Here is a 72089-nt window from a genome sequence, read left to right as displayed (position 1 = left end):
GCAAATCCTACTGATCTGTTTGATCTTGAAAAATTCACTTTTGAAAATAATGCTGTCAAGACTAACAGTGCAGGTCCATCAGAGGATACAACACCAGACTATGGGTATGAAATCATCATCCCTCAAAGGTCTGCCACAAATGGAAAAGCATCAGTTGTTCAAAACAGATGTCAGAGCTCAACCACTGCTACCTCAACAGTTGTTGATCAAAGTAGCCCATCTACCACTGCTTCCACATCCTCAAACACTGCTGACAAAAGTCCTCAAACAGTGGATAAAAGTCAGCAGTGGTCCACTCCATTACCACCCATTCCACCACCTTTTGAAGCCACTGCTGGGTCATCAAAGTCTTCAGCAGTGGTTAGCTCAGATGATACACATTTGCAGCCTTCACCAACAAATGCCATCATACCATACCAAGGAGATTTAATCTTCTTGAGATCTCATCCACCTGATCAAATCATTGGCAACATCAATGAAGGGGTGCTCACACGAAGCCAAACCCAAAACATTTGTCTTTTTGCTGGATTTCTATCACTCCATCAGCCAGTCAAGTACCAAGAGGCACTAAAAGACAACAGCTGGGTAGAAGCCATGCAAGAGGAGCTCCAACAGTTTAAGAGACAACAAGTATGGGAGCTTGTACCACTGCCAAAAGAGGTTAGTCCCATTGGCACAAAGTGGGTCTTCAAGAACAAAACAGATGAAAGGGGCATTGTTGTCAAGAACAAAGCCAGGCTTGTGGTTCAAGGTTACAGACAGGAAGAGGGGATTGATTATGATGAAACATTCGCCCCTGTTGCAAGATTGGAAGCTATCAGACTGTTCCTGGCCTTTGCTGTCAACCACAACATGAAGGTGTTTCAGATGGATATCAAAAGTGCTTTCCTCTATGGTACATTGCAAGAAGAGGTGTATGCATGTCAACCTCCAGGCTTTGAGGATCCATTTTATCCTGATCATGTCTACAGGCTAAACAAAGCCTTGTATGGCCTGAAACAAGCACCTAGAGCCTGGTATGAAACTCTTTCCAACTTTCTACTCTCAAATGGTTTCAAAAGAGGTACCATTGATAAAACACTGTTTCTTAAATGGAGAGGGAAAGATTTAATGATTGTCCAAATTTATGTGGATGACATTATTTTTGGAAGCACATGTACCAAAATGTGTGAAGAGTTTAGAGAACTCATGACAGCTGAGTTTGAAATGAGTGCAATGGATGAGCTGCAATGCTTTCTTGGTCTCCAAGTACAGCAATTGCAAAATGGAACTTTCATTCATCAAAGCAAATATGCTAAAGAACTTTTAACCAAATTTGATATGAATGATTGTAAACCATGCAGCACACCCATGGCCACAAATAAGCTGGTCATGTCTGATGAAAAGGATGAGCTGATTGACCAAACACTTTACAGAAGCATGATTGGGTCCTCATTGTACCTAACTGCATCTAGACCAGACATCATGTTTGCAACATGTGTCTGTGCAAGAAGTCAATCAGCTCCCAGAAAATCGAATCTCATTGCTGTAAAAAGGATTCTCAGATACATAAAAGGTGCTCCCACACTTGGTATCTGGTATCCAGCTAATGGGAATATCAAGCTTTCAGGTTTTTCAGACAGTGACTTTGCTGGATGTCATACCACAAGGAAGTCCACTTCAGGAGGGTGCCAGTTTCTAGGTGATTGCTTAGTCTCTTGGCAAAGCAAAAAGCAAGCAACAGTTTCAACATCCATTGCTGAGGCTGAATACATTGCTGCTGCAAGCTGTACAGCCCAACTCCTGTGGCTTCAAAATCAGTTGCTGGATTTTGGTATCACTGCCTTAAAGACACCACTCATGTTGGACAGCCAGGCAGCAGAAAATATCATAAAAAATCCAGTTTCCCACTCTACCACAAAGCACATCGACATCAGACATCACTTTGTGAGGGATTGCTATGAAAAAAGGTTTGATTTCTATGCATCATGTCCCAACTAAAGACCAGCTGGCAGATATGCTCACAAAAGCACTTGATACAGCCACTTTTGAAAGCTTGGTCTCTAGAATTGGGATGCTAAACATGGAATAACAAGCAACATCTTGTTTTTCTATGAATAAAAGCAACAAAATGTTTTCAGAAAATCAAAAATCCATCCTTAAAAATAGCTTAAAAATGAAAATTTCATTCAAATCCTTAAAAGTCTGTCACAACCACTGATTGTTCAAAAGTTTGCTCTCCTTCAAAAAAATCTGCCCACTGCTGAAAGGCAACCTCTATTCTCTCATTTCTTGATAACCTCTGTTGTTCAAAAGCAGTGTCTTATCCACTGATAGTGAAAATCATCCACTGCCCCTTTCCACTGCTTTCATCAGTTGCTTTCACCAAAAGTACTGTCCTTCATTTTCACCTGTGGTTGTCACGTGGGCAGTACATAGCAGTCAGACCTTTTCTAACGGCTGCCACGTCAGCATTCATTCTCTTTTCTATAAAATTCCCCATTCACCACCAAAACAGGGTTTTACTGTCGAATTGAATTCTTAAAAGTTCTCTTCTCAAAACAGTTTTTCTTCTCATCTCTCACAAATTTCTTCGATCGTTCGTTTCAAAAATGACAAAATCGAAGTCCTCTGCAAAACCCACATCAAAATCATCGAAAACAGCCTCTCAAAAGGCAACTTCCACTGAAATTCCATTCAAAAAAACTCACAATCTCCTGGGTCTTCTCACAAAACCAGGAACCACAGATGTTTTCGATTCCATTATTACCATCATGGCAAAATCAAAGTACAAAACTTTGCTCACTGCCGATGCACCAATCTATTTGGCGACCCAAAAGGAGTTTTGGAAGAATGCAACCCTTGAAACACAAGGAGACATTGCAACCGCCATTCACTCTTCTATAAAGGGTAAAACTGTCCAAATCACGCCACAATCCATCTCCGAAGTCTTTCAACTCGATGACCAGGCAGGTAAAACCTCCTTCACTAAAAACGAGTTGCACGTTGACTTCATTGAAAGAGGGTATGAAGCCACCATGATGAAGAAACTGACCTTAGAAAAGGGTTATTTTCCTTTTGCACCCAGATTCCTATTTCATACCCTCCTACTGTGTGTTTCAAACAAAACCACTTCTTTTAATGAGATCCCTATAAAGATTCAAAATCTGGGATATGCAATTCTTCAAGAAGAAAATTATAACTATTCTCGGGAAATCTTTAAAGATTTGGTTAATAATGTTGAAACCAAATCATTCTTACTGTTTCCAAGGTTTATAAGTTACTATTTTGAAAAGAAATTCAGTAAGGATGATTTAGCTTTAATAAACCAAGGTGAAATAACTGTAATAAACTGCCTAACATCTGAAACTTTTTCACGAATGTTAGCACCTTGCAAAACACAAGCAGGGGTACCTGAGCAGAATTTAGCAGCTACCACTGCTCCTCAGGTATCTGCTGCTGAGCCTACTGCTCTAGGTGATCAAAGCAGCAGACCAACTGTTTTGAAACCCACACCTACAAAACCCAAAAAGCTTTACAAAAAGAAAAATCAAAAACCCCCCAAACCAATCAAAACGGCAACTCTGGAGGATGAGATACCAGAGTTATTGCCTGTGACAACACAAATGTCACAAGAAACCACTGCTGCTTCTTCCTTACAGCAGTTGGTACAAATATCTCAACCTATAACCATAACTCCTCCTGCTTCTTCACAAAAAGAACAGGTTGTACACAAAGGGCCACCACATTATGATGCTCTGGATACACTCGTTTCCATCATCCACAGCTCAATGCCCGGAGCAAATCAACTTTCTACACCCACCATCACATCCTCAATTCCACCAAAAACACAATTACCGTTGGATGCAATTGATTTGAACCAGGCATTACTCAGTCCTTCTCAATCACCTGTCAATGAGAATATACCTCAACAAATGACTGAGCCTGCTGTATCATTCTTTGCTAACCCACCAACACAACCTGAGGAGGTTACACCCATTGAGTTACAAGTAACTCTTTGTGGTAATCCAAGTGAAGCAGCCACTACAACTGTTGAACCCACTGGTTTACAGTTGGACAGTGGTTACATCAATAAGACTTCCTTGGTGGCAATTCCTTTTATAGCACCTCTGCCAACCACCAGTGGATTTATTTATCCTACTGGCAATATCAAAAGGTTGTCAAGTGTTGAAGGAAGAAGACCCCAGTACCAAGACAAAGGGGCATCAGTGGTTAATGTTTGGAGTAAATTCCCTACTTCAACCACTGATACAACCACTGTTAGTGGGAAATCAGATGATCCCATTAAATTGGGTGATGATTTAAAGTACCAGAAATTGACGGCTCGTGTTGAAAAACTTGATAACTCTGTTGCAGAGCTCAAAGATATGCTTCAACAGTTGTTACAGGTACAAAAGGTACAATCCACTGCTGTTCCACCTCAAGCACCTGCTCTCCAACAGGCACCTGCTACAAATGAGCTCTGGAATCTATTTCAACCTTTTCTCCATCATCAAGCACAAATCGCAGATCAGCAACATGAAAAACATGTTCAAGAGCTGAGAAATGCTATGGAGTCTAGGTTCAAAGACACTCAGGCTGATCTAAAGGCTCTCAAAACTCAGATCCTGCACAACTCTGGCACTGCTCCTCCACCAGTATTCTTCATTGATCAACTCCCCGAAGATAATGCCAAAAAGGGGGAGAAAATTCAGGAGTGGAGAAGGAAAGGAATAACAGATGGTCTCTATCTTGCACCAGAAAATTCAAATATGACCAAAAAGATTCCTTTGCCAGATGGGAGTAAGAAAATTGATGTGACCACAAATGCACTTGCAGAAGCACTTGCATGTGTGAAAAGGGATAGAGAGGCCAAAAGGAAAGCCAGGGTGGATTATCCGGATCAGGGTACTTCAGGGTCAAGAGATAATGAAAATCTCATTGATGAAAAGAAGAAGCCTACTAGAAAAGTAAGGCTACCCAAATCCATTCCGGTCAGACGTTCAAAGTCTGCTCAAAAACCACCACCTACTATAGCTGTTGTAACTCCTGTTGTATCAGCTGCTCCTGGTCCTTCAGTAGTTCCAACATCTGCTCCTACTTCAACACACACCACCTCAACACACACTACATCCACTGCTTTACCACCATCACCACCAAAATCAAAATCACCTCCTGTCAAAAGGCAGAAGACAGCAGTTGTTATAACTTCTGCTGTAAAGACAACAGTGGTTGGAACACCAGTTGTTTCAACAACTGTTAGTCTATCACAAACCACTGCCACTACAACCACCTTTCCATCCAAAACATCATCAGTCCCTCCTCAAATAAAGAGGAGAAGGCTAATTCCTAAAGATGATGTCACTGCACCATCCCAAACATCTTCAAAACCTTTAGCTCTTTTCAAAATACCAAAACCAGTCCCACTCTCTTCTGTTCCAATGCACAAGCCCTTACCTCCTGCAGGTGTTCAATTTCCTCTTGAACTAGAAGCTGTTAGAGAAGAAATAAAATCTTTCTATACTGAGGATGACCCTGCCAAAAGGAGTTTACCTTCAATCAAAGGATATCCCTGGCCCAACAACATTGAATAATATTTGAAGATAAAGGCCAAGCAAGCAGAGGATATCTCGAAAAGAAACACACAAGGGAAATCTAAAGTCTGTTTTGTAATAGAATGTATTAGCAGTAGTTAACACAAGCATTGTCTGTATAGATCAGAGGTTAGAGTTTGTTAGGAGGTTAGATGTCACTTTCATGGTGACGTCAGCAAAAGATGCTCAGTAGTTTGCAAGTGCCTATAAATAGTTCAGTACTTGGTACTGTTCTATTAGCTCTTTGCATCATTCGTCTTCTTTGCACGAACAAACTACTGAGCTCTGGCTGAGGGGGAGTTTGCATTCTTACATCAATTATTGTAATCGTAATTGAAATAAATTCAATCTTTCGGTTCTCTGTGTAAAGATGTTTGATAAAAGTATTACTCTCGTTTGATTGTATGCAAAGTTTGTTGTCATTATAATTTCCGCTGCACACTCATCCATCTTCATCTTATTTTCAAACATAAAATACAATCAAAAACAAACTCAGATCCAACATCAAGACATCTCGATAAAACGAAAAACTATCAAAATAACCAAGTGTAAGACGAACGGAACGACCAAGATGGAATGTTGTCCGATCGGACTACCGTCCGATCAAACTGTTACCCGATCGGGTTGTCACCCGATCGATCTACACCTTGGGTCCCACATATAAACTGTTTACCAAAATTTGAAGTCTGAACGTTGAACGAGTTGTTGTCCGATCGGACTACCATCCGATCGGATTAGCCGCTCGAACATGTGACATCTAAACTTCAATACTTAAACAATTTTCAACATGTTCAATATCAGCAGGTTGTCACCCGATCGAACTACAGTTCGATCGAGTAACCAACTGCTGTGAACTTGTTCTCACTAGAATGTCCAACCAATCGGGTTGATTGTCCGATCAAACGTTCGATTGAGCGACCAACTTGAAAGGTAGTGATACTTCTATGTTTTCTAAATACTACAACAAAAACTTCAAAAGTCAAGCCATCTTACACAAACACATCTTTCCTTAAAGGAAGAAACAATCCACCCGAAAGGCCGTCCGATCGGATGACCATCCGAGCTGACTATCACTCGCACGATCAGCTGTCCGATCGGACTACCATCCGATCGAACTTCTGTCCTATCCACTCGCACTCTTTATCGTTTTACGCGTCGCTTATTCATTATGCTATCCTTCTGATCAGGCTAACCCTACTCCCTAGCGCTCCCTTTAATCCATCAATCGCTGTGAGTATACTCGATCCCTTTTTGCTTAATGCACTTTTGGGTGTTACATACGTTACTTATTCTAAATCACATCGAACACACTACGCAATACTTTTAATGCTAACCGTTACCGCATGTTATACGCGACTTAATGAATGCTTGTTTGTTATGTTTACACATGGAATGCTGTCTACCTGCCTTAGCAACGAAAGTACTATAGTTTGGACTAGGGGTGTAAACAAGCCTCAAAACAAAGCTCGTTTGTTTATCGAGCCCGGGCTCGAGCCTAAAAATAAGCTTATTTAAACTTGTTTACAAGCCGACCTCGAACCTAAAAATAAGCTTATTTAGTAAACGAGCCCGAGCCCGAGCTTCACTTATCGAGCTCGCGAGCCTAAAAAGTCTATTATCTATATTATTTTTATTTAATATACTAATTAATAGATAATAAACGAGCTGAGCCCGAGCCGAGATCGAGCTTGAGAAAGTACAAACGAGCCGAGCTCGAGCTTTGAAAACAAATCTCGAATCGAGCCGAGCTTGAGCCCGAGCTCTCATAAGTTAATCGAGCTCGAGCGCGAGCCTGGTCGAGCTCGGGCTCGGTTCGGCTCGTTTGTACCCCTAGTTAGGACTCAGCACCTGTTCACTCAGGGGTTGTTAAGGACAATTAGTTATATGGCTCACATTGGTGAGTGTGTATCACGAACTGCCTTGGGCAGTCAACCCGTAGTCATTGGCATTGATAGGTTCATGTCGATAACTAACATGCCTCATTTCACACTGTGTACATGCTGGTTATGCGTAATCAATTTCGAACTCTATTATATCTATTAAACTTGTATGCTCACCTTTACACTATGTGTATTCACTTTTACTTTAACGTATGTGACAGGTGCTTAGGATGCTTATTTGCTTACGTTGCTGTGAAATCGAGGCTAGGAAAGACCTAGGTCAACAATAAACAATTGTGTAATAAAAATCTGAGTTGTCAGAATAGAACAATTTGACTAGATCTTTTTTGTAATAATTGTATTATCATTTATGACATGGTATGGGACATGTTGCTTAAAATATTTGGTAAATATAGTTGTTATGGAAACTTCTGGACAATCTGTTTCGCTCAGTGCCGCGCCCCGATGATTCCGCCATCGGTTGGGGTGTGACATTAGCGATGATGTTGGTGATGCAGGGAATCTAGTAGGATGCTTAGATACACACTTTAAACTTGTATTCTTATTGTATTGTTTTTTGTTATTTATGTTGTATTTGTTTCAAATACTTGTAATTGACACTTTAGAAATGGAATGAACTTATTATTTAAATACTTGTCACAATTATTAGCGTTATGATGTCTCGAGCAATCTATTTTGTCTCACTCTGATGTTTCCGCCATCGGTTGGGGTGTGACATTAACAGTCTTGATAATATAAGGCATATCATCTATAATTCCTTGTGCTACTATATGTTGGATGGCACTGTTATCTATTTGGCTTCCATTATTCTCATTATTCTGGTTTCCCTGATTTACTTCGTTGTCCATCTGAATTGTGAACATTTTATCAGATATTAATTATGATAGAATAAATTTAGTACAAATATTTATATACAATCACACAAACAATTTGATCAAAAACGTCGATCATCGCGACTTTTTCTCTTTCTATATATATATATATATATATATATATATATATATATATATATATATATATATATATATATATATATATATATATATATATATATATATATATATATATATATATATATGCGAAGGTTACATAATACAACTGGAAATAAAATATACTAGTAGCTATGCATCCGTATCTATTTTTTTATCAAAATACAAAATTACACATATATCTAAGCATTTTCTGAGTACTGTTCATCCAGTACTGCATTTCATTCTCATCGTATTTCCAAACTAGTTTATCTCATATCTGTCGAATTATATTCCCTTCATTCACTAAACTTTCTACATACTGACGGAGTTCCTGCATATAGTCTCGACTCATTGATGGGCTTATTGGGTCAGGGTTATGAGGTATGGGTTCCTCGTACCGGTCTGTGCTATTCATTTCAAGAAATGTTCTATCGTCATCCCACCACGGATCACATTCTAAAGGCATTGGGGTTGGGATTCTAGGTAACTCGTTGGGGGTCAAATGCAGGTATCGGGAATTGGTTTTCTTGGTTGAGTTCTAACATTTGTTGGTCTAGGAATAAAGATAACAATGGCGGTTCAGCTATTTGGTTTAGGTTAGCGTCTACTGATGTAGTGGCTAACATATGGAAATCGGACAGCTGTCTATCTAGTTCCTCTTCCCAAGGTGGCATATTGACTGTTTCCCAAGTTTGTGCATTTGCTTCCCTATTAGCTCTGACTATCGCTCTCTGTTGTTGTAACTTCTTCATTCTCTTCCTTCTCTCATGTGCTCCTCTATTAAACCAACCTCTCTTTTTAGTATAGAAGGGTTCCTCAGACTGTGCCTTAAAAATAAATATCCCTTCCTCAGTATCGACTGAGTACCCTGAGGGATTAGGTTGAGATGATGTTCCTTTATCTTTTGGTGAACTAGCTATATGACGATAAGCGTCCGATGTTCCTTGCACACTCATACTGTAAACTAACAAATAGTCAAATAACACAAAACAGTATTTACACGTAATCACATAAGTTATTTCCTAACACAGAATTTAAGTGTCAGTAGAACACTTCTTTGGCTTAAACCAGTGGATGTAGCTCTGATACCACCTCTTGTCGCAACCCCGACCCCTACCCAGGGAGTGGGTGCCGCGAGATCAGATAGATGGTATCGGTGTTTGACTCGTATCACAAGAGGAAACTTTGCGCAGAGTTCTATTACTATTAATGGGTGGCTCCGCGAGATGGACGGGGGAATTGCATGAATGACGAGACCAGATTCGAACCTACGTAGAAAAACTTCAACAGAGTTACAGTCTGTCGCTTTTAACCACTCGGCCACTCGATAAACCCTATTATTGAAAACAAAAACTCCGTTTTATTTAGGTAACTTTTATTGCCACTTTTCCAAGCCTTCAGTGCTCTCCAGCTGGCTTCTATTGGCTTTCACATTGTGTTACCTAAAACGCGTTTTAAAAACATTTTATCAGCAAGAAATACTAGCAAATACATTCCATTTTGTAAAGCATCAGTTGTTACACATTACAGTATTAAGGGCGATTACAATGTTTATATCTACACAATTACTCGTTCAGTACGTGTCACTCGACGGATCTGTGACTATGGTCATATCACACATTGAATACCTGTGCCCAATTGTGAAGGTTATCAAGTACTGTAATACAAACCCATAATACTGGCAGCAATTGTAGAATTACAAAGACTTAATCACTGTAATTGTATTTGAAAACATTTGAGGTTTTGGTAAAACATTTTGGCTCACAAAAAGTGTTTGTAAAAGCAAATGTACTCATAAATAGTGAGAAAAAGTGAATGTACTCACATTCTTGACTTAGGTGATACTACTATAGCTTCCTAGTGATTCTCCTGGTTATTATCTATTAAAATTAGACAATGCACACGTGTTAGTAAAATAACCCAAATAACAATAACCGTACAACTCGAGACAGAATTCCAAAGACTGAGTCAGGCAGAGCCTTGACATGCATTACGGAATCCTAGATCAATCGGGTGTAACACGAGACAGAACTCCAAAGACTGAGTCAGACAGAGCCTTGACATGCGTTACGGATCCCTAAATCGATCGTGTAGGGTAACAGCAGGGTTATAATACTTACAACGAGGCAGAGCTTTGCTTTATAGGGGTATTATGCCCGGGTATAATTTCTACTAACAGAAAGTTGAGAGAATTCAGAAATTTTGAACGATTTCCAAATGAGCCCATCGACCCTATTTATAAGCCTAATCAAAGGCGGCTCGCGGCCCGTGTAGACATCGACTAACTCTCTCGCGGCCCGCGAGAAAGTAAACTAGGGTTTAGGGTTGATGGGTCATCGAGTATAGCCTTGCCACGTGTCGACGCGTGGCGATTTTGTTTGTCCAGCAAGTTACTGGACCTCGCGCCCCGCGACACACTTGGCTAAGGGGGTCGCGCCCCGCGAGCAGCTCCCAAATATTGTTTTTCTTGATTTTTATAAGTATAAGAGTATTCTGGGTCAGTTTCTCGCATACGGGGTATATTTTAGGACATTTAGGGGTGTCCAAGTATGTTTTAGGAGGGTTGTTATATCCTCCCCACCTGGTTTTAGATCTCGTCCTCGAGGTCTACTGGAATAGGTGTGGGTATTTCCTTTGCATTTCTGACTCGAGTTCCCAAGTGTACTCTGGTCCTCTCTTGGAATCCCATTTCACTTTGACCAGAACTAGTCTCTTGTGTTTGAGATTCTTGATCTTTCTATCTTTAATCTGAATGGGTTTCTCGATAAACTTAAGTTTCTCATTTACCTCTATGTCCTTAAGAGGTATCACTAATGATTCGTCGGCTAAGCATTTCTTGAGATTACAAACATGAAACACATCATGTATTCCTGCCATTTCATCTGGCAGTTGTAGCTGATAGGCTACGAGTCCTATTCTTCTAATAATCTTAAAAGGACCAACATACCTGGGGCTTAGCTTTCCTCTTTTAACGAATCTGACTACTCCTTTCCATGGAGAAACTTTTAATAATACCTTATCTCCTACTTGAAATTCTAAAGGTTTTCGTCTTATATCTTCATAACTCTTTTGACAATGTCATGGTGCTTTTAGTCTTTCCTTGACTTGAATTACCTTATATGTTGTTTCTTGCACTATCTATGGTCCAGATAATTGTTTTTCTCCAATTTCTGCCCAACAGACTGGAGTTCGGCACTTTCGTCCAAAAAGTGCTTCAAATGGTGTAGCATTAATGCTTGTATGATAGCTGTTATTGTAGGAAAATTTTATTAATGGTAAATATCGTCCCAATTTCCTCTGAAATCAATTACACAGGCACTAAGCATATCTTACATTGTTTGTATTGTCCTTTCGCTTTATCCGTCCGTTTGAGGATGATAAGCTGTGCTTAGATTTAACCTAGTTCCCATTTCTTTTTGGAAACTTGTCCAAAATGAGAAGTAAAACGGTTATCTCTACCAGATACGATAGATAAAGGAATTCCATGTAATGAAACTATTTCATTTACATATAGTTTGGCTAACTGTTCCATACTGAAAATTTCCTTCATTGGTAAGAAATGAGCAGATTTGGTCAATCTGTCAACAATCACCCAGATTGTATCATGTCCTTTTCTTGTCTGGGGTAATTTGGTAACAAAGACCATTGTTATCAATTCCCATTTCCATTTTGGCATCTCTAATTGTTGTAATAATCCTGAGGGATTCTTATGCTCAGCTTTAACTTGTGTACAGGTTAGAAATTTAGCGACGTAGTTTGCTATATCCTTTTTCATTCCTATCCACCAGAAATTCTTTCTTAGATCTTGATACATCTTATCACTTCCGGGATGTATCGTATACTTAGACTTATGAGCTTCTTCTAGAATTTTGTGGCGTAGTTTCCTCGTTTAGGTATCCAGATCCTTTTCTTATGGAACCTCCAAATTCCATCTGATCCTTGTTCTAATTCCTTAATCATTCCTTTTAAACTTTCAGCATCGTCCTTGATTGCTATTTCCTGTACCTTTCTAATTTGATCATTTAAATCTACTTGTAGATTCAATCTGAGAGAACGTACTTGTTGGTGCATCCGTCTGTCGTCTACGTCTTGTATCGAGTCTAGAGTAGAATAGGCTAGAACAGGGCACGGAATCCTAGAAATTGTATTTAGGAAGTGATTTCGCTCCAAATGACATCTTGTCATTTGGAGCGAAACCCCTTATCTTAATTCCGCCCGAAATGTCATAGTCTTGATTCCGCCCGAAATGTGTTAAGCCTGATTTCGCTCCAATGTGTATGATGTGATTTCACTCGAGAGTGTAAGGGCTATATATAGGTAGTCATTTGGAGCGAAATCAAGTAGTTGTTAGGGTGATTGTCTTCTGGTAAGCCACGAAGTGCTGCCGAAGTGTTGAGTCAATTGTAAACGTCATCCAGATCAATATAATCAACAGTTGAAAGTGAATAATCAGTGAATTGAACCTGATTTGTCTGTTTCCGCCGTTCAAATCAGGAATAGTTCTTCTGATAGACTCAATTGGGTCCGAATTCGATCCTACATGTGGTATCAGAGCTAAGGAGGAAGAGCTCTTGCCAATTCAGCCGAAAATTCTGGTTTTCTACACCTTCTACATTGTCCATTGCAAATTGACCGGGAAAAAGTTGTCGAATTAATCTGATTTTTGTACATGTTGCTCGGAATTAGTATCTAACAAAACCTTGAAAGTTTCAACAACAAATTCGAATTAAAACTTGACATAATTGTGATTCCGCTTGAAAACGTTCGAGAAATGATGACGTCACATATGATTCCGCTCGGAATTGTGGTTTAATTTCGCTTAGAATCGTGATTCCGCTCCAGGATATATTCTGATTCCGCTCTAGGATACATTCTGATTCCGCTCCAGGATACTTCATGATTCCGCTCCAGGATACTTCATGATTCCGCTCTAGGATACTTCATGATTCCGCTCTAGGATACTTCATGATTCCGCTCCAAAATTATTGCGTGATTCTGCTCTTGTTGACATTCTGATTCCGCTCCTGTTGACATTCTGATTCCGCTCCTGATTACATTGTGGTTCCGCTCCAAACTGTGATCCCACTTAAATTGTTGATTTCGCTTGAACCAAGGTTGTTTTGTGAAATTTTTGAAATCGGAAAAATGGACGAAGATTTTTACAATGCATTCGCAACACCGGTTACCCCGATCACTATTGCACAGAACACGATGCTAGAAAACGAAACGGGAACAATGCAAAAACCGCCCAAGCTCATGAACATTGAAGAATATAAGGGTTGGGAAGGTCGTTTCGAAAACTGGGTACAAGATAATTACCTAGACGCTTGGGAGTGTGTTGAGACTAAATATGTGAGACCGTTAAATGACGATGAAGAGGAAGTTGCGATCAAGGATATGAGTGCAGATGACAAAAAGAAATACAAAAATGAGAACATGATGTTAAGTCTGCTACAACAAGCTGTGAAAGAGGATATTATGGTCTTATTGCAGCATGACGGAAGTTCTTATTCTATCTGGAAAGCTCTTAGATCAAAGTTTGTTGGTAGTCAGGAAATGATCAAAAACAAGAAATCACTCTTGAAGAAGGAATTTGATTTGTTTCGTGGATTAAAGAATGAGAGTACAAAGCAGATTATAGAGAGATACTGTAATTTGTTAGTAAACATGAGGAGAGTCAGTATCAACAAAGACAATGAAGAACTAATGGAGAAGCTTGCAGATGCATTACCTCATGAGACTTGGGGCACGTACTTGATGATGCTCAGGAACAAGAAAGGATTTAGCACGTTAACCTTGAGCAAACTCATTGAGAAGTTGGAAGCTCAAGAGATGGAGCAAAGAAAGATTGTTCGAATGAAAGATTTTGACGGTGAACAGGATATCGGGTTATACTACAAAGCAGGGGTGAATGAGAAATCCACAAATTTATCTCCAAAAGTGGAAACTGCTTACAATGCCAAGAATTCATCTGGAAATTCATCAACAGGATCAAACAGCAAAACAAGTTTCTCATCATTTCCATCATTTGATCCAAACATTTCAGCAACAAAGAATGGAAGAAAACTTCAATGCAATATTGTATTAAATCTTGAGAATGATCAAGATTATTCATATGAAGTTGCTAAAAATCAAATGTCTTTATTGGGAATGATTTTAGAATCTTAAAGTAGTTTTGTTGCAGGTCGTATCGGGAATCCTATGCTTACAAAGGAGGATTACGACCAGATAGATGCTGAAGAGATGGAGCTGATGGATATAAAATGGTGTTTGGCCAGCGTGTTAAGGAGAGCTGAGAAATTCAAGCAGATTACGGGGAGAGATGATCTTCGTGAGGCTAATGTTTCTACTTTGGGTTTTGACAAATCTAAAGTCACTTGTTTTCGTTGCAGGGAGAAAAGTCACTTCAAGAGGGAGTGCACCAACCTCGAAGCAAGTGGAGCTCAGAATCCTTTCAACAACAACAATGATTACTACCGAAAAGCCATCTACCATCAAGTTGCTCAACAACCATCTCAACAACATCAACATCAAGCTCAAACTGCACATGGAAGAAATGTGATCGAAGATTATGGAAAGAGAGCTTGTGTGATTAATAAAAATGAAAAGAAACCATTCAACTGGGATAACTATATATCAGCTGATGGAAAAGCTTGTGTGATTGATCAAGATGATGAGAAGCTACCCGAGGGGTTTAGCTGGGAGAATTTTACTTGGGATGATTATATTCCTGAAAATGCTTCAGTTCACAAAGCTTTTGTTTCCAGAATAGAAGAAGAAAGTGATGATGATGGAACTGAGTATTATGCAAAAAGAATGGCAGAACATCTGAAGATGCTGGCTGAAAGCGATAGTAAAGATGAGAAAGTCAAGAAGAAAAAGAAAAAGGTAAAGACACCAGTGAGCAGTGATGATGAAGATGTACCGGTAGTGAGAAGAAAAGTAAAAGAATTTCCAAAGTTCATAGTTGATGAAAAAGTTGATGCTAGTGAAATGAAAGTGAACTGTGAAACTTGTGTAATTCTGAAAAAGAAAAACGGTGAAATACTTAACAACCTGAACAGATTGAAAGAGTCGTATGACGTGTTGAACAAGGCAATGAACATGTACGATGATACAAGTGAAGAGCAAGTAACTACAATGAAGACACTTCAAGGAGCGTTCATGGTCAAGCAAAAGGTTGTGAACAATTATATTGAGAAGTGTGTTGCTCTTGAACAGAAACTGGAACTTCAGAGGATTGAAACGGAAAGAGTTAATCGTTTGTTGAAAAGTTACTCATGTTCGTCTTATGTCATTGACAGGATTTATCCGACGGCTAAAAGCTTGAAGGCATTTGAGGACAATGATGTAACCAAAGAAAAGAAAGTTTCAGAAGAAAAGATTGAAGAAAAGACTCCAGTGAAAAACACTAAAAAGAAGAAAGACACTGAAGAGACGGCATCTGGTAAGAAACAATGTGTCAGTTACAACAAGTGTCCACCCCCGCTGGAAAATGGATATTTGGCTAGAAATCCAAATGATGAAAGAGTCAAAAAGGCAACAAATTTGCAGTGGGAGTCAGAGTCCTTAGTCAATCTACCAGAAAGTATAGATGTCGTGTTTACATCGTCCGATACTGATCAACAATCTCAACTAATGAAGAAAGTCGTGGATCATGTGTTAGATAACGATGAAACTGAGGAGTCAAAGTCGGAGTCTAGTTCAGAGTCAAAGTCTGAGTCAAGCACTCCGGGTCATACAGAAAAACAGGGCAAAATAGTTTATGACAAAGAATTCATGTTATAAAAATCTAATTTGGATGATGAACCGTTTAAAGTTGCTTACACTTTGAATGATTCTGACAAATTATATTCTGATGAGGAATTTCCAATAAGAGGTGTCAAAACTGAACTGATAAAAAAGGTTTTCAAACTTACAGAAATTAATATTTCAGAAATAAAAGATTTACATCTTAATGAAGAACCTAAAAAATACACCTCAAGAGTTCAACAGAGATTAAACAAGAAAAAAGGTTACAGTTCTGGTTCAGGTTTTCAAAAGAAATCTAACCATAACGGTAATTTCAAAAAGAAAGGTTTAGGGTTTACTCCAACAGAAAAATGAAAAATATGTTCGTGATTTTAAATCCAAAATGACATTTGTTTCAGGTACGTCAGCAGACGAAGAAGAAAAGAAAGCATTCTAGAGGCAGTCAAACAATGAGTTCCTTGCAAAGAAGCAAGATGAAATGAAGAAGATGGCAGAGCAGAAGAAAGATACGAGAATCTGTTTCCAATGCAACACTGTTGGACATATTGCTAGAGATTGTTCTAAGGCAATAGTACCAAAACAGGGAGTATCTCGAAAACTGAAGAACAAAGTTATTGAGTTTGAACCGCCACTTGATAGAACCAAACTGTTCAAAAATTCAATTTTTGAAACTGGTGAATGTTCAAACAAATTTTACAAGAAAAGAGCTAAATCTGATAATCAAAAATGGGTTGTTAAGAAAGCTGTTGAAAGCTCTAGCGATGATTCTGATAGGTCAAAATCAGAGGAGCTATCTTCTGGTGATGAATCTGATTCCAAAAAATCAGAGGAGCCACAGGTTGATTTAAAAAGTGAAGCTATTTTGAAAGATGAAAAATCAGTTCCGACTATGGATGATGACAATTTTCCATCACTTCGGGCTGAAAATTATAAGAAGAAAATTGGTAAAGTTGAAATTTCTAACCAATTTTATAATGATACATAGGTTTTTGATGTGGAGAAGGCCTTTAACCCCAAGGTAAAACATATCTTTGGTAAGATGATTGACCGAAAAGTCAAAGGGGTTAAAGAGTTCTATGAGAAGAAGATGGGAGGTAAAAAACCGAGTGTTGATGACCCGGGGACACCCAAGGCTGGTCAGGCTTGGGTGGATATTTTCTTTGAATGAAAAACCTGACTTGCCAGAGCTCCCAGGTTGGTAAGCGAGGAGCAAGTATCGGCATCTTTCTTGAGAAATTTAATACGGTAATGTCATAGTATAAACGGTAAAAGTTTTGCTTGTGTTTTACTTACAAGTGGTAAGAGGTTTGATTATGAATTTTTGCAAATGGTAAATCAAGGACATTAATTTGTACTTGCATTTTCCTACAAGTGGTTGAAAGACAATATGATGAACCACATCCCCGAACCTATTATTGATATACCTACAAGTGGTAAAATCAACCAAACTTATTTTCCGGAGAAACCATTTTGATTAAAACAAACTTAAGTGTTTTGAAATCTAAATGGGAAAATAGTTTGTTGATAGGGGGAGTTCTGATTGTTTATGCCAAGTGAATGGAGATTTGAAGTAATTTGATATCGGTTTTCATGTTTCTGTACAGTTTGTTTTCAATTTTCTTTAATGTGTTTGCATTTTAGGGGGAGTAGATAATTTCAGAAAATCCAAAAACAATAGAAAATTTGAAAAATACAAAAACATGATAAAATCAAAAACGAGTTTGTTGTATAAAAGAGGAAATGATAGTACATGAGTAGACTGTCACAACATGCTAAAGAATTGGAAAGTTAAAATGTGATAAACAATCTCACTGAGGATATGCCAGTAGGTTTTTGCACATTTAGTAGATTGTGACGAGATATAAACCTAAAAATTGAAACTTGCTTAGTTTATGGGGAACAACTTCTTGAATATATGGGTAACCCCCGAAATCTTGTTTGAAAGGTCCCTCTTTCTGAGATACTAGGTCTTTATACTCAGTGATATCTGGGGTATTATTCCGGGACTTCTGTTGTATGGAAATACTGACCTAGTCCTCGAAAAATACTTTCTGCTAAATGCTTGCATAAGCACTGCCCTCAGCAAGTTGATGAAACAATAAAATCGATAATCACTGCTGTTGTAACAAAAGATCCTCTAAAGGGGACACACCGAAAAGTCAAAGCCGTCATCTCTCTGCGTATACAGAAATATCGACCTGAGCTCTCACGACCGTCGCAATTTAACCCCTTTACAGATATCATCTGTGGTATATTCACTTGTAAGACTGAATATTGGGATCTGGATATGGGAGTATATTCAAGTGGTGGGACACGCGATTAAGTTTAAGTGTTTAAGACATTAAAATCATATCTCGGATCAGTTGAACTTTGTGTGAAAATTTAAGTGGACCAGTATACTGACAATCTAGGTAAATTGTTTAAAACTTAAAATGAAATGAAGCTTAACGGTGTTGTTGACTTGTATCATATACTGATATGATCCTCTTACACGAACTCACAAAAATATTGTCTGTAAATAGTTTCTTTACTGCATTTACTTTCTTTCAGAAAATCCAAAAAGATTTTAGTGTGTTTTAGCATAAATTTTGTAAAATCCAAAAAGATTTTCGACAACTGGTGTTGAATAGCTGATTTTCAAAATTCCAAGTGCTAAACTTGATGAACTGGTTTGGGAGTGTTGAATGTGAAAGATTTGAAGTTAAAATTTTACAAGTGGTCATCAAAAGACTTAAAGATATTTCTTCTGCAAGTGGTTCATCAGAAACTAATTGATAGATGAGGTTGTGATGAGATCTACAAATGATGTCTGAATGCTTAAATGTTTTATCATAAATCTTATGTGTTGAGTAGAGTTTTGCAGGATAAGAGCTAGGAAAAGATCCTGAATTTGTGATTTCCAGACTACGATCCCAGCAGATTGGGAGGGGGAGTCTGAAGACAGAGTTGAAGAAGCAGTTAGAGCCAGTGCTGATCCTGGAACTGCATTCATGCTAAGAGAAGATGAAAGAGAAGAGATAGAGATTGAGGATTCTTACAACTTCAAATACTTCAGAGAAGAACGAAGACTGATAAAGACTGAAGATGCGAAGACTCGACACTGAAGACTCCATCAACATCCGAGGGGGAGTTTGTTGGTGCATCCGTCTGTCGTCTACGTCTTGTATCGAGTCTAGAGTAGAATAGGCTAGAACAGGGCACAGAATCCTAGAAATTGTATTTAGGAAGTGATTCCGCTCCAAATGACATCTTGTCATTTGGAGCGAAACCCCTTATCTTAATTCCGCCCGAAATGTCATAGTCTTGATTCCGCCCGAAATGTGTTAAGCCTGATTTCGCTCCAATGTGTATGATGTGATTCCGCTCGAGAGTGTAAGGTCTATATATAGGTAGTCATTTGGAGCGAAATCAAGTAGTTGTTAGGGTGATTGTCTTCCGGTGAGCCATGAAGTGCTGCCGAAGTGTTAAGTCAATTGTAAACGTCATCCAGATCAATATAATCAACAGTTGAAAGTGAATACTCGGTGAATTGAACCTGATTTGTCTGTTTCCGCCGTTCAAATCAGGAATAGTTCTTCTGATAGACTCAATTGGGTCCGAATTCGATCCTACAGTACTCGTTTCGGCTTTTCATGATACTTTCGACTTAAAGCATCAGCTACTACATTAGCTCTTCCAGCATGATACTGGATATCACAATCATAATTACTAAGAACTTCCATCTAGCGTCTCTGTCTCATATTTAATTCTTTTTGCCCAAAATTATACCTTAAACTCTTATGATCAGTGAAGACAACGAATTTATTTCCACATAAATAGTGTCTCCAAATCTTAAGGGCAAAAACTATGGCTCCTAACTCTAGATCATGGATTGTATAATTCTCTTCATGTTTCTTAAGTTGTCTAGAGGCATAAGCTATAACCTTTTGACATTTCATCAACACACATCCACATCCTAACTTAGACGCATCACAATAGACTATAAAGTCTTCAGTTCCTTCTGGTAATGCGAGTATGGGTGCGTTGGTTAATCTTCGCTTAAGAATCTTAAAAGCTTCTTCCTGTTTCGGTCCCCATTCAAACTTAACTGATTTGCAGGTTAGTTTGGTTAATGAAATGGCTATTCTAGAGAAATCTCGGATAAACCGTCTATAATATCCTGCCAGACCAAGAAAACTTCTTACTTCTGTTGGCGACTCAGGGACTTTCCACTTAGTAATTCCTTCGATCTTTGTGGGATCCACATGAATTACTTCATGATTAACCAGACGTCCAAGGAATTGCACTTCTTGTAACCAAAATTTACATTTTAAGAATTTAGCATAAAGCTTCTCTTTTCTCAACAATGTTAGAAGTGTATGCAGATGCGCTGCATAGAGTAAATTAGAATATCATCTATAAAGACAATTATGAATTTATCCAGGTATGGTTTACATATCCTGTTCATCATGTCCATAAATGCGTCTGGGGCATTGGTTAAACCAAATGGCATGACGGTAAATTCATAATGACCGTACCTTGTTCTGAAAGCAGTTTTAGGAATGTCCTCTTCTTGTACTTTCAATTGATGATATCCTGAGCGTAAATCGATCTTAGAAAAGAATCGAGCTCCTTGAAGTTGATCGAACAGATCATCGATTCTCGGTAGTGGGTACCGATTCTCAATCGTAACCTTGTTCAATTCTCGGTAATCAATGCAAATAACGCATCGATCCGTCTTTCTTCTTAACAAACAACACCGGTGCTCCCCACGGTGATGAACTTGGTTGTATAAAACCTTTTTCAAGAAGTTCGTCCAATTATTTCTTCAGTTCCTGCATCTCCGTTGGTGTTAATCGATATGGTGCTTTGGCAATCAGTGTCGTTCCTGGTATTAGGTGAATCCTAAATTCAACCTCTCTATCAGACGGTAATCCAGGTAACTCTTCTCGAAAGACGTCTGAAAATTTAGATATCACAGGGATATCTTTCAATTCTTTTCATTTAGTATTAATGATTACAGAAATCATATATACTACTCATCCTTTCCTTTCATAACTTGCAGCTTTCATCATAGAGATGAACTTTGTCGATCTGGTTGGCTTATCTCCTTTAATTGTGATCTTTTCACCTGTTGGTGTACTTACTTGTAATGTCTTTTGATCACATAAAATACTGGCACGATTGGCTACCAACCAATCCATTCCTAATACAACATCGAATCCGGCTAGATTCATTGGATAAAGGTTAGCAAAGAAATGATGGTTCAGGATTTCTATTCTTGCTCGCTGCAAGATTTCACTTATCTTAATGGATTCTCCATTTGCTGTCTCTACCAGACAATCTTGTTGAAGTTTGGCTAAGGGTTGGTCAAGAAGTTTGTAGAAAGAAGTATTGATAAAACTTTGGTTTGCACCAGAGTCAAACAATACTTTGGCAAATATATTATTAACTAAGAACGTACCGACAATCACATCCGGAATCATTTTGGCTTCCTCGGCTGTCAGAACAAATGCTCTGGCATTTTTCTTAGGAGCTTCAGTTGTCTTAGCCTTGTTGGTTGTGGCTAGAGCTAGTTTCGGACAGTTCGGTTTGATGTGACCAGCCTCTCCACAATTGTAGCATATTCTGGAACTAGCCTTTCTCCTACAATCTTCTTCCTTATGTCCTAGGTACTTGCAAAAATTACAGGACACAACACACTTTCCTGAGTGCTTCTTTTTACAAAGCTTGCGGTAGGGTGCAGAAGAACTTGTTCCTTTTCCACGGTAGGAATTACCAAAACAAAATTCCCGGGTAAGCTTTTGAGCTAGGTTCTTTCTCTTGTTTTCCTCTTGTGTGCGTACCAGTTCATCAGTCAGGGTATTGGCTAGTTCTACTGCTTCTTCTATGGTTTGTGGTCTAGCTGCCTTGACTACATGTCTAATCTCACTAATTAATCCCCAAATATAACGGGAGATTAACACTAGTTCAGGTGAGGCTAAGTTTGGCACAATCCTAGCATATTCGAAGAATATGGTAGTGTAACCTTTGCGATTTATTCCTTTTCATTAGGAGGACATAATTTTCTTTCAACCATTTCCTTAAAGTTAATCCATTCCATATTATGAACTCTGTCACTTCCCCTAGACTAGAGAATAGTATTCCACCATTCTAAGGCTACATTTTTAAAAAGATTAGAAGCAAACATATTTTATCTTCATCTACACATTTACTTATTTTTATGACCGCTTCTGTCTTTTCTATCCAACGTAATGCTGCAATGGCTCTTTCATTGCCTGAGAATTCTATTGGTTTGGAGGCCAAGAATTCTTTATAAGAACAACCGTAAGAAGCGGTTTTTTTTCTTTTTTTAGGAATTTGAGCTTGGATTATAGGTCCGTTATTATCGTTCACACTGTGACTTGGCTCAGTGTGTTGGCGTTTACTTCCATTTGCAGGTTTATTATTTTCTGCTTCTTTAACAGTCTTGATAATATAGGGCATAGCATCTATAATTCCTTGTGCTACTATATGTTGGATGGCATTGTTATCTATTTGGTTTCCGTTATTCTCACTATTCTGGTTTTCCTGATTTACTTTGTTGTCCATCTGAATTGTGAACATTTTATCAGATATTAATTATCACAGAATAAATTTAGTACAAATATTTATTTACAGTCACACAAACAATTTGATCAAAAACGTCGATCATTGCTACTTTTACTCTTTCTATATATATATGCATCGGTTACATACTACAACTGGAAATCAAATATACGAGTAGCTATGCATCCGTATCTATTTTTTTATCAAAATACAAAATTACACATATATCTAAGCATTTTCTAAGTATCGTTCATCCAGTACTGCATTTCATTCTCATCGTATTTCCAAACTAGTTTCTCCCCTATCTGTCGAATTCTATTCCCTTTATTCATTAAACTTTCTCCATACTAACGGAGTTCTTGCATATATTCTCGACTCATTGGTGGGTTTACTGGGTCAGGGTTATGAGGTATGGGTTCCTCGTACGGGTATCACTATTCATTTCAAAAAAATGTTCTATCGTCATCCCACCATGGATCACGTTCTAAAGGCATTGGGGTTGGGATTCTAGGTAACTCGTTGGGGTCAAATGCAGGTATCGGGAATTGGTTTTCTTGGTTGGGTTCTAACATTTGTTGGTCTGGGAATAAAGATAACAGTGGCGGTTCAGCTATTTGGTTTAGGTTAGCGTCTACTAATGTAGTGGCTAACATATGGAAATCGGCCAGCTGTCTATCTAGTTCCTCTTCACAAGGTGGCCTATTGACTGTTTCCCGAGTTTGTGCATTTGCTTCCCTATTAGCTCTGACTATCGCTCTCTGTTGTTGTAACTTCTTCATTATCTTCCTTCTCTCATGTGCTCCTCTATTAGACCAACCTCTCTTTTTAGTAGAGAAGGGTTCCTTAGACTGTGCCTTAAAAATAAATTTCCCTTCCTCAGTATCGGCTGAGTATCCTGAGGGATTAGGTTGAGATGATGTTCCTTCATCTTTTGGTGAACTAGCTATATGACGATAAGCGTCCGATGTTCCTTGCTCACTCATACTGTAAACTAACAAATAGTCAAATAACATAAAACAATATTTACACGCAATCACACAAGTTATTTCCTAACACAGAATTTAAGTGTCAGCAGAACACTTCTTTGGCTTAAACCAGTGGCTGTAGCTCTGATATCACCTCCTGTCGCAACCCCCAACCCCTCCCCAGGGAGCGGGTGCCGCGAGATCAGATAGATGGTATCGTTGTTTATTAATTTGGCAGCGGAAATGAGACATCGGGACCGTAGTTAGGAAATATTTTTATCAGAGTTAAACACCAAACTTTTTATAACAAATCATTGGGACAAAACCCAAGTTCATTTGACAATACATTTTTAGGGATAAACCCTAATTATTGAAAACAAAAACTCCGTTTTATTTAGGTAACTTTTATAGCCACTTTTCCAAGACTTCAGTGCTCTCCAGTTGGCTTCTATTGGCTTTCTCGTTGTGTTACCTGAAACGCGTTTTAAAAACATTTTATCAGCAAGAAATACTGGCAAGTACATTCCATTTTGTAAAGCATCAGTTGTTACACATTACAGTATTAAGGGCGATTACAATGTTTATATCTACACAATTACTCGTTCAGTACGTGTCACTCGATGGATCTGTGACTATGGTCATATCACACATTGGATACCCGTGCCCAATTGTGAAGGTTATCAAGTACTGTATACAAACCCATAATACTGGCAGCAATTGTAGAATTACAAAGTCTTAATCACTATAATTGTATTTGAAAACATTTGAGGTTTTGGTAAAGCATTTTGACTCACAAAAAGTGTTTGTAAAAGAAAATGTACTCACAAATAGTGAGAAAAAGTGAATGTACTCACATTGTTGACTTAGGTGATACTACTTTAGCTTCCTGGTGATTCTGGGTCAGTTTCTCGTAAACGGGGTATATTTTAGGACATTTAGGGGTGTCCAAGTATGTTTTAGGAGGGTTGTTATATACACCACCACCAAAGCTTTGGTAATCCACCACATAACCACCACCATTCTGCGTGGTCTCTATTTTCCTTGATGGCTCACCCAATCACACGCACACACAACACTCCCTATCTCTGACCAGATCAACACCTAGCAGATGCAAGAATAAAGAAACTACCTATAAAAGTATGAAGTTTAGTTGCTTCAAGAAGCTTGCACTTGACTTTGATATACTCTTTGAAGGATTGGACACATGCTAGTAAAATATAGTGTCAAGTAAGAATATAAAGATTTGTAAACTTATGTGTATTTTACCTTCAAGTATTCAAATGGATAGCAAGGGTTCAATCCTTAGAGACACCCTGATATTCGTGTATTTGGATCGTGTAATTTACAAAGATGGAAATTCAATCCTCAGGACATTTCCATTTATACATGAGTTTGGGTTAATTATATAGTTAAATGAGATAATCATGGATATCACTAAAATGGGGGATGGATGTTGGTAATTTTAGTGTTATCAGGTTTCATAGTGATGTTGGATTTTCTTGTTGATAAAATCACTCTTATTTTGTTAATCGAGTTAGGTGATGTAGGAGTACGGACTTGATTATTTTAGATAAGATAAAGTTTATCGGCTTTGGGCTGGTTATATTTATGCGAGATTGGGTCGTTCAAATGTATTAGATTAAATCTTAATACTAGGCCGATTACAATAATTAGCATGGGGCAGTTACTTTGTTTTATACTAGTTGGAATGCTCGCGCGTTGTTGCGGGTACATACCCGTACATCATAATCAGGTCATAATTTCCACCTCTACTTCCTTTGATAGAAACTAAATGAAAAGTAAATGGAATTTTTTAGAAAAAAAAACATTATTTGTACATCTCAATCTTCCAATTGAGTTTACAATTTTCTCATTTCACTATTTCATAACTTTTTATTTATAACCATAAACCAGATTCTCAACAATAATAACAAACAAAAAAATAATAACTTAGATCACCACTGAGTACTCATATATGAGACACTAATAATATCCTAATCTATAATACTATATAAAGGAAATCTGATGTACAAAAATGTAATTTTACCACTTATACAAGTTGTTAAACAGGATGTACAAAAGAGTTTAAGCCATCTTGGAGGAACACAATGGGAACTCAATAGCCATTTTAAGACGCCTACAGGGTTATTCTCGGAATATTTTTTTACAACCTTTCCTCAAGAAACCCAAACGTTATGGTTTTCCCCATTTAAAGCCAATCCAGTTGATCTTTTGCTTACAGTTCCCATTTAAAGCCAATCCAGTTGATCTTCTGCTTACAGTTTTTGGTGAAACGATAGTGATTAGTTGCGGTGTTACGAAAACAAAGGTCAGTCAGATTGATAGTGTTGTTGTAAATCACGATCCCTACAACTATCACGTTCTTCAAATCACCAATAGTTGAACGTTAGAAGCCAGATTTAGGTTGGAATCGGTTGTACAGAAGTCGATCTGTAACCATGACGGTAAAAAACATAAAAGTTTAGAGCCAATAATATTTCAGGTCAACCAACCCGGTTTGTCCTGTATCAAAAATTTCAACAGTGGTAGTAGATGCTAGGAACAGTACTTGAACAGTGAAGTGAAACTCATGATGAACCGTGCCCAAACAGTCAGCTACTTCTGTTGCCGCCTTTAGGTCTGGTGAACCTTGTCGAACAAGCACGTTAAGAATAAGGTTTAAAGATCAAACCCAAGACCGTTTGGGCTGGCTAGGTTCTAATAGAAGCCTGTTCCATAGAGACCTTATTCTTCCACTTCTGTTCATGTCAGCACCATACCATATGCCACGCCGGTTTGATGACACCTCAAAATATTCGTTAATTTGCACATTCATTCCGGTTTTTACTGGCAATGGAAGGAAACAAAACGCCCTGCCATCTTTAAGAGCATCATCCTGCTATACATAAAAAGATAAAAATAAGTAAAATCGCACTAACGATGAATACATAACACAAGGAACCTGATTTGATCCAAATAATCGGGTTGTAAGAGCGGGAAAGAAAGAGTAGCCTAAACCATTTCTATTTCATTGGCTGGAATGCAATGATCAAGAAATGGAATGAGCGGGACAATGGGATAAGGAAATGTATGCAATGTCCATCACCAGTGGCCAGTATTCATGTGCCCGAGAATTAATTTCCTTGGAAGACCACATAACTCTACGTGCTCTAGATTCATCCCAGCTGCTTTCCATATCTCAATGAGGTAACGCCCAACCGTTTGGATTCTACCTAAATCTCCACCCATTTTGTTGTTCAATTGGGCAAAACCAATCCGTTATCCAAATCTTCACTTTGCAACCAGCAAATGTCAGTTTATTCACGTTGATGGTCTTCATAACACCCTGTTAACCAAATCATAAATCACATTTATTTATAGTTAAGGTAAGCAAAAAAACAAACAAACACACCTGTGCTATATGCATTATGCCAGAAGGTTCGAACCCATCATAGCAAATGGGTTGGGGCTTCTTGGTAAGAAGATTCAAGAGTTCTTTTTCCTGAATACACTCTTCACCAACACTCCTCACAATCCTAAACTTTTCCTCCATGTTCATGGTTAACACACAACACCAGTTAACAACCAATGAGTCTAAATGAAAACTGAAAGATACAAACGACTTCAGTCCAATATCATCATCCACTTCTAGAGCTGACACTCAATCTTAAAAGAACAATACTTTTTATTAGTGAATTGCTTGAAAGCCCGGGATTTCATCTTTGAAAAACCAATGATTGTAATTAAATTAACAAGGACAAGGACTTACTGTGTAATTGAAGCTGCTGATTCGTCTTCTGATTTTAAGTTCTCCATTGGCAGACTCTGCTTGTCTATCCTGTTTTTGCTTTTCACTTTCTGCAATAAGCAGCGGTTCAAATGATAGTATTTAGTAAAACTGAATCCCTTAGGATCAAAGAGAACATTACAAACATAAGAATAAAAATTAAAGAAAAAAAGCATTAAATTAACCAACTTTAGTTATACGTAATTTAAACTTTCGTTCCAGAGTTTCGGAGTCCCGTTCGACCAACGGACGAATGACCGGATCCTGCCCAAATAATTCACCATCTTAAATCATAAATTAAAGAATTCCAACAATGCCCTTTAAACTCAAGTGAACAAATACTTGATCAAAGTTCTAAAACCTATAGACTACAAATAAAAAAGAAAAAAAACACAAAATTAGCTGGTTCAACAATCAATAATACCCATCTCCCATACATAAATTCAGTTGTTTCACATTTAAAACACAGATATATCAGACCCACACGGTAATAAAAATAAAGAATTTTTTTAGAATAACAAGTTATATAGTCACCAAGCTAAATCAATAGAGAAACTTAAAAGTTAACTTTAATCCACAAGAACCGGTGCACATTATCTATTGTCATCAATCCAGTCTTTACTTAACCACTAAGTCACAAAAAAAACCTCATTCAAAATCAAAGTTACCGGAGAAGAACAATCGAACGCATCAACCCAAAAACTTACCCCAACCCTACCGATTTTAATGAAGAATACACCGCCGTCGCAACTGTTTCATGGCGGAACCATAGCCGTCGGAAACAAAGATATATTTATTTTAGCCTGGTAGTATAGGTTTAAAAGTAAAGACTATCCCCTCCTTAAAAACCCTTTTAGAAGACCAGTAACTAACGAAATAAACATAATCGAGTGAGAAACAAATGAAATAAACATATAAGAATCATATAAAACTGAATACACAATATCAAACGAGTAAAAGCAGCTTGTACCCTAATATTCTGGTTATGAATGCCTTTTCCAAACCCTTGACCGTGTAATTCCCGTAGCCCATTCATCGTTACGACCGGGCTGTTCAACACCAACCGAAACTGCAACTTTATCCCCTTTTTCAACATGAGCACTGCACGCTAATATACCAGACACATATACCTACACAAACATCATAACAAGAACATTAAAACTAATTAAATATAAACTAGTTGGATATTACCTGAGCACCTCGAAGAACAGCCTCTGCGCATTTACGGCTGACGATTACCTCCTTTGGAGGTCTGTCTTGTTAATAATCATATTGAATATCGTGGGGCTCGTAACCCTTTACAAATACAACATAGTCTAGCTCGGGTATTTACACAACCAACCCATATAAGCAACAAGAAATCCAACAAACCCAAAACACATCAAAAGACAAACTATGAGACATACAAGCATGGGTACTGCCGTTTAGGTTTCTTGGATCCATCAGATTGATACTGTTGTTGTAAATCACCATCCCTACAAGTATCACGTTCTTCAAATCACCAATAGTTGAACGTTAGAAGCCAGATTTAGGTTGGAATCAGTTGTACAGAAGTCGATCCGTAACCATGACGGTGGTGTATGGAGGATGACTGACCTTTATTTTCGTAACACCGCAACCAATCACTATCGTTTCACCAAAAACTGTAAGCAGAAGATCAACTGGATTGGCTTTAAATGGGAACTGTAAGCAGAAGATCAACTGGATTGGCTTTAAATGGGGAAAACCATAACGTTTGGGTTTCTTGAGGAAAGGTTGTAAAAAATATTCCGAGAATAACCCTACAGGTGTCTTAAAATGGTTGTTGAGTTCCCATTGTGTTCCTCCAAGATGGCATAAACTCTTTTGTACATCCTGTTTAACAACTTGTATAAGTGGTAAAATTACATTTTTGTACATCAGATTTCATTTATATAGTATTATAGATTAAAGGCCCTAGCTATAAATAAAGTGTTATTAAATTACACTTTTGAGTTATCAGATTGTTTTAGATTGGAGATTGTGATAATGTAATTGAATATATTAATTGTTTTAATATATTTTAGCATTATATTATACATAATCTTAAAGTATAAAGTCGGTGAGTTTCCGCTTTCAACCAAACCCCCTCAACTTTTGCATATGGCAATCCTAACCCCTTATCATCTTCTCTTGGCATACTAACCCTCCAATAATTAACTAATTTAATTTTTCTTTCATAGCATTCGACAGTTAATTTCTGTTTTAATAAACTAATTTTTCATTGTCTTTAAAATCTTTATAAAATACCATGGCCTTCTCAAGTTTTTAAAGTTTTGAGTTTACCTCTTTCGTTAATTTACTTTTTAAAAACTACTTTTTTTGCGTGCATATTTTTACGTACGGGTATAAATTCGAGTTCATCTACGTTTTGACACTAACTTTCTTTCGAAACGAATCATGTCAAATATAATACATTTTTATGCTTATTTTATGTACATTTCGGCTGGTCAATGTTTCAGCGTAAGTTTTGTTACAAAATGAGTGAGGTCAAATATAGTATGTTTTCACTTGACGATATAAATTCGAGTCACTCTACGCTTCGACCCCCCCTGCAACGCGTACAATTTTACTTTGCAAGACACTCATGATGTCCCCATTTAATAAACTAATTTTCGTGGTCTTTAAAATCTTTATAAAATACCATTTTTGCCCTCTCAAGTTTTTAAAGTTTTGACGCTAACTTTTTTCAAAACGAATCATGTCAAATATTATAACAACCCTAAACCGACACCCTCGTAATATTTTCCGACACCCTAAAAATATTTAAAATATCCCAATATGTCCCTAAAAACACCCCATACGTGAAAACGGACCCCCAATACCTTAAATATTATTAAAAATAATAAAAAAAAATCAATTTTTGGGGTTTGTCGCGGGCCGCGTAGCCCATGGCTACGTCTTACGCGGGCCGCTAGAGATCAAAAGTGTGGCGCAGCCTAGTGCAGCCACGTGGCAGACACCCGTCGAGGCTATATAGCTGACCCGGATCACCTAAACCCTAGCCGGGCTACTACGCGGGCCGCGTAGCCCATGGTCTATGTTTACGCGGGTCGTGTAAAAGTCAAGATCAGCCTCCATATAATGGGAGCTCGGGCCTTCAGTCGAATTCGCTCAAACTTTTCATTTATCTCTCAATTTTCTAATAGTAGGCATTATACTCGGGTCTAATACCCCCCCCCCTAAATAACGAGGTTCTGCTCCGTTGTAAGTATCATAACCCCTAGATACGTATTAGATACTCTGCCCGATTGATCTAGGGTTCCGTAAGGCCGTCATGGTTCTGCCTGACGTAGTCGTTGGAATGCCGTCTCGGGGAGGGTATTGCTAATGTTAAAATGGGTTATTATACTAACACGTGTGCATTTGTGTAAATTATAGATTATTCCCAGAAAATCCTTACTGAAAATCCTAAGACAGCAATGTGAGTAATCTCCTTTTTGCAAATTGTTTTTACAAAACCCCACTTAATTACTTATATATTAAGCAGTTATTGAATATTTGTAAGGATAAAATTACAGTCGGTAAATTTGGGGTTTTGTATACAAAATTTGTTACTGCCTTGCGAGGAGTAACATGACCATAAGTCGGAACGACAGTACCGTGGGTGGTAATTGATATGACTTGGAAACAAATGTAATTGCGGAATCGCCCTCAATACTGTACAATGGTTTTTTATTAAATACTTGATTGAACTAGGATTCACTCACCAGTATTTCCCACTGACAAAATATTTTTAAACGCGTTTCAGGTAACAAAATGTGAAAGTCAAATAGAAGCCAGTTGGACAGCACTGAAGGCTTGGAAAAGTGGCAATAAAGTTACCTAAAATGGATAGATGTTTTTATTAAATAAAAATAGGATTTATTCCTATGAAAAGTGTGTACTGAAAACTTGGGTTTTACCCATGTGTTTAATATTATGAAAGTGTGGTATTTTACTCTGATAAAATATTTCCTAACTACGGTCCTGATGTAAAATCCGCTGCCAAAATAGACGAAAACAGAATACCACCGAAACTGGCCGCGGCCGCCCGTTCCCGGGATTGAATAGGGGGACGGGGGTTGCGACAGAAGGTGGTATCAGAGCTAAGCCACTGATTCAGCCACAGATATGTTCTGCTGACACCAAAATTCAAAGTGTTAGGAAATAAATTACGGGAATACGTGCATAATTGTATTTTCTTGTTATGTGTTATTTGACTATTTGTTAGTTTACAATATGAGCGACCAAGGACCATCTGACGCGTACCGTCAATTGTCTGGTTCGCCTAGAAGCGAAGGTGCCTCTTCTCAGCCTGCCCTCTCGGGGTACTCTGCTGATACAGAAGAAGGAATATTCGTATTTATGGCTCAATCTGAAGAGCCATTTTCATCAGAAAAAGAGGGGATGGTTCAGTAGGGGAGCACACGAGCGTAGAAAGCGTAGGAAAAAGTTACAAGATTAAAGAGCACTAGCTGCAGCTAAAAGAGAAACCGATACTTATGCCCAGGATATGCTTAATAGGGGACAAATGTTAGCACCCCAACCACAACCTGACCAACCAATGGAGATAGAAAACCCTGAAAATCAAATAGAAATGCATGATTTTAATCCGGAAGAAATACCTAGGGTACCCGCACCAAATCCCCTAGACCCAAATTACGACCCATGGTGGGACGACAATAGGGACTATGTGCAACGTTACCCGATACACGAAGACATGCCCATGCCGAACCTAGGAGCCTACCCAGGGTTAGATCCTCTAGATCCCTATTACGATAATGATGTATTCATTAGAGAGATTCTGGAAAATCCTTACCCATACCAGGCCCCATACCAGGAACCCGCACCCCAGATTCCGAACCCAGTCCTAGAACCTGCACCCCAATGAGTGCAGAAAATGTACAACAACTTAGGACATTTGGTGAGGAAATTTTAGAAAATAGTGAAAGGATAAGACAAGTGGGAGAGCGACTCATCTGGAAGTACGACGAGCGCAATATGGATTTCTGGATGAATCTATATCCGTAGGAGTGATGGTGGAGAAGGTTATAATAATAATAATAATAATAATAATAATAATAATAATAATAATAATAATAATAATAATAATAATAATATATGTGTGTATGTGTATGAAAAAAAAACTACGGATGCCTATTACTAGTAGTATAGCTTTAAATTTCAGTCGGTATTGTAATTTTAATTTCAGTACTGGTGTGTAATAGATACATACTATAAGAAAGAGTAAAAGTCGCAATGCTCGACGTTTTTTGATCAATCTGTGTGTTGTGTGATTGGTTGTATTAAATATTATTTTGTGATATTAATATGTGGTAAATGCTTAAAATTCAGATGGATAACGAAGTGAACAAGGAAAACCTGAACAACGAAAACCATAATGAAAACCACCCGAATAACGATAATCTGAATAATGAGAATCTGAACAACAATAACAATGGAAATCAAGTGGATAATAGTGTCATCCAACACATAGTGGCACAAGGAATCATAGATGCAATGCCATTTATTATCCAAACTGTTAAGGAAGCAGAAAATAAAAGTAAGCATAGCAGTAAGCGACCAATTGAACCAGAACACAGCGTAAACAATGGACCCGTATTTCAAGCGCCCATTCCCAAAAGAAGAAGAACCATGCCATATGGTTGTTCTTATAAAGAATTCTGGTCCTGCAAACCAATAGAATTCTCGGGCAATGAAGGACCCATTGCAGCTCTACGCGGGATAGAAAAGACTGAGGCTGTTTTAAAATAAGCAAATGTGCTGAAGAAGACAAGATAATATTTGCTTCCAATCTATTTAAAAACTCGGCATTAGAGTGGTGGAACACTATCCTCCAGTCAAGAGGAAGTGATAGGATATACAACATGGAATGGGAGGAGTTTAAAAATATGGTAGAAAGGAAATTCTGCCCTCCCAATGAAAAGGAACAGATAGCAAATAAATTTCTGAACCTTAGAATGACCGGGGTAGATAGTAAGGGTTATACTACCACATTTTTTGAATATGCTAGAATAGTACCTACCCTTGCGTCACCTGAGCCAGTATTAATCTCCCATTACACCTGGTGATTAATTGGAGAGATTAGACATGTAGTCAAGGCAGCTAGACCCCAAACTATAGAAGAAGCTGTAGAACTAGCAAATACCTTGACAGATGAATTAATCCGTACTAGAGAAGAAGACCAGAGGAGAAACTTAACCCAAAGGCTTACTCAAGAATTCCGTTCTGGGAATTCCAACCGTAGGAACATAGGTTCTACCTCTGCACCCTTCTGCAAGGCCTGTAAAAAGAAGCATTCTAGAAGATGCTCCACTTACTGCAATTTTTGCAAAGTACTAGGGCACAAGGAAGAAAACTGCAGAAGGAAACCAACTAATGGACTGTGCTTCAATTGTGGAGAAAAAGGTCACATTAAGCCAAATTGTCCGAAATTGGCTCCAGCTGCGAACAACAAGAACACTAAAAATGCTAGAGCATTTGTTCTAACTGAGGACGAAGCCAAGATGATTCCGGACGTGATAGCTGGTACGTTTTTAGTTAATGATATTTTTGCTAAAGTATTATTTGACTCTGGTGCAAACCAAAGTTTTATTAATACTTCATTTTGTAAACTTCTAAATCAATCATTAACTAAACTTCCACAAGAATGTCTAGTGGAGACAGCAAATGGAGAAGCCGTTAGAATTTCTGAAATCTTGCAGGGGGCAAGAATAGAAATTTTAAACCAAAAGTTTATTGCAAACCTTTACTCAATGAATCTGGTAGGATTTGATATTGTATTAGGAATGGATTGGTTAATAGCCAATAAAGCCAGTATTTTATGTGATCAAAAGTTAATTCAAGTGAATTCACCAAGAGGTGAAAAGATCACAATTAAAGGAGATAAGCCATCTAGATCCACTAAATTCATTTCTGTGATGGAAACTGCAAGTTATATAAGAAAAGGATCTATAGTGTATTTGATTTCTATAATCACTAACACTAAAGGAAAAGAACTAAAAGACATTCCAGTAGTGTCTCAGTTTTCAGATGTATTTCCAGAAGAATTGCCAGGGCTACCGCCAGATAGGGAAGTCGAATTCAGAATCCACCTACTACCAGAAACGACACCAATTGCCAAAGCACCTTATCGTTTAGCACCCGCCGAAATGCAGGAACTGAAGAAACAATTAGACGAATTATTGGAGAAAGGATTCATACAGCCAAGTTCATCGCCGTGGGGAGCACCGATTTTATTCGCTAAAAAGAAGGACGGATCAATGCGTATGTGCATTGACTACCGTGAATTGAACAAGGTCACGATTAAGAACCGGTACCCATTACCAAGAATCGATGATCTGTTCGATCAACTTCAGGGAGCTCGATTTTTCTCAAAAATCGATTTAAGATCAGAATATCATCAATTAAAGGTACAGGAAGAGGACATGCCTAAAACCGCATTCAGAACAAGGTATGGCCATTATGAATTTACTGTCATGCCATTTGGTTTAACCAATGCCCCAGCCGCATTTATGGACATGATGAACTGAATATGTAAGCCATATTTGGATAAATTCATAATTGTTTTTATCGATGATATTCTAATTTACTCTAAGAGTAAAGAGGAGCATGCAAAGCATTTGCACGCACTTTTAAGTTTATTAAGAAAGGAAAAGCTCTACGCTAAATTTTCAAAGTGCGAGTTTTGGTTGGAGCAGGTACAGTTTCTTGGACACTTAGTTAACCATGAAGGAATTCATGTGGATCCAACAAAAATCGAGGCGATTACCAAATGGAAAACCCCTGAGTCACCAATCGAGGTTAGAAGTTTCTTAGGATTTGAAGGGGTATGGTCCCAAAAAGTCGCGCAAACCTCATAACAGGTTGCACGTGAGACCATACTCCTTAGCATAACAACTTGATAATAACAACCTCGCGCAGCTCACATCACATTGTGACTTACCCCCCGCGCGAGGAAGAGCACATAATAAACTCAGATAGCAACACTTAGTATAAAAACAATGGTATAAGTGAGCACACTAACCCCGCGCGGGTTAGTTGCCACCAAACAAAATCCTCTCCATAGGAAGACGCGCTGTTACCTACAGAGGTACACAGGGTACAAGTGGCAGTAAAAAGAGCCAATGAGCGTCCAGCAGGCTCTGTTCAATCGTGCGCCACGATCTTCTGACGATAAGTACACAAGGACGCCTACATGGCACCAATCAAGAGACGGGGACAACTGTCCCACGATCTCCACTTGTCTGCTGATGACAGAAGGGACAACAAGGCCGACAACAATGACACGTGGCTCCAATCAAGGTGCGCCAGCACCGACGAGCATCTAGAAGCCACTAAGCAGTCGAGGCCAGCGAGGCAAAGAGTATATTCGTTGTTGTCCGTTTCTGGCCCAAGGCCCATCAGCCCACAACCTCTTACACCTCTCCGGCTATAAATAGAGACCTTCATTCCTCAGGTGACTGATTCTATTCTCTCGGCTCTTACTCTTAACTACTTAATTACTCTCAAAGCAATCGCTTATTCTCACGCCGGAGCCCGGTTAAGAGGGAAACCCCCACATTCCCCTCTTAACGAGTAACGGTGTTCTGTTTTGCAGGTTGATTAACCAGTCGGAGCTCAAATACCTCAAAGAAGATTAACCACTATGATAGGAACATAAACCCCTCTAATTAATACCTTAATTAGAACCCGTGTTTCTTCATTGGCGCCCACCGATTTTTTCTATAACCACCCTCATCTTCTTTATTTGAGCCTTTGACATCTTTTCATCCTTCGACTATGACTGGTCAAGGAATCTTTCCAGAGTTCGGCTTCGGAGCCAACTCTAACACGGCCTTGGGTGAAGGAGTCCAAAACCTCCAAGCCCAAGTCGAAGAAATAGGTGAAGTCGAGATCACCAACACGGGGGGTCAGCGCGGGAGCGTTACCCGTATCACACAAATGGTTACCCCAGGTAACAACGGCGAAGGACCGTCCAACCCAGCGCCACCTCAAAATGTATCTGCATTACTTGGCTTACCAGAGGGCGAAACCCCAGCCTCGTGGTATGCCAAGAACATCGCCACTATCAATGCAGCATACCAATCGCTCATCGCGCAGCAGGCGGTTTTGACGGCAGAACCGTCCTTGGTCACCCCTCCGAGTCAGGGGATACGCCAAATGCCACCACCAGCCAACATACAAGGCAGAACCAACAGGCCTCCCCCTACAAGACGTTTAAGTGTACAAGACACGCGCGATACAAGAGGAGAAACGGATAGTTACTACGAGTATCCGTCGAACCTTCAACGAGGCCCTGTTCACAGCCGGCTTACGCCGCGCAACATGAACAATGAATGGGAGGAAACCGACCCATATGATCCTACATGGGAAGGAGATGAAGAGTCATCAGTCTTTAATCGTTTACCAAAAAACCATGAATACTATAAGCCAAGACAACACATTGGCTATACAGAAGAGGCTGAACGAGATTTCCGCCTGGCATACAGACCAGCGGAAGCTGCGGAACACTCCAAGTTTATCCCGAAAATCGCACTCGCACCACTCTCACGAGAGAAGCTACCCCCAACCGTTGGGAAATTCAATGGGTTGACTGACCCAGACGACCACGTCAGAACATTCACGAGTGTGGGCTGCATGGGAGGTTGGAACATGCCCATGTGGTGCCACCTGTTCATTCAAACGCTTACCGGAGCGGCTCGCGCCTGGTTTGACAGCCTTCCGCCCGGGAAGATTAAGTCATGGACAGATTTCAAGACGCAGTTCTTAAGCTACTTTAGCCAACAACGTCGCTATCAGCGTGATACGGCGGAAGTAGAAGATATATGGCGAAGGGATGGTGAAGGTCTGGAGGACTTCATCACGCGTTTCAACAAGGAATGTTTAGAGATTGGCGGCGTCAGTGAGCAACTCATGCGCTGCCACTTCAAGAAGGCTATACGCTGTGATAGCCTCATTAGAACCATCACAGGCAAAGATGGGATGCCAAAAGAGTGGGATAAGCTGATGGAAGCAGCGAAGATCGTCGCGCAAACCGAGGAATCCCTTGCTGGTGGAAAGGGTTATTATTCCGAGGATCGATTCTCAAGAGCAAACGAGAGGCCGCGCGACAACAATAACAAGCGCAACAAATACAAAAACAACGATTGGAAGTCTGAAAGACCCAGAGGCCGTGACGACAGGCCACGTTACAGAGAAGATGCGCGAGATACGATTGACCGAATCGGTTACAAGAAAGCAATCAGAGACGACAACCGTGACAAACACTGGACTCCGCTCACAAAAACTCCAAAGGAGGTATTGATGACGGAGAATGTCGATTTCAAGGCGCCAAGGCCAATGACAAACAAGAAAGGGCAAGACCCTAACTTGTACTGCGATTTTCACAAAGACTCGGGGCATTTGACCGATGACTGCTACAGTTTGCGCCAGGAAATCGAAAGAGCGCTCAAAAGCGGCAAGCTAAGCCATTTAGTGAAGAATGTGCGCAAGGACACCCGTCAGCTCCAGCGTCACGATGAAGGCAGCCACAAAAAAGTGAGACGGCTAGAGACTCACATGGTCAACGGACCAAGATACACCGCGAGAGAAAAAGGCAAACGACCCTACGAGCCTTCTTGGCAAGAACAGCAAGTCATATTCCCAGTAGTGCGCGGCGGTCCTCGCGCTACACGACCCGTCGTCATTACTGGTATAATTGGTCACTATGAAACAGAGTACATCTTCATCGACCCAGGAAGCACAGCCGACATCATCTACGAACAATGTTTCAATCAATTCGATGAAGAAGACAAAGCGAGACTCGAGCCAGTCGATTATCCTTTGTCCGGCTTTTGCAATGAAATGGTCTTCCCTCTCGGCCAAATCAGTTTCCCTGTCACACTATGTGACGGGAAACATTCAAGAACAACAAATGTGAACTTTATGGTAATGCCAGTGAAATCAAGGCATGATGTGCTTCTTGGAAGGGAAACACAAGGCGAACTAAACATGGTGACTTCAACACCTCATTCTGCCATAGGTTTTCCTACCAAGACAGGCGTCGCAATCATATACGCCAAGAAAGAAGTGATGTCAACTGAAGAGCTGCGCCCAACAAAAGCGGCGAAGGTCTCTACGACCGAGCCAGAAAAATGGGTCCTAAACCGCAAATACCCAGAGCAGACAGTGACAATTGGCCACGCCATTTCGTCAGACATCAGAAAACATTTAAAGCAACTGCTGTTCCGCAACATGGATATATTTGCCTGGACCCCGTCAGACATGACCGGCGTCCCGCGCAACATAACTGAGCATTGCTTAAACACGTACCCTTCTGTAGAACCAAAAGTCCAGCGAAGGCGCAGCCTAGGCGCGGATAAGACAAAAGCGATGAATGAGCAAGTATGTGAGTTGCTCAAGGCTGGAATCCTGAGAGAGGTAAGATACCAAAGCTGGGTCGCGAACCCTGTGATGGTAGAAAAATCAAATGGCGGATGGCGCATGTGCGTAGATTACACTGATCTCAACAAGGCGTGCCCAAAGGATTGCTATTCCTTGCCTGAGATCGATAAAAAAATTGATTCTCTCGCGCCATACCGATGGAAGTGCTTTCTGGATTGCTATAAAGGATACCATCAAGTGCAGATGAAGCTAGAAGATGAAGACAAGACAGCATTCAGAACAGACCTTGGAATCTTCTGCTACACAAAGATGCCTTTTGGTCTGAAGAACGCAGGCGCGACTTATCAACGCTTGATGGACAAAACCTTCGCAGGTGACATCGGAAAGCACATTGAGGTTTATATCGATGATCTAGTGGTGAAAAGTCCCGAGGAGGACCAAATGTTAGAAGACATCGAAAAAACGTTCAACTCATTGCGCAGCGTAAATATGAAGCTAAATCCAGCCAAGTGTTCCTTTGGCATGGAAGAAGGGAAGTTTCTGGGCTTCATTGTCACAAACGGCGGTTTCAAGGTGAACCCAGAGAAGGTACAAGCTATAGAACGAATGCCCTCGCCAAGGAACATCAAGGAAATGCAACGACTAGCCGGCCGGCTGGCCGCGCTAAATCGATTTCTTTCCAATCACGCCGCAAAGTCGTATCCCTTCATTAGCACGTTGCGCAACTGTGTGAAGAAGCAAGAGTTCAAATGGACCCCGGAAGCCGAAACAGCTTTTCAACAAATGAAAGCGTGTCTGATCGAACTCCCTACGCTGACGGCACCGTTTGAAAAAGAGCCCCTTGTGCTGTACTTGTCCTCCTCGGATAAGGCAGTAGGGTCAGTATTGTTGGTAGACAGGAACGGCGTGCAAACCCCGATCTATTACGTCAGCAGGATACTCACAGACCCAGAAACAAGATATTCCACAATGGAAAAGCTGGTTCTTGCGCTACTACACGCCTCCCGAAGATTGCGCCGATACTTCACAGGCCATGTGATAACTGTGCTTACCAATTTCCACATTGGCACTATACTTCAGAAGCCTGAGACATCAGGCAGATTGGCAAAATGGGCCATTGAACTGGGCGGCCATAACATCTTGTATAGGCCGCGCCCAGCCATTAAGGGGCAGGTCCTCGCCGACTTCATCACAGAAGTGCCGGCTGATAAAATCAAGGAGTGTGAGATGGTAGAGACGCCCAAGGAAAACACAGCAGAGGAGATTTGGATGCTTTACACTGACGGGGCATCAAATGAAGATGGCGCGGGAGCAGGTTTACGTCTAGTGAGCCCAGAAAAGCACGAGTTTACTTACGCCATTAAGCTCGACTTCAAGAACACCAACAATGAAGCTGAGTATGAGGCTTTTCTGGCAGGCTTACGCCTCGCCATCAAGATGGGAGCAAAAAACTTGCGCGCACATGTGGATTCACTCCTGATAGCCAGTCAAGTAAATGGCATATACGACGCGAAGGGTGAAGTCATGGCTTTATATCTGGAACAAGCGAAAGAATTGCTCCAACAATTCAAAACCCACGAAGTCATACATATCAATCGCTCAGAAAACAAGCCCGCAGATGCCCTGAGCAAGCTCGCCTCGACCTCCTTTCAACATCTAGCCAAGGATGTAAGGATAGAGGTACTCAAAAACCCATCGGTTTTACTACGCCAAGTTAACGTAATCGAAACAGGGCAGACATCATGGATGACCCCTATCATCCAATACTTGGGAGAGGGGGTGCTTCCTGAGAACAAAGCGGAAGCAAGAAAGATCCAAAACAAAGCCCTACAGTACGAAATGAACAACGGTATCTTGTACCGAAAATCCTTCTTGGGACCACTGCTGCGCTGTGTGGACCCACAGGACGCGAATTATTTGATAAGGGAAATCCACGAAGGGATTTGCGGCATCCACTCCGGACCAAGGATGGTCGTCGCGAAGATCATGAGCGCCGGTTACTACTGGCCGGGTATGCATGTTGACGCAATGAAGGAGATCCGCAAGTGTGACTCTTGCCAGAGGCACGCTCCAAAAACGTTGCGGCCTAAAAATGATCTTATCCCCGTGTCCACCGCATGGCCCTTTCAGCAATGGGGAATTGACATGGTAGGACCCTTCCCGGATGCCCCCGGCGCCGTAAAGTTCATCATAGTAGCTGTCGACTACTTCACGAAGTGGGTAGAAGCCAAAGCCCTTGCATCCACCACAGCCATGATTGTGCGCAAGTTCATATGGGAGCACATCATATGCAGATTCGGCCTCCCGCTCAAGATCGTGACAGACAACGGCACCAACTTCGCGTCAGACGATCTTAAGAACTGGATGAAGGAGATGAACATTGAGCACACTTTCACCTCCGTTGCGCACCCACAAGGCAACGGACAAGTGGAAAGTGTGAACAAAAGCATCGTCGAAGGGATAAAGGCCAGATTAGGAACAAGGCGGCGCGGATGGGTCGATGAGCTCCCAAGCATTTTATGGGCTCATCGGACCATGCCAAAGACAAGTACCGGCGAAACCCCTTTCAGCCTAGTCTATGGCTCAGAGGCGGTAATCCCGGCAGAGATTGGCTTGCCCTCGCCGCGAATGACCACGGTCAACACGGTTGACAATGAAGCAGAAAGGCGTCTAGACTTAGACTTATTAGAAGAACGGCGTGAAATCGCAAGAATCAGAGAGGCCAAATACAAAACCCAGCTGGAAAGGTACTACAACACAAGGGTTCGCATTTGTACCTTCAATCCAGGGGAGTACGTCTTTCGCGACAACGAAGCGTCAAATGCGGAACGCCCAGGGAAATTGGCACCTAAATGGGAAGGCCCATATCTGATTCATGAGGTCCTAGGCAAAGGGGCCTACAAATTGCGCACCTTAGATGGCCACATCTTACCAAGAACTTGGAATGCGCAACAATTGCGCAAATGCTATATGTAACCTTTTCGGCCTCGCGCCATTTTTCAATTTCGCCACGCCGGCTACGAGCCATTGGCATATATGTATGAAGGCCTAAGAGCCAACTTCTGATTTGAATGAAAACATACGACATGTTCTATTACATTGTTTTTTCGTTACAAATGCATGTTAAACTTCTGATTAGCGCGAAAACACTCCAGCATTTTGAGATGGTTCAAAACCACCTCCAAGGTCCTCCGCAAACAAAGCGCGAGACCGGGTGGCCACCTTATGCTTAGAAAACGCTTCCATTTATTCGAGCTAATTTAACCTAAGTTTTTACAGCAATGCAATAATTGCAACAGAAAAAACGAAGACATTTCATTGCCATTAAAACTGCGCAAAAGCGCATCACTTACAATCAAGTCAGAAACAAAGGCACAAACGCCTATCAACGAACTAACAACCTACTCTATTTGTCTTCTTTCTTCTCACCATCATCATCTTCGTTCCCCTCACCATCGTCGCCATCGTCATCACCTCCGCCATCATCACCAGCTGCTTCCTCATCAGATGATTCAACAGTAATCGGTGGATCAAGGATCGCCTTGAGGCGCTGACACCAATCATCCTTTTTTAAGGCACTAACAACCAAGTCCATGATGGGCAAGGAGAGGTTGTCATATGAGTTCTCAGCACTGGCCAGCGCAGCATCAGCTTGTTCCGTCACTGAGCAATGACTTGTATCGAATTCTTGTCCCAGCATTCGCTCAACGTGATCAGCACACTCCAGGTAACCTCCTCGATGACCAACTGCACGCGCCGCATCCGTAAGAGCAGCAACAGCGCGATCTAGCTCGCCGGCGTTCAAGATGGAATTGGCAACCTTCATCAAAAGAGGAGCATTAAGAATAAACTCTTCAACATGTTAAAGAAAAAGGTAAGGCAAAAAGGACTTACCAGCACTATTCCCCGAGTGCGCATCCATTCTGCTTCAGAAACAAGCGTGTCCACAATGCCTTGGGCCTCAGAATAATTTGTCTGAGCCACGTTAAGCGCCGCAGTGCTGACAGCACGCGCCTCCTCAGCATCGATGGCCTTGACCTTCTCTGCCTCAAGGTCGATCTCCAGGGACTCACATCTGTCGATTTGTTCATCCAAGCGACGTTTGAGTTCCGCAATCTCAACGTCCTTGGCCTGGAGATCTTTGTCCTTGGTGGACAGCTGAACCTTAGCTTCAGACAACTCAACCTGGAAGTTGGCAAATGACTTAGAAATTTTATAAACAACAAAGGAGAAAACGAAAGGAAAATCAACTAACCTCCATCTGTTGTTTAGCGGCTGTCTCAACCTGCGCTTCCTCCACCTTCGATGTCAGCTCCGCTATCTTAGCCTCAAGACCAACAATTTTTTGTCGAGCCGCATAGGCGCGCTCGTTGTCCTGGGCGCAGATGCGCTTGAACTCGGCCTTCTCCTTGGCCAGTTGCTCTTCCACATTATGAAGTTTCTTTTGCAGGCCCTCGCGACCCCACTCTTCAGCTTTCCTATCAGCCTCAAACTTGGCTTTCTCCTCATCAAATGTGGCCTTAGCCTTCTCAAATTCACCAACACGTTTTAGCACACGTTCTCGGTAAGCCTCCCAGTCGGCGCGCTCTCTGACCATTGTTCGCCATTCACGAACTATCTGATGGTTAGCAGATCGAGCGTTGGCCTCGGCAAGAATGTAAGTGCGGTACAACATTTCATGCGGCTTCGCCTTTTGACGGTTAACTTCGCCAGGAGTGAATTGGTTCAAGTACCAATCGCGAGAAGGACCAAATTCAACAAACGTATCCTTCTGCCTTAAGCTCCAAGGGGCTTGATGAGGAGCATCACCACGTTCCTCTTCAGTATAAGTTTTATAATATATATCCCCGACGGTATCCTTCGCACCTATCACATTGGGGTTATAGCCCCCAGCTCCTCCAGAGCTTGCACCACTAGACACATAGCGCCCTAACCCCTTAGAAGTAACAATCGGCGCAGCGGGGGGAGGTTTTGGGACACCAGACTGCCCTTGAACAGAAGACTGATCGGCAGCTCTTTCTTTCCTCGCCTCTTCCGCCTTCCTCTGCCTATCCGCCTCCTCCCTCAGCTTTCTCTCCTCTTCCGCTTTTCTCTTCCTCTCCGCCTCCAGCTTTCTCCTCCTCCTCCTCCTTCCTCTTTTTCTCTTCCTCTTCTTTGCGCTTTAGCTCTTCAGCCTTCTTCTGCGCAGCAATCCTACTCTCTTCTTTCCTCCGATCCTCTTCTGCCTTTTGCTGCGCTTCAGCAGTTTTCGCAGCATCACGCGCAGCAGAATCGGAAGGTTCAGTGGCAACCTTAGGTCTTTTCGTGCTGGGTTCAACAAACTTAACCCCCTTTTCAGGGGTCTTCTTCTTGATCTCTACAAGAATAAAGCAAACGCACTTGAGCAAAAAAGAGGTTAAATTATAAAGAAGGGAGATAAGAGCATACCAGGAGAAAACTGGTATAACGAGCGCAACTTGCTCTTCTTCCCAACAACGGGAATAACAACTGAAACAGGCGCAGAGGCCATACCAGTTGTCGCCTCGCTTCTACCCCTCTTTCTTCCAATCAACGGGGCAGTCTCTTCTTCCTCTTCTTCTTCATCCTCAGGTTGAGATGGAGTTGCGTCAGCATCCGGGTTACGAGAACCCGCGCTCCCAGAGCCCTTTGACCCACCAGCGCCAGTCTTTCCCATAGCTGCATATGATAAACCTTCATAAGAGTCACTGATTATCACGTAATCGTCTAAGTCACGTTGCCGGAGGCGAAGCGTACCTTTGACAGCAGCAGTAGTTGCGCGACTGGCGCCAGGACCCTTGCTGGTCACTTCAACATCCGCCTTCTTTTTCTTCTTCGAAGGTTTCTTCTTCTTCTCCTCTGGGTCAACCCCCAGATCGCGCAACACACCTGCAAAGATTTTAGGCAACGAACTTAACTCGCCATTCGAAGACCCTACTGACTCCTCGCTGGAAAGATAGAAAGTCTCTTTCCCAGCAGAAGTCACAGAGCGCAATGGACGAGGTTTAGGATAGTGCGCACCTTCAGTTGCATCCGGCGGCGAGGCGAAGGCGTCAGCAGCAGGAAGCATGAAGTTCCCCTTTATCTGGTCATACCAGCCTTCCTCATCATCGCGCAGAGGGCGAACGCCCATGGAGCCACCAAAGGCTGGGAAGGCAGCCTGATAGAGTTGCGTCTCTACACAACAAAAACAAAGTATAAGAAACCAGTTAAGTGAATGTACTCGGAAACAAAACAAAAAGGGGGAAAGTATCTAACCTTGATCCCCGATCTTCAAGACCGGGAGTTCCCTGCTACTAGGTGACCACTGGTCACTCATCTTGGCAGCAACCAGAACATTCTCCCCAAATACCCGGTTAGGGGTTGCGGTAAGCCGCTGATACCACTGAGCAGACTTCGGTATAGGAAGGTCCTCCTTTGGTATAACCTCGGTCCATTCCCTAAACGGCATAGCTATTGGCAAGACTTCCTCCCGGATGAAGAAGAACTTGGGTTTCCAGTCATGGAAACTCTTGGGAGGATTCAACAAAATCTTCTTAGCCGTACCACGGCTAGCAAAAGAAAAGAACCCCATTGTTCTTTGCAGTTGATAGAAGACACGAAACTTATTCACCGTCGGCTCAATGCCGTGGGATTGACACAAGAACTCAAAGTGCCTCACCCTCACCATCCCAGGTGGGCTTAACTGTGAGATATGAAACTTGTAGTAGGACAATATGCTACCAAAGAAGTTAGTCGCCGGCAGCCGGAAGTTTCCTTGAAGGAAGAAGTCTTCGAACAAAGTAATGTAACCGGGTGGGGCATCAGCCGCGGTCTGACCCTGAGCAGGGTACCGGGCATCCCACTCCGGTGGAAACCTAAAACTTCGAACGATCTGTTCGAATAAACCTAAGTCCCATCTCAGGACTGGGACTGGCCCCTCCTCACTAGCAGGAGCTTCTTGATGTTCTTCGCTCATGTTTCAAGAAAAAGCTGGAAAAAACTTGAAGAAAGTTTGAAGATTTGAAGAAAGTTTGAAGATTTGAAGAAAGTTTGAAGAAGATGAAGAACAATATGAAGACTCAAAGAGAAAAAGGGAGAAGAAACGAAGAGAAAGTGAATCTCTCACCTTTCTCTTCGGATATATATACCCATCGCATTTAATGCGATGGGTAACCGTGCCGCACTCGCCGCAGGGGCAACCAACGAGAGGTTGCCACGTCAAGCGGAAAAGCAGGGACGACGGTTACCACGCGCGCGTGGCATCCACTCTCCTGACATGAAGTGCAACCGCCGCAGGCGGCATGATGACACCCGTGCCAGGGGTCAACTCAAACGTCGCCCTCAGCGACTTATCTCACCAACCTGTCAGAAGTTCAAATTTCGAAGTTTCCCGCCATAAAACATGCAAGTAACTTCATGCAGAAGTCATATGAGTCGCGCCAGATATACGTAAACCACTATAACCCCGCGCGCTTAAAAGGACAAACAAGAAATCACTCGACACCTGCCTAGTACCTGCGCATCGAAAACAACAGTTTTCTACATGCGCCTTACAAGTCAGGACCAAAAGGACAATTTCCCTTCTCTTATTTTTATTAAGTCCAGAGCTCCAACCACTTGCGTTGCGCATGGTGCAGCACTGGACTGGGGGGACTTGAAGGGGTATGGTCCCAAAAAGTCGCGCAAACCTCATAACAGGTTGCACGTGAGACCATACTCCTTAGCATAACAACTTGATAATAACAACCTCGCGCAGCTCACATCACATTGTGACTTACCCCCCGCGCGAGGAAGAGCACATAATAAACTCAGATAGCAACACTTAGTATAAAAACAATGGTATAAGTGAGCACACTAACCCCGCGCGGGTTAGTTGCCACCAAACAAAATCCTCTCCATAGGAAGACGCGCTGTTACCTACAGAGGTACACAGGGTACAAGTGGCAGTAAAAAGAGCCAATGAGCGTCCAGCAGGCTCTGTTCAATCGTGCGCCACGATCTTCTGACGATAAGTACACAAGGACGCCTACATGGCACCAATCAAGAGACGGGGACAACTGTCCCACGATCTCCACTTGTCTGCTGATGACAGAAGGGACAACAAGGCCGACAACAATGACACGTGGCTCCAATCAAGGTGCGCCAGCACCGACGAGCATCTAGAAGCCACTAAGCAGTCGAGGCCAGCGAGGCAAAGAGTATATTCGTTGTTGTCCGTTTCTGGCCCAAGGCCCATCAGCCCACAACCTCTTACACCTCTCCGGCTATAAATAGAGACCTTCATTCCTCAGGTGACTGATTCTATTCTCTCGGCTCTTACTCTTAACTACTTAATTACTCTCAAAGCAATCGCTTATTCTCACGCCGGAGCCCGGTTAAGAGGGAAACCCCCACATTCCCCTCTTAACGAGTAACGGTGTTCTGTTTTGCAGGTTGATTAACCAGTCGGAGCTCAAATACCTCAAAGAAGATTAACCACTATGATAGGAACATAAACCCCTCTAATTAATACCTTAATTAGAACCCGTGTTTCTTCAGGATTGGCTGGTTATTATCGAAGATTTATTCGAGATTTTTCTAGAATAGCCATTCCCTTAACCAAGTTAACCTGTAAATCCATTAAATTTGAATGGGGACCAAAACAGGAAGAAGCCTTTAGAATTCTTAAGCAAAGACTAACCCATGCACCTATATTAGCATTACCAGAAGGAACTGAAGATTTGTAGTCTATTGTGATGCTTCTAAGCTAGGTTATGGATGTGTGTTAATGCAACGTCAAAAGGTTATATAGCTTACGCCTCTAGACAACTTAAGAATCATGAAGAGAATTATTCAACCTATGATTTGGAATTAGGAGCTATAATTTTTGCCCTTAAGATTTGGAGACATTACCTTTATGGTAGTAAGTTTACCATATTCACAGATCATAAAAGTTTAAGGTATGTTTTCGGGCAAAAAGAGTTAAATATGAGACAGAGACGCTGGATGGAAATTCTTAGTGATTATGATTGTAATATCCAATATCATGCAGGAAAAGCCAATGTAGTGGCTGATGCTTTAAGCCGAAAGTATCATGAAAAGCCAAAAAGGGTACGTTCTCTTAGTTTAAATCTACAAGTAGATTTAAATGATCAAATTAGAAAAGCACAAGAATCAGTAATCAAGGACGATACTGAAAAATTAAAAGGAATGATTAAGGAATTAGAACAAGGAACTGATGGAATTTGGAGATTCCATAAGAAAAGAATATGGATACCTAAATTAGGAAACCTACATCATCACATATTGGAAGAAGCCCATAAGTCCAAGTATACGATGCATCCAGGAAATGATAAGATGTACCAGGATTTAAGGAAAAATTTCTGGTGGATAGGAATGAAGAAGTATATAGCAGCTTATGTTTCCAAATGTTTAACTTGTTCCCAAGTTAAAGCTGAACATCAGAAACCCTCAGGTTTATTACAACAACTAGAAATGCCAGTTTGGAAATGGGAATTGATAACAATGGATTTTGTTACCAAATTACCCAAAACAAGAAAAGGTAATGATACAATCTGGGTGATTGTAGATAGGCTGACCAAGCCAGCTCATTTCTTACCAATGAAAGAAACTTTCAGTATGGAACAGTTAGCTAAATTGTATGTAAATGAAGTAGTTTCATTACATGGAATTCCTTTATCAATTCTTTCTGATAGGGATAGCCGTTTTACCTCTCATTTTTGGTCAAGTTTCCAAAAAGCAATGGGAACCAAGTTAAATATAAGCACAACTTATCATCCTCAAACGGACGGACAAAGCGAAAGGACAATTCAGACAATGGAAGATATACTTAGAGCTTGTGTAATTGATTTCGGATGTAACTGGGATGATCACTTACCTTTAATAGAATTTTCTTATAATAATAGTTATCACACAAGTATCAATGCTGCACCATTCGAAGCACTTTATGGACGAAAGTGTCGAACCCCAGTCTGTTGGGCAGAAATTGGGGAAAAGCAACTATCTGGACCTGAGATAGTGCAAGAAACAACTGACAAAATCATTTAAGTCAAGGAACGACTAAAAGCAGCACGTGATCGACAGAAGAGCTACGCTGATAACAGACGTAAGCCATTAGAATTCTAGGTAGGAGATAAAGTATTGTTAAAAGTTTCTCCTTGGAAAGGAGTGATAAGATTCATCAAACGAGGAAAGCTAAGTCCCATGTATGTTGGACCTTTTGAGATTATTAGAAGAATAGGACCTGTAGCCTATCAGCTACAACTGCCAGAGGAAATGGCAGGAATATATGATGTATTCCATGTATCAAATCTCAAGAAATGCTTAGCCGATGAATCACTAATGATACCTCTTAAGGATATAGAGGTAAATGAACAACTCAAATTTGTAGAAAGGCCCCTACAAATTGAAGATAGGAAATTCAAGAACCTCAAGCACAAGAGATTAGTTTTGGTCAAAGTGAAGTGGGACTCCAAAAGAGGACCAGAATATACATGGGAACTTGAATCAGAAATGCAAAGGAAATATCCACACCTGTTCCAGTAGATCTCGAGGATGAGCTCTAAAACAAGGTGGGGAGGATATAACAACCCTAAACCGACACTCTCGTAATATTTTCCGACACCCTAAAAACATTTAAAATATCCCAATATGTCCCTAAAAACACCCCATATGTGAAAACGAACCCCGAATACCTTAAATATTATTAAAAATAATAAAAAATCAATTTTTGGGGTTTGTCGCGGGCCGCGTAACCCATGGCTACGTCTTACGCGGGCCGCTAGAGATCAAAAGTGTGACGCAGCCCGGTGCTGCCACGTGGCAGACACCCGTCAAGGCTATATAGCTGACCCGGATCACCTAAACCCTACCCGGGCTACTACGCGGGCCGCGTAGCCCGTGGTCTATGTTTACGCGGGCCGTGTAAAAGTCAAGATCAGCCCCTATATAATGGGAGCTCGGGCCTTCAGTCGAATTCGCTCAAACTTTTCATTTCTCTCTCAATTTTCTGATAGTAGGCATTATACTCGGGTCTAATACCCCCCCCCCCTAAATAACGAGGTTCTGCTCCGTTGTAAGTATCATAACCCCTGGATACGTATTAGATACTCTGCCCGATTGATCTAGGGTTCTGTAAGGCTGTCGTGGTTCTGCCCGACGTAGTCGTTGGAATGTCGTCTCGGGGAGGGTATTGCTAATGTTAAAATGGGTTATTATACTAACACGTGTGCATTTGTGTAAATTATAGATTATTCCCAGGAAATCCTTACTGAAAATCCTAAGACAGCAATGTGAGTAATCTCCTTTTTGCAAATTGTTTTTACAAAACCTCACTTAATTAATTATATATTAAGCAGTTATTGAGTATTTGTAAGGATACAATTGCAGTCGGTAAATTTGGGGTTTTGTATACAAAATTTGTTACTGCCTTGCGAGGAGTAACATGATCATAAGTCGGAACGACAGTACCGTGGGTGGTAATTGATATGACTTGGAAACAAATGTAATTGCGGAATCGCCCTCAATACTGTACAATGGTTTTTTATTAAATACTTGATTGAACTGGGATTCACTCACCAGTATTTCCCACTGACAAAATATTTTTAAACGCGTTTCAGGTAACAAAATGTGAAAGCCAAATAGAAGCCAGCTGGACAGCACTGATGGCTTGGAAAAGTGGCAATAAAGTTACCTAAAATGGATGGATGTTTTTATTAAATAAAAATAGGATTTATTCCTATGAAAAAGTGTGTACTGAAAACTTGGGTTTTACCCATGTGTTTAATATTATGAAAGTGTGGTATTTTACTCTGATAAAATATTTCCTAACTACGGTCCTGATGTAAAATCCGCTGCCAAAATAGACGAAAACAGAATACCATCGAGACTGGCCGCGGCCGCCCGTTCCCGGGATTAAATAGGGGGACGGGGGTTGCGACAAATATAATATATTTTTGTGCTTATTTTATGTACATTTCAGTTGGTCAACGTTTCGGCGTAAATTTTTGTAAGACCCTAATACATATTTGACAAAAGTCGCAACGAAAATTCGTGCCGTAAAATTTCTTTCATTACACACGTCTTGACTTACTTGAAAATTCATTTTAAAAATATCTGTTTTACAAAATAAAAGCATAACATTCGTTTGCTAATGTACAAACTCAATTAATTCCGTACAATCTCTCTCATGACTCAGTCTTCGATCTCTATTCCTCATGATAATAGCCTGCGATTTGCATAGCCTGCACTCACCACATACAATCATAGCATTAGCATACCATACATAAACAAAATTTATGCTTGTACACTCCCCATTTCGTTATCTTTCTAACTTTAAGCATTTCATATGCGTATTCGTATCCTGGTGAGGCTTCAATAATGTACCTGCATTACTTTTCATCCTCAAGACACACCATTAATAACGTATTACTCGACGTATCTAAATTATGCACACTTACATTCTCACCAACATACATCCACATCTACATACGTACATACCTTCTTATACTTCTACATATTTGCATACTCTTATACGCACCTTCATGCATACATTCATACATACACATTTACATACGTGCCTACATTTCTACATCTCTACAATACATGCATATACTCCTACGTATCTTCATATATACATAAATACTCACCTACATACGTACATACACTCCTATGTACACTTTCCATGTCTTGCATACTCATACATTAATCACATGGGACTTGGATTTGATTTATAATCCATATACATCAAAGGAACGTTAAAAATCATGTTTGGGAGACCCACTGTAGTCCACGGATAATATACCGAAGCCTACGATGCATAAATTACATAAATAACGAAATTTCAGCTTTTAGGACATGGGGAGGGCGTCGGCGAAGGCCCTAGGGGGTGTAGGCGACGGCCCTTGCATTTACACGTACCCAAAAACCTCCGTAGGCAGCAAAATACCCCGTCAGCAAAAAATGACTTTCCAGGGGCGTAGGCGACGGCCCATTAGGGCGTAGGCTACGGCCTCTCAAAAATCAGTTTTCCTGCTGTGTTGTTTTCGTCATTCGAACGCACTAAAACTCGCATAACTTTTAAACCGTTTACCCGTTTAACCTCCCGTTTCTTCCTACATGATTGTAAATTAACATTCTATCATGTGAACTTAAAATCCGACATCCGGGTTAAGGAAATTCTTGACTTATACGTTTTCGACTTATTATTCATTTACGAATTATTCGACCCGTCATGCATTTATCAAAACAATCTGTTGATTTGACCTCAACTTCATATGAACTCAATAATTTCAACGACGACTGTCATAAGAGATTAAATTCTCGGATGCCTTGCATCCTCTTAACCCATTTTCGCTCAAAAGCTTATTTCGACCCGTTATGGGTATTTGTGCATAAAAAGGGGGTCTATGACATACAAAACCCTATTCTTCGCTTTCATGCAACGAAATTTCAGCTTTTGGGACATGGGGAAGGCGTCGGCGAAGGCCCTAGGGGGCGTAGGCGACGGCCCTTGCATTTACACGTAGCCAAAAACCTCCGTAGGCAGCAAAATACCCCGTCAGCAAAAAGTGACTTTCCAGGGGGCGTAGGCTACGGCCTCTCGAAAATCAGTTTTCCTGCTGTGTTGTTTTCGTCGTTCGAACGCACTAAAACTCGCATAACTTTTAAACCGTTTACCCGTTTAACCTCCCGTTTCTTCCTACATGATTGTAAATTAACATTCTATCATGTGAACTTAAAATCCAACATCCGGGTTAAGGAAATTCTTGACTTATACGTTTTCGGCTTATTATTCATTTACGAATTATTCGACCCGTCATGCATTTATCAAAACAATCTGTTGATTTGACCTCAACTTCATATGAACTCAATAATTTCAACGACGACTGTCATAAGAGATTAAATTCTCGGATGCCTTGCATCCTCTTAACCCATTTTCGCTCAAAAGCTTATTTCGACCCGTTATGGGTATTTGTGCATAAAAAGGGGTCTATGACATATAAAACCCTATTCTTCGCTTTCATGCTCGACCAAGACATTACTCAAATCGAATAGCTTGTTTCCAAACGACTTTTAAGGTCGTTTGCCCGATATATCTATCAAGGGCGTTTTTGTCAACTTCACTCCATCCTTACAACAAAGGACTTCATTGCATAATTAACCAATCCTACTACTTAACTACAACTCTAATCACACATACCTGGCTTGGATCAAAGCTATGACCCGTTTTAATACTCTGTGCACTAAATAGCTAGTTAATAGCAACATAATTTCTTTCGCTATTCATCCCGTGAAAGCATAATACTTGACAAAACAATTCATTAGTCAATATCGCCAAATGGTGATATCTTCACCATTTGACCCGTTAAGTCTAAATGTCCATTTTATTCTTGTGGGATTTTAGTTATTCTTTATCCCATCCATGTAACTTATTCCTCCGTTAACTCGTAACCAAAATCACTATAATACCCTTTTTACCCTTTTTGACCATCAAACTTAGTTTCTTAACATCCTCACATGTTCAGACCCATATTAAAGCTTGTCGGAACATTATAATTCACATAATTACTTACCATGTTCGTAACCAATACATTGAATAGATATTTTACAAAAAAGGGGTGTAAGCTTTACTTACATAACATCCGAATATGATTCCCGTGCGCATTAGTCCCGTTTGACCCGCTTCCTTCCCAAGCTTCCATGTCGCTTATTAAGCATCAACTATCATATATCATTTTCAAGATAGTTAGCTTATTCATCATTCATCAAATCCTTTTTATCATACGGATCTTATATTAAGTTTATCATTTAACCTTAAAACATGTTAATCCATCATTTCTTATCCAATTTCTTTAAACATACTTACATATATATTATTTTTAACATTATTAACATAAGCATATCATTACTTCTATCATATCATCAAAAACCCACTTCATAACTACTTTGTTAATCACTTACAAGTGATCTAATATTAAGTTCTTCATAATTTCATCATACTTTTGATGTGTGTACTACCTCCTAAGCATAGTGTACAACTAATTCATGCATATCCTTCTAATCTCATTCATAATTCAACAAATTCCTCCTTCTAATCAACATAAATCATTCATGCATAAACATCAAACATACTAGTATCACATTTCTTTCAATTCCTCTAACAAGAATCCATCATACAAATCAAAATACATCAATATTAAGCAAGAATTGGACATGGGTGACCATTCAAGTCGTTATCATCACCATAATCAACGGGTTTCATCTCTAAACATCAAATTAGCCCAAACCGCACATACCCCATGTTCTATATGACAATTCTAACACATACTCATTCTCAATTTCATACAAATTCGCAACTTACATCATAACCCACTTCGTGAAAGATCACAATCTAATCTTTAAGACATACCTTATGATCCCCATGAGAAGGTGATCACTAATCCATGTCTGGTTATAAATTTAAGCTTCGTCTTGCCTTTGATTTGATGAAATGGATGGAAACTAGGGTTTTGAGCTCATGGAGCTCCTGATCGATTTCTAGAATACACGAATGTGTGTTTTTGTGTGTGTTAACTTTCATAAATAAAACCCATCTTTCCATCCTAACTTTTTTGGTCCCTCAAGTTTCGTTTTGATTGCATATGGACTAAAAACTCATCATCTTATTACTTATATACATAACACAACTAGGCTAATTTATTCCTAGTTATTTTGTTTATGGGTTCACTTTTACTACTAACGGTACTTTACCCATTCCTTTATCTTAACCGGGTTCTAAATTACCAAACTCGTTTTTTGGGTGTTACAATTTTGTTACAAAACGAGCGAGTTCAAATATAATACGTTTTCACTCGACGGTATAAATTCGAGTCACTCTACGCTTCGACCCCCCTCCGCAACGCGTACCATTTTACTTTGCAAAACACTCATGATGTCCCCTTGATGTGAATGTGTTTTCTTTTGTGGTTTATTTTTAAGCTCTAATTAATCCATTTTGATTATGCGTGTCATTTTTTTATACATGTTTTTATGTTTTTCTTTTTTGGGTACTATTCCTATGTATGGGTCAGGTCACACATAAATATGCTATGATTGTATGGTACAAATTTGATTTACTTTACATTTTGATACAAATGCAATGCTTATACAAGTTACGTTGAGTTAAATTGGATACGTTGAAACACAATTTTTCATATGGTTAACACATAACATAACATTTGGACTGACCCATTCGATGTTTGCAACGAGCCCATAGTGTATCGCCTGCGGGTCATATTACTAGTATATATTAACTCTATAACATTTATGAAATTTGGTGAACAATAGTTCACCTGCTTTGGGCTAAATCAATTTACGATTTTGTTCTCGCTATAAAATTATGATTTTGCCATCAATTTAAAATTACGTTTTTACCTCCGGTTCAAAATAAAATTATGCTTTTGCCCCCGGTTAAAAATTACAATTTTTCCCTCTGTTCAAAATTACGATTTTGTCCCGTTTAAATTTACAGTTTCGCTGTTAGTTTTGTTTTGTTCCTTCCAGCTAAATTACGATTTTGCCCTCAATTTAAATTTACATTTTTGTCATCGTTTTTGTTTGCTTTCCCAGTGAAATTACGATTTTGCCCCGTTTAAATTTACAGTTTCACCATAAGTTTTGTTTTGTTCTTTCTAGCTAAATTACAATTTTGCCCTTAATTTAAATTTACATTTTTGCTATCGTTTTCCTTTGCTTTCCTACTTAAATTACGATTTTACCCCAGTGTAAAATTACAGTCATGCCATCGTTTTACTGTTTTTTTTGACAAAACTATAGTAATGCTTTGTTTTAATTGTTTAACTCGGTGTAATTTTTTATTCGTGCCAGGCGCCTTGCACACACTCATTTATCCTGAAAAATTACAATTCCCCCAATTTAAAATTATTGTTTTTCTATCCGTTTTTGTTTTTCTTAAGTAAAAGTATGTTAGTATTTTAATTTAATTGGTTGACTCAATGTAATTTTTTTGAGATCATGTTATGAGTAGTATCTACAAGTAACCGAAACACAGAGGTACATGTTGTGAGAGAGAAATATTTGGCTTAGTGCCCCACAACGCGGACCGGGCAAATCTGGTCTATAACATTTGTCAAAATACATGTACAGTGGCAACCTTCTGATTGTTTTGTTTATTTATTTTTGTCTTCTTTTATAGCTTATAAAAATTAATGCATCAAGCATCTACAAGGTTCGACGTCTCGGGTTCGAATTTTAGCTATTCAAAATCTCGCAATTTATTAAATTAAATTGTGTAATTTGTCCTTTTGTCGTTTCAAAAGATCTTTTAGCCATTTATTATTCCCTTTTTCTAACTTTTTTTTTTTCAAAAGATCTTTTAGTTATTTATCCTTTTTTTTTCTAACTTTTATGTAGTTTTCTCTCATTTCAAAAATTTTTTTTATAACCATTTCTATTTAAAAAAAATAACATTTTAAGATACATTCTTTCTGCGATGTAGTGTGGGTTGAACCTTACTAGATATAATGTGTTTTTTTATGTGTATATATTGTTTTAGTAATGGCATGATCTTATTTTTTTTTTTTGGATTTTTTTTGGTTGTTATACTAAGTGACGGTACCGTATTAATCCCGTCACAAAACGAATCGATAGTGACCGAATTCCCGCCGCATAGCACGAGGGGAATTTTTCTAGTTAATTCACAAATGTTATCTTAGCTTTTGGGTTTTTAGATAACTACTCATTAACCGTTGCATGAATATAGGAAACGACTTTGATTTCATCGATCATCCTGGTACAATGTATTCTCACCCAAAAAACCATTCCATAAATCTGATTATTGAAGAACAAAGTTTAATCCATTCAAACTTTTGATAGTACCATTAAATAGTTTGTTCTGATTGTGAACACATGACTCTTTGTTTAATCCAAGTTGCATTCATATTATTTTGTCTCTGTTCTTCAATTTCACAAACGCAAACTCTTCCAGTTGTGGAGCTTGACCAAAATTTTCGGGAGGGGGAGGGGGCCGAAAGTCATGGGACCCATTTTTTTTCTATTGCTATGTTTCGGGTTAATCAAAATAATTAGGGAGACGAACCTATATAATTTTAAATTTTTCGGACGAAAAATCGAAAATATTATCCTTTTAACCGAAACATTGAGGGGGGGGGTTCCGTCCCTTCAAAGCTGCGCAACTGAACTCTTCTGCAAATTTGAGATACAAGTATGGACTGGTGATTTCATAATACACATTCGGCCATACGATTTGCCTATCACCCAAAAAATATTTTCATTAACGAATGCGACCTTTTCATGTGCACATTTACTTACACGAGGATACTCATATTGATGTGTTCAATTCAATATTAATTAAAAAAAATATATGCATATTCTTAATTAAAAAAAATATATGCATATTTTCAAGCATTTAATATTCAATATATATAGATTTGCGTTTCAAAGGGGTGTTTGCTATGTTGTACAAGAATATTGATAATTTTTTTAATTTTAATTATAAAATATATGCGGTTAAAACTTTTCATTTTTAAACACTAGTCTTAAATAAAATAGTTAGACTATCATCATATATTCTCTACTTTAATAAAATACTAAAACGATAAGTTACATGTATTCTCAAATCGTATTCATTACATTATTTTTGTTATGTACTTATTAAATTAAATAACATAAATGCTTAGTTTGAGACCAAAAGAGTATGAAAGATAAGGCGACAAAATATGAATTAATTAAATTAAAGAATGCCATAGATTATCTTGTTTTCTTCAAAAAATCAACCAATTTTAGAAATTAAAGGTAAAATTTAATTATATTAATTAAAAAACACTCCAAATCTACACTTGTAACATTCATGTCGCATGACACTATTAAATTTTTACGTGTTATGATATATTGAATACTTGATTTTTATGTGATGTACATGTATTAGATCTTTTTATATGATGTATATTAATCAGATCTAACATTTTAAAGTCATACTAAGACCATATGTAATGGGGCTTTATAAGGGCATGAAAGATTTTGATAATGTCCTTACACCATTACTCATGGGCATGAAGAGTGAGGGGCATTTCTATAATAATGCCCAAAGAGAAGAAAAATAATGGAAAGTAATAAATGAAATGGGCATTAACCATTACACCTTTTTTAAAAGGGCATTATGATGATAATGTGGTGAAAAATGCCCCTTAGTGGGCATTAACCATTACCTATGGTCTAATACAAATACTTTCAATACAAATTAAATAACTGAAAAGTTCATTAACATATTAAATACTAATAGCTTCTGTCATATAATTATTGTTTACTTTCTCTTTTTAATTTCTATTCTATCCATAATTACATAAAAACAAAGTTTAATTAATTATACACGTCTAAAAAGGACAAAACTATAAACTAACTAATTATTTTCTTTTAAATCAATTTTTTTTTTTGAAAATTCAACTTCAATTTCTCATTGAAATTTTAATTATTTAGACATGTCTAAAAAGGACAAAACTATTAACTAACTAACTAAAATTTTTAAATCAATTTCTCATTGAAATAAATGTGTAAAAAACATTTACTAGACAACTGATACGTATATATTATAGTTTTTATACCAATAAAAATATATAAAAGTATTAAGTAAGTAGTTATCGGTACACCACCAAAATTATTTACCGACATACATTTCACACTCATTTTTATATTTTTATACGTATTTGACACTTAAGTGATACCGATGTATAAAACAAGGTTTGTCAAGGAATTAAAACTTCATTTTTTTAAGTTACAACAATTTATTCACACTCTAGAACGTTATTTTTAGTCTTATAGTTTTTATACCATCAAAAATATATAAAACTACATACAGTAAGCATCAGTGGCGGAACTAGCCCAAAAGCTTAGGGGTATCCGGAGTTTTTTTTTTTTTTTTTTGGATCAGGGGTATCTTTTGTATAACGGAAACCAAGTTGAAGGGTATTTTTACACTACGACAGAGTTAAAAGGTATTTTTACACTACGAAGACGAGGTTGAAGACTTGAGGGGTAGCCCGTGCTACCCCTACTAACATTCTAACTCCGCCTCTAGTAAGCATGACATATCTACTAAGTAGTTATCGATACAAGTAGATACCAATAAAATTATTTATCAAAATAATATACAATATTTCACACTCGATTTTTACGTGATATATATATATAGGGTAAAGTTCTTGTACAAATAATCTTAGCATACTAAACATACAAATTGAAGGAAAACTCAAAAAGACAAGGTGGCATTTTTGTAATTATCAATAACTATCAAAGTTACTCTACAAATATACCTAAAAAAACCTAACCACTCCCCCACCCCCAAAAAAAACCTAAACAACCCCCCCCCACCCCCCAAAAACCTAAAAAAACCTAACCCCCCCCCCTCACCCCCCAAAAACCTAAAAAAAAACCTAACCCCCCCCCCTAAAAACCTAAAAAAACCTAACCCCCCCTCCCTCCACCCCCAAAAACCTAAAAAAAACTAACCCCCCCCCCCAACCTAAGCTAAAATGCTAAAAACTAAACCCCCAAAAAAACCTAAAAAAATTTAAAGAAAATAAAAAAAAAACACACAAATTATTTTATTTTATTTTTTTAACATTTTTTATTAAAAAATCGCTACTTTTAGTAGCAACCAAAATTTTTTTTTTTTTTTTTTTTTTGCTAACGAAATGTAGCGATTTTTTAATAAAAAATGTTAAAAAAAAATTGTGTTTTTTTAGGTATTTTTGGTTGTAACTTTGATAGTTGGTGGTAATTACAAAAATGCCACCTTGTCTTTTTGGGTTTTCCTTCAATTTGTATGTTTAGTATGTTAAGATTATTTGTATTTGATCTTTTGCCTATATATATATATAGGGGAGGGTTCAATTAATAATCACTAATTAAAGTGAAAACTTGAAAACTACCTAAAAAAACCTAAAAAACATGTGAATTTTTTTGTACAAATTTTCGCTACTTTTTATATATAATTATTTTTTCAAAAAAAAAAAAAAACTTGTACTGCACATGTGCATTATATGTGTACTGCATATGTGCACTACATTTTTTTTTTTGAAAAAAGTTTTTTTTATATATAAAAAGTAGCGAAAATTTATAAAAAATTATAAAATTTATTTCTTTGTATGTTTTTTAGGCTTTTTTAGTTAATTTTCACAATAAAAGGAGTTTTCGCTTGAACCCTCCCCTTTATATATATATATATATATATATAGGGTAGGGATATGGTAAAAAGTGTCCAAAGTGTAAGAAGTGTAAGAAGTGTTTTAAACCATTGGATCTTTGATCTAATGGTTGAGATCAAAAGGGTATTAAAATGTAAATTGTGTTTTAATTAGAAGGGGCTTTTGTAAAATTGAAGGGCAATAGTGTCTTTTCCATTCTTTCAAATATGGTAACTGTTTCAAACACAACCATCAAACTCCTAAAAATCAGCGAATTATATGTAACCGCCATCAATCTCCAAAAAAAAATCAGCGAATTTCTTCATACTTTAAAACATTCCCAGATTTTTAAAACGTAATCGCAGATTCAAGTCATGGTGTTTTATCTGGAGACATTGTTGATGGCGTGGTGTTTTATCTGGAGACATTGTTCATGGCGTAGTGTTTTATAAATACAAAACATTCCCAGATTTTAAAACACCAAGACTAGGATTCAAGTCATGGTGTTTTATCTGGAGACCTTGTTCATAGTGTGGTGTTTTAAAACATCTATGATTTAAGTCATGGTGTTTTATCATGAGACATTATTCATGGCGTGGTGTTTTATCTAGAGACATTGTTCATATCGTGGTGTTTTATCTGGAGACATTGTTCATGGTGTGGTGTTTTATCTGGAGACATTATTCATGCCGTGGTGTTTTATCTGGAGACATTGTTCATGGCGTGGTGTTTTGTCTCCAGATGTTTAAAACACTATGCCATGAACAATGTCACCAGATAAAACACCACACCATGATTCAAGTCATGGTGTTTTATCTGGAATCCCCAGCAACCTTCTATATAAAACACCATGACCAACATCATAGTCAATTTATCCAGTTGTTTTAAAACACCACGCCATGAATCTGATTATAGATCTATTTATGATAAAGTATGAAGAAATTCGTTGATTTTTTGGAGATTGATGACGGTTACCATATAATTCGCTGGTTACCATATAATTCGCTGATATTTGAATTAAATGACAAAATGTACAATTACAAAACTACCCTTTTGAATTAATTAAGAGGATGGACACTTGTCATTCCAGGAATATTTCTTACACTTCTTACAAATTAAGCACTTTGTACAGGATCCTAAACCTATATATATATATATATATATATATATATATATATATATATATGTGTGTGTGTGTGTGTGTGTGTGTGTGTGTGTATCTAACAATCTAATAACATCAACTTGGCGATTCGACGATCAATATTCACAAACTTACAGAAAATATCAAGTCAGCCGATTCTCTTTGGGTAAAATGCCGGTCTAAGCTAAAGTAATTAGAAATGCGAGACTAGTGCTCTTTTTCCTTTTTATTTCACGATGATATTGTCTTATCGAGGTCTAGCTACTTGCCAGTCTTTTTGTTGATTCAACAAAATTCCGCGATTCCAAACATAAAAGGAAAAGAAAAAAAAATCCTCAAAACTTTTAAAAATGTTTAAAAAGTAAAAACAAGTTGCACATACTCTAGAACATTATTTATAGTCTTTTACTTGTTTAAAAAAATGTTTAAAAAGTAAAAACAAGTTATAAAAAGAGAGTCTAGAACGTTATTTTTAGTCTTAATTGCAATAATGATTTGCAAGAAAAAATACCGTATACGGTAGTAGAAACCAATCACCACTCCTTGGGCGGATATCTCGAACCAGTGTCCTTTTTGAAGCCCCTACCACCCCCCACCCCCACCATTTATAAACCCTCTTCACCCACTTTCATGGCTCCTATTCACCCATAAACCCATTTTCCCATTAGGGTTTTCATTTTTATTATTTTTTATTTTCACCATATCCATCCAGACTCTTCTTCATCCCCACATTTGTTCAGTGTAAGTAGTTACTGTTTTATTTATGTATTACTGTTTCTTGATCCATTGTTTTTCTGTGCATTTTTTCTGATCTCAAGAAAGGGTCCACAAATCTGGAACTTTGTATCTATCTGCTGGGATTAATATAATATTATTAAAAGGGTTGTTAAAAAACAATAAAAAGATTCCACAATTAACAATAAACAATTTGTTTGTATGTTTTTTTTTTCAAGATTGTATGAGAGGGTGGAAAGAGGGTCAACTCTTTTAAGTTTTTTTTTTTTTCTTTATTTCTGTGATGAAAGAAAAAAGTCAAATTGGATGATTTGTTTGTATTTTTACCTTTTTTTGGAGGTTTGTTTACAATGGGTATTTGAAAAGTTGCAATCTTTTTCAAAGTTTATTATTGTTTGGTACATTTAAATGGGGGCCATTTGCAGCACAGATGACAGCTAAACAGTCAACCTCTTTCTTTTTTCTTGTGTCAGAATCTAGGGTTTTGAGAGTGGGAAATTAAACAAGGGGAGTAAGGATTTGGTTCTCATGTAACCACCCCTTCTGGTAGTCTTAAATTTTTGTGGCTTTTGGTTGTTGTGTGTGAATTTATGAGACTACACTTGCACACTTTCCACACAAACATAGATAGATACATACCCCTACACATATACACACATACCCCCACCCCCACACACACACACACTTGATTTGGGTGTGTGATGAGTGGATGAGAGATTGAATCTAGAGATCAAACCCATTTGGAAAAAGTGATAAAGATTTGATTTTTTTATTTGTGTTGGGGTGATGAGTTTTGGGGGGTTTTATAGTGGTGGTGGTAGTGGGGATTCAAGAATGGTGGTGGCTGATGGTTCTTATAACAATATGTCAATGCATAATAGGGCTCCTATATCTCAACCACAGCTCATCACTTCAACCATCCCTCAGCCTATTTATAACTCACAATCACTCTCTCTTGCTTTAGTATGCTTTCTTTTTCCCATTTTTCCTCATCTACTTCTGTAAATATTTCTGGGTTTGTAATTTCCATCACTAACCTTGTGTTCTTTATAAAAAAACAACATGTGGGTAGTGATTATATTTTATTATTTATTATTATTCTTTATAAATTTGTGTTTTTTTACAAAAAAGATTATGTGGGTAGTGATTATATTTGATTATTTATTATAAGTTTGTGTTTTTTACAAATAAAGATCATGTGGGTAGTGATTATATTTGATTATCTATCATTATTTTTTATAAATTTGTGTTTTTTACAAAAAAAAAGATTATGTGGGTAGTGATTATATTTGATTATTTATCGTTATTTATTATAAATTTGTGTTTTTTACAAAAGAAGATTATGTGGGTAGTGATTATAATCGATTATTTATCATTATTTTCTATAAATTTGTGTTTTTTTTTTACAAAAAAAGAGTATGTGTGTAGTGATTATATATGTTTATCTATCATGATTTTGCATAAAGTTTTGATCTTTTGATGATTTTAACAAAAGCCCATGAGTTTTTTATAAAAAAGATTATGTGGGTAGTGATTAAATGTTTTTATTTTTGTATAAAGTTTTGATCTTTTGCTGTGCAGAAGCCCAAGATGGAAGGACTTGGAGGCATTGGTTTAATAGGTGAAAACTTTGAGGGTAATATTGGAAGAGTTAGAGGAGATGGATCTGAAAGCAGGTCAGGTGGAAGTGATAATATTGAAGGTGCATCTGGTGATGAACAAGATATACCTGCTGGACCGTCTTCCAGTTCTCGCAGCAGACGCCAGAAATATCACCGGCATACTCCTTACCAAATTCAAGAACTTGAAGCGTAATCTTTTAACCTTTTTTCTTAAATTAATTTTAAGGGTTTTTTTTTTTTTTTTTTCGTGTAGTTTGATTTAGTGTTTGTTGTTTGTGGAATTAGTTCCTTTAAAGATAATCCTCACCCTGATGAGAAAGAAAGATTGGCACTGGGTAAGAAACTGAATTTGGAAAACAAGCAAGTCAAGTTTTGGTTTCAGAACAGAAGAACACAAATGAAGGTGATTAATGAACATAATTAAAATATAATAATTAACATTTAATTATCGAATGTTAAAAATTTGTGATTAGATCTTAGATTACAAGTTTACAACTAACATTGTTCGATGTTTGATCACATTGGTTCAGACTCAACTTGAGCGCCATGAAAACGCGATCTTGAAACAAGAAAACGATAAGCTTCGGATCGAAAACATAGCGATGAAAGAAGCGATCCGAGCTCCGGTTTGCAACAACTGTGGGGGCCAGGCGATTCTCGGCGACATATCTATCGACGAGCATCATCTTAGAATCGAGAATGCCCGGTTGAGAGACGAACTTAGCCGGATATCAATTCTCGCTAATAAGTTTTTGGGTCGGCCTTTATCATCGTTTGGTGGTTCCATGCCTCACGGAATGACGAGTTCTAACTTAGAACTTGCGGTTGGGAGAAACGGGTACGGTTTAAACCCGATGGATGTAGGGTTAATGGGGCTTGATTATAGCAACGGGATGTCGAATGCTTTGCCTTTGATGTCACCTTCGAGGCCCCGAATGATGGCGCCAGGTGGCGGTGGTGGTGGGATGGATATGCAGTACGAAAAGGGTATGTTTCTTGAACTTGCGATGAGTGCGATGGACGAATTAATGAAGCTCGGGCAAATCAATAGCCCGTTATGGATCGCGAACATGGAAGGTGGTGGTGAAGTGCTCGATTTAGACGAGTATTTGAGAACTTTTCCACTTTGTCTCGGTATGAAACCGCATGGTTATGTCTCCGAGGCTACTAGAGCTAGCGGAGTTGTGAAGATCAATAGTTTGGCGCTCGTAGAGGCATTACTCGATGCCGTACGTTAATATTTCAACTTATATGATCTAGTTTTAAATCTTTTTATCATTACCATCAGTTATTATATCGTTTATGTCTTCGTTTTATGTAGAATCGTTGGAGAGATATGTTTCTCGGTATGATCGGTAGTAGCAACACGATCGATGTGATCTCCGGTGGCACAGCTGATTCAAGAAACGGGGTTGTTCAACTCGTAAGCGGTTTCCTTATTCTTTTTTTTATCTTGGTTTAGTGAAATCCGAAAACCCTATAACGACCCAAATTATTTTCTTTGTAGATGCAAGCCGAGATTCAATTGGTAACGCCTTTAGTCCATGCCCGACAAGTGAGATTTCTTCGGTTTTGCAGGCAACACGCCGAAGGTGTTTGGGCCGTAGTCGATGTCTCGGTTGATGCCGGGCGAGAAGGTGCAACCCGGAGACTTCCGTCCGGCTGCATCATCCATGATATGCCTAATGGCTTCTCAAAGGTAGAATTATATATATCCGATACTTGTTTTTCACGTGTGATTTATGTATCTGACAGTCGAGCGTCAATGATCCCCATATTAATATCAGTAGTTATTATAACATATAAGCAAAAAACAAAAGTTATATTTCCTTTTTATTAAAAACTTACAACTTGTAACAAATTAAATATTAGAAGACAGTTTTTTTAAACATTTGGGAATAATCATTAAAATTCCTTTCAACTATTTATAATTTTTTTAATGTATAAGCATAATTTTTAAGTATTTATAACTGTTAAAAAAACTGTAGGAATTAATTTTATAAACAATTTAAGTACATCAAGGCATGTTATAGTGTTGGTTGATTCTTTCATGTGGTGCTTCACCCCATGAATATTAGTAAAATTATATATATGTATATAGATATAGAGTTGAAGATAAAAAAAGCCTCGTGATGGTCATTTCTTGCTGTTACAGTTATATTATATAGCAAACATGTCACCCCTCCGTACTTGTCACTCCGTCTCGCGTGTTGTTTATGAATCACGAGGCCATGTATGGCCTGGATGTGGTCTGTTTCGGTACTGTTTTCGTCTCTCAAAACCAAAAAAATAATCTATATTATGTTGTCTTCGAGTCCTGAACATAGTTGTCAATAGCGATCGCTATAGCACACTGCCAGCGTATAGGTCTAGGCTCGCTATTTAGGCTGTAGCGATAATAGTGACAGTTTATTTTTTTATTTTTGTTAAACATAAATAGCAAATATAACTATAAAATAGCTGGATTTTAGGTTTTTGTTAAATATACATGTAAAATAGCATATATACCAGGTTATTTTGATATAATATACATATATACATTTTTTTTTAAATTTTTTTGGTAGTATATCGCTATTTATATATAGCCGCCCGCTATTTGTCGCTATTCGCTATGTAGCATATACCTTATCGCTATTCACTATTAACAACTATGGTTTTATGAATAATTAACCCCTTAGTGGATGGTAGAAAACCCGAAACACGAGACGCGGGTATTTGAGCGTGGGACCGGTATGGGATTAGTTATATTTTTTTAGGTTTTGGACGTGTACGGTAATTAGATGTTTCACCCAAAAGAATATATTATATATATTATTAAAAGTTTAATAAATAGTATGTTAAAGCTGTTTTAAACCGACGAGTACCCGAGTATGGGATACGGTTTTACAACTGGGCACGAGACTACGAGTACTAGTAACTTTTTTCATTTTTATAAAATGTCGTATTAATTTTAGTGCACTTGGATAATATATGCAGGTAATGTGGATCGAGCATACCGAATACAACGAGAACCCGGTTCATAATAACTACCGGCCACTACTTAGATCGGGTTTGGGTTTCGGTGCTCAGAGATGGATTTCGGTACTCCAAAGGCAGTGCGAATGCATGACGACCATCATGTCACCCGATGCAGCCATTGATGATGGTCCGAGTACGGCTTCATATCTCTTCTAATATATATTTACAACTTTTTTTATTTGATTAAAACGAAAAAAAAACCGTGTTAGTAACTTGAAATTATTTTTGTAACAACAGTGTTACCCGCGGTTGGAAAAAGAAGTCTAACAAACCTCGCGCAACGCATGACGGCTAACTTTTGTGCTGGGGTTTGTGCAACCGGCGGTCACAAATGGGACGTGATTAGCGACTCATCCGAGGCGGCTAAGATTATGATCCGTAAGAGTTTGAATAACCCCGGGGACCCGTCTGGAGGGGTTTTGAGTGCTAATATGTCTGTCTGGATGCCCATGCCACATCAGCGACTGTTCGCTTTGATGCTGAATGAAGAACTCAGGAGCCAGTGGGACGTTTTGTCCCCCGGTAGCGCTATGCAGAACATGATTCAGTTCTCTAAAAGTCAAGATCCCGGCAACCTCAACACCATTTCTCTTCTACGCGCCAATGTAAGTATAGATATTTTCTCAGTCTGTGATTTATCATATGGGTAGACGGGACGGGTCGGGTCGGGTCTGTTGTATGGTTTGGTCGACAGGTTTGAGATTTATATGGTTCGGTTCACGGTTTGAAAAACCAGGTTTAATGGTTTTTAAAATTAAACCGGTCGTGTAAATCGAACCAGACTTATATTTTTGTTGTTATTTTTATTATTTTTAAATATGAAATTATCTTAAATATAATGTTTATTAAAAACTCATGTTTTTTTGTTATTTTTTGTATTGTTTTTTATTTTTATTTTTACACATAAATAAAATAGAACCTTAACCAATCATCTAGATATTTAAATGACGGAAATCGTCACATTTATTGGGTTCTTTAGTGGGCCCCGTTCATATATTTCTGGTCTAAAAATGTAGGTGGGCCCCAAAACCAAAATGGAAGAAAAGTTTTTTTTTTTTTTTTTTTCTGAAAAGTGATATAAATAAATACGTGGATTTGCATCATCCACATTTAGTTTCAAATTAAATTATATATTTAATCACAAAGAGAGATGCATGTTGACTTCTAAAAGTCAATAGACATCGGTATTGAAGACCAAATGTTGACTATTTGCAATAAATTTAGCAACAATTTTTATAGGGAAATCAAATGAATTGCATTTTAACAAATTATTATAAATACTCTAAAGTTTTTTTTTTTTAAATTAAAAAGAGCCTGTTGACACGTGGTATTTGTTGTGGTATAAAGTGTGACGGTGTTTTACACGCTTTAACATGTTTGACCAGAAAAGTCAAAACTTCTAAACGATTGTATGTGACTTGCATGTACAAGGGTGCGGGTGGTAACAACCCGGGTCAGAACTCGGTGCTGGTACTTCAAGATAGCACAACGGACGTGACGGGATCATTGATGGTGTATGCGGCGGTGGATGTGCAAGCAATGACGGTGGTGATGAGCGGTGGAGATTCATCATGTGTAGCGCTCCTACCATCAGGGTTCGCCATAGTGCCCGACTGCATGGCGGAACCAAAAGCGGGAGGTGAAGGTGGGTCCCTACTTACTGTCGGGTTCCAAATACTGGTCAACGATCTGCCATCATCAAACCTTACAATGGACTCGATCAACACCGTTGTCAATCTGATAACTCGCACGGTTCAAGGGATCAAAGACTTGGTTCGGTCTAATCAACAAGGAAGGCAGATCAGTAGCTAGATTTGGTCTATTAGTGATTATTAATCTATCGTTTTGTTTTATCGCTATTTTATTTGTTTTTCATCGAACAAGATGATGACGGTTTGGATTTACTTTGTATGGAAGAGGAGAGTACTCGGGTTGGGTTTCGTCTCATGAACCAGGGCTTGAGTCAAGAACGAACCGCGATGAACATCTGTGGTTCGGGTATTGACTCAGTTGACCTGTGAGATGAACTCACCTTTCTTGGCTTCTCTTGTTTGTTTGATTGTTTGTTTACTTGTGTGAATGGAATTGGAAACTTTTCTCTTTGCATTCCTCTTCTCTTCTATGTTTTTTATTTTTATATTTTATATAGTAAAATGTCAAAATGGTCCCTGAGTTTAGGCCACTTTTGTAACTTTAGTCGAAAAATGAAACTTTTTGTATCTGGGTCCCTGAGGTTTCATTTTTATTATCATTTCCATTAAATTGGCAAACTGAGCTAGATTTTTCTGTTAACTTCTCCCATTTTTTGTCATTTTCTTCATTTAATTAAAATATATTATGCGTAAAATAACGATTATATTCTTCATTTAAATGAGGAAAACGACAAAAAAGGGAGAAGTTAACAGAAAATTCTAACCCAGTTTGCCAATTGGATGAAAATGATAATAAAAATGAAACCTCAGGGACCCAGATACAAAAGGTTTCATTTTTCGACTGAAATGCCCTAAACTCAGGGACCATTTTGGCATTTTACTTTATTTTGTAAAAGTTTTTGTTTTATAAAACAGAATGGGCAATGAAACTGAATAAATTTATTCTTGTTAATTTAATGGTCATAATCAAATTTATCATGAAACTTCAAGTAGCAAAAATGGCCTAAACTCAAGGATTATTTTGGCATTTTACTCTATTTTATAAAAGTTTTTTTTAAATAAAAAACAGAATGAGTAATGAAACTGAATAAATTTATTGTTGTTAATTTAATGGTCATAATCAAATTTATCATGAAACTTCAAGTGGCAAAAATGGTCTAAACTTAACTTAGAGATCATTTTGGCATTTTACTCTATTTTATAAAAGTTTTTTTTTTTTTTAATAAAAAACAGAATGGGTAATGAAACTGAATAAATTTATCGTTGTTAATTTAATGGTCATAATCAAATTTATCATGAAACTTCGATATCTTTTACTATTTTCATCAATGCGTTCAGTTAATTTGACATTAAAGTCTAATAAAAGGTATTAAGTGCCTCTACTATGTGGAGCCTGTGTTTTCGTTTTTTGTTATTTTAGTTCATCTACTTGCATGAGTAACAACAAATAAGAAGAATTTACAATAAAACTTTATTAATGTATAAATCTCTTTTATTAAATAGAACTAGAGAAGATCACTTTATCTATTTATATGTTATTTAATATCTTTTATCCCTTAGTTGCTTCTTCAACAAATACCAAAATGTCTACATAATATGTTATGGTTAAACATCAAGAAGAATACGTGTGTGCAGTGGTGGTCCTAAGAATTATCTGATGGGGGTGCAGATGAGGCGTTTAGTAATATTTTCAAGGAGTGTGGTCGGATTTTTTTTACCTAAAATATACACTAAACTTTTTTTAAGGGATGCGGCCGCCCACCCACGACTGTGGGTAGGTCCGCCACTGCGTGTGGGAACATAAAGATGGATGGACCGGACAAAAATGAAGTTTTGTGAGAATAATTTGAGGTGACTTGTATCTCGGAATCTCATATAAGAAAAGTGACTGGGAGACTGAGATGGTTTGGACATATGAAGCAAAACAACTGATGACTGTAAGATTCGTGGAATTTCTCAAAGTGGAGGGGAGAGGAGGAGAGACATACCCAAACTAACATGTGATTATGGATTTGGCAGGATTTATTAGACTTGCACCTCTTCAAGAACATGACTGGGGATAACAATACTTTGAAATGTCGGATTGTGCTTATGGACTTTTAAGGGAGTACATAGATCTGCCTTAGGTATGTCTCGGGAGCTAAAGTCTTAGTGTTATCTTAGCTTTTCCTACTCTTTGTGTCTTTGCTTGTTGATTTGTGCCGATTTAGTTTATCCACTAGTTCACGCTAGCACTAATTGACTACTATCATCACTAGTACTTTTGGAGTCGGGGTCTTAGTGGGAGTCGCATGGGATAGAGGAAATGTTTGTCTCGTCCCACCCTCCCTTAATACAGATAGCTCTGCTACGTGTAAGACTTTTCTAGGTGTGTTTGTTTGTTTGAGTTTGGTGACAGTGTTTAATCATATTCATTTTCGCTCTTAAAAAAGATTAGAAGGTGGTTCTATGTACTTTTTGTACGCATTATTTCATGAGTTTTGTATAACAATGAATCAAGTAAGAAGATTCATTTCGCGTGTACGCGACAAACAATTTTTCATCTTAAGTTGACCTCATCGCAACATGAAAGGTTAATCTACTATCAAATAGATCTATGATGGCACTAGATGGAGCTAGGAATTGACACCAAAAGATGAAAATTTAAGTCATCTTCTTTCATGTCTAAAGCCATTAAATCAAGTGGAAACTAAATATTTCAACTTTCACCATTAAATGTTCAATTATGCAACTCTAGTGTTTTTATTGAACTTTGACAAGTTGCTATTCATTTTAATTTGTTTAGGTAACCCGAAGACTACTAGCTTGTCGCTCATACAATATGACACAGTATATTTTTTTTGAACGGCAAGGAACGACATGCCAATGACCGTGACATCGGACGCTGTGGCCAAGGTCAACTACTCGACCGTCGCCAGCCTCTTGACTCTCCCAGATGCGCGGAAACCCGACCTCCACCCGCCCGAAGGCACAACAGTAGAATAATCGGTAAAAGCTCGCCTCCCATCCAAGACGAACCGGCGCCACCCGTATTCGCTCTTTACCTGGATACCGCAGAAAATAATGGGGAGAGTAGTTGAACCTCGGTCACAACGAACACCAAATTTTTTCCAAACCACTCTACCACTACCTCATTGGCAATATGACACGATATATATGTAGCTCTTGAGTCAACTAGTGCAAGGAATAATGAAGCCCCCTTGTTCATTTCTTTCCCAAGATTGATTTTGTTGTAGAATTGTCTTGATTAATAATTAAATGAATGTGTAGTAGAAGATTAATTTCAACTAACTTGAATTGTTCGTTTAAAAAAGAACATAAGAACATACAGATTTGAAGTTTCATTCGATTAGCAACAATCTTCGATGCATATGTATATATGTGTGCGTGCGCGCGTATATTAGGGTTAATTGTTACATGTATTTATATATCATCCCTATGTTATAAAATAGCTAACAAATCTCTCAGGGTCTATTTGGTATGACGTAATGGAATGGACAGGGGAATGGAATGTGCGAGGTAATGAAATGAACGAAGTAACTAATAAAAATCCACCACTTGCTGTAACCTAGTGGTAGGAGGCTTGGATTCTCTGATGGAGACCCAAGTTCGATCCCCAATTGTGTCACTTTTGGTGGTGGAGACCCAAGTTCGATCCCTAATTGTGTCACTTTTGGTGGATTAAGGCAATAAAGGATTTGAGTTAGGCCTTGTGCGAGGTTGTCAGTTCGAATCCTGAGCCTACCCAGGTTTTCGTCCCACCCTGTGTTATGCCAGATAGTTCTACTCTTGTGGTGGCATAACGACTGTCAAGTGGCAG

General features: G+C 38.7%; 2 protein-coding genes across 5 annotated transcripts; one reads left to right on the top strand and one right to left on the bottom strand.

The window, feature by feature from the left end:
• Positions 1-42320: 42320 nt before the first annotated feature.
• LOC110918554 lies at positions 42321-45901 on the bottom strand. The gene is made up of 8 exons (XM_035982191.1): positions 45178-45901; positions 44941-45096; positions 44677-44808; positions 44350-44598; positions 44148-44278; positions 43178-44071; positions 42817-43107; positions 42321-42742 (listed from the first exon to the last, which is right to left on the bottom strand). The coding sequence occupies exons 1-8, from the start codon at positions 45875-45877 to the stop codon at positions 42329-42331; spliced, it is 2967 nt and encodes a 988-aa protein (XP_035838084.1). The 5' UTR covers positions 45878-45901; the 3' UTR covers positions 42321-42328.
• Positions 45902-61833: 15932 nt separating this feature from the next.
• LOC110897811 (homeobox-leucine zipper protein ANTHOCYANINLESS 2) lies at positions 61834-68723 on the top strand. 4 transcript variants are annotated; one of them, XM_022144538.2, is made up of 9 exons: positions 61834-61983; positions 63559-63788; positions 63885-64002; positions 64130-64828; positions 64921-65022; positions 65107-65298; positions 66576-66750; positions 66855-67222; positions 68049-68723. In XM_022144538.2, exons 2-9 carry the CDS (start codon positions 63568-63570, stop codon positions 68427-68429), a joined length of 2256 nt encoding a protein of 751 aa, XP_022000230.1. In that variant the 5' UTR covers positions 61834-61983; positions 63559-63567; the 3' UTR covers positions 68430-68723. The 4 variants fall into 4 exon arrangements, with proteins under 4 accessions (XP_022000230.1, XP_022000231.1, XP_035837432.1 ...); XM_022144539.2 differs by lacking the exon at positions 61834-61983 and adding an exon at positions 62393-62523; XM_035981539.1 differs by lacking the exon at positions 61834-61983 and adding an exon at positions 62577-62940 and having other exon boundaries at positions 66576-66744.
• The last annotated feature ends 3366 nt before the right edge of the window (positions 68724-72089 follow it).

This window comes from Helianthus annuus, chromosome 13 (genome assembly GCF_002127325.2).
Source record: "Helianthus annuus cultivar XRQ/B chromosome 13, HanXRQr2.0-SUNRISE, whole genome shotgun sequence".
Classification (NCBI taxonomy): domain Eukaryota; kingdom Viridiplantae; phylum Streptophyta; class Magnoliopsida; order Asterales; family Asteraceae; genus Helianthus; species Helianthus annuus.
This window is presented reverse-complemented; position numbering and strand designations above follow the sequence as displayed.

Coding starts and splice junctions, on each gene's coding strand:
- LOC110897811 (XM_022144537.2), top strand. CDS start 62,764: ATGAGTTTTGGGGGGTTTTATAGTGGTGGTGGTAGTGGGGATTCAAGA. Junction 64,003..64,129: donor ACAGAAGAACACAAATGAAG/GTGATTAATGAA, acceptor ACATTGGTTCAG/ACTCAACTTGAGCGCCATGA. Junction 65,299..66,575: donor TGCCTAATGGCTTCTCAAAG/GTAGAATTATAT, acceptor TAATATATGCAG/GTAATGTGGATCGAGCATAC.
- LOC110918554 (XM_035982191.1), bottom strand. CDS start 45,877: ATGAGCGAAGAACATCAAGAAGCTCCTGCTAGTGAGGAGGGGCCAGTC. Junction 44,809..44,940: donor GCCGCCGGATGCAACTGAAG/GTGCGCACTATC, acceptor AAATCTTTGCAG/GTGTGTTGCGCGATCTGGGG. Junction 44,599..44,676: donor AACTACTGCTGCTGTCAAAG/GTACGCTTCGCC, acceptor TATCATATGCAG/CTATGGGAAAGACTGGCGCT.